Source organism: Engystomops pustulosus, chromosome 6 (assembly GCF_040894005.1).
Source record: "Engystomops pustulosus chromosome 6, aEngPut4.maternal, whole genome shotgun sequence".
In the NCBI taxonomy this organism is placed as follows: Eukaryota; Metazoa; Chordata; class Amphibia; order Anura; family Leptodactylidae; genus Engystomops; species Engystomops pustulosus.
Genome location: NC_092416.1, coordinates 187,230,259 through 187,301,653, shown reverse-complemented (window position 1 = coordinate 187,301,653; position 71,395 = coordinate 187,230,259). Strand labels below are relative to the sequence as shown.

Sequence of the window (71,395 nt, the reverse complement as noted above, 5' to 3'; positions counted from 1 at the left end):
CCCACTATGTAACTCTCAGTCTATACCCCACATGATCAGCCCCTCTCCTGAAATACTCTGTGCTGCTGTGTCCTGCCCCCCCCCCCCCACTATGTAACTCTCAGTCTATACCCCACATGATCAGCCCCTCTCCTGAAATACTCTGTGCTGCTGTGTCCTGCTCCCCCACTATGTAACTCTCAGTCTATACCCCACATGATCAGCCCCTCTCCTGAAATACTCTGTGCTGCTGTGTCCTGCCCCCCACTATATAACTCTCAGTCTACACCCCACATGATCAGCTCCTCTCCTGAAATACTCTGTGCTGCTGTGTCCTGCTCCCCCACTATGTAACTCTCAGTCTATACCCCACATGATCAGCCCCTCTCCTGAAATACTCTGTGCTGCTGGGAGCTGCTCCCCCACTATGTAACTCTCAGTCTATACCCCACATGATCAGCTCCTCTCCTGAAATACTCTGTGCTGCTGTGTCCTGCTCCCCCACTATGTAACTCTCAGTCTATACCCCACATGATCAGCTCCTCTCCTGAAATACTCTGTGCTGCTGTGTCCTGCTCCCCCACTATGTAACTCTCAGTCTATACCCCACATGATCAGCTCCTCTCCTGAAATACTCTGTGCTGCTGTGTCCTGCTCCCCACTATGTAACTCTCAGTCTATACCCCACATGATCAGCTCCTCTCCTGAAATACTCTGTGCTGCTGGGAGCTGCTCCCCCACTATGTAACTCTCAGTCTATACCCCACATGATCAGCTCCTCTCCTGAAATACTCTGTGCTGCTGTGTCCTGCCCCCCACTATGTAACTCTCAGTCTATACCCCACATGATCAGCTCCTCTCCTGAAATACTCTGTGCTGCTGGGAGCTGCTCCCCCACTATGTAACTCTCAGTCTATACCCCACATGATCAGCTCCTCTCCTGAAATACTCTGTGCTGCTGTGTCCTGCTCCCCCACTATGTAACTCTCAGTCTATACCCCCACATGATCAGCTCCTCTCCTGAAATACTCTGTGCTGCTGTGTCCTGCTCCCCACTATGTAACTCTCAGTCTATACCCCACATGATCAGCTCCTCTCCTGAAATACTCTGTGCTGCTGTGTCCTGCTCCCCCACTATGTAACTCTCAGTCTATACCCCACATGATCAGCTCCTCTCCTGAAATACTCTGTGCTGCTGTGTCCTGCTCCCCCACTATGTAACTCTCAGTCTATACCCCACATGATCAGCTCCTCTCCTGAAATACTCTGTGCTGCTGTGTCCTGCTCCTCCACTATGTAACTCTCAGTCTATACCCCACATGATCAGCTCCTCTCCTGAAATACTCTGTGCTGCTGTGTCCTGCTCCCCCACTATGTAACTCTCAGTCTATACCCCACATGATCAGCTCCTCTCCTGAAATACTCTGTGCTGCTGTGTCCTGCTCCTCCACTATGTAACTCTCAGTCTATACCCCACATGACCAGCTCCTCTCCTGAAATACTCTGTGCTGCTGTGTCCTGCTCCCCCACTATGTAACTCTCAGTCTATACCCCACATGATCAGCTCCTCTCCTGAAATACTCTGTGCTGCTGTGTCCTGCTCCCCACTATGTAACTCTCAGTCTATACCCCCCACATGATCAGCTCCTCTCCTGAAATACTCTGTGCTGCTGTGTCCTGCCCCCCCACTATGTAACTCTCAGTCTATACCCCCAACATGATCAGCTCCTCTCCTGAAATACTCTGTGCTGCTGTGTCCTGCTCCCCCACTATGTAACTCTCAGTCTATACCCCACATGATCAGCTCCTCTCCTGAAATACTCTGTGCTGCTGTGTCCTGCCCCCCACTATGTAACTCTCAGTCTATACCCCCAACATGATCAGCTCCTCTCCTGAAATACTCTGTGCTGCTGTGTCCTGCTCCCCCACTATGTAACTCTCAGTCTATACCCCACATGATCAGCTCCTCTCCTGAAATACTCTGTGCTGCTGTGTCCTGCTCCCCCACTATGTAACTCTCAGTCTATACCCCACATGATCAGCTCCTCTCCTGAAATACTCTGTGCTGCTGTGTCCTGCTCCCCCACTATGTAACTCTCAGTCTATACCCCCACATGATCAGCTCCTCTCCTGAAATACTCTGTGCTGCTGTGTCCTGCTCCCCCACTATGTAACTCTCAGTCTATACCCCCCACATGATCAGCTCCTCTCCTGAAATACTCTGTGCTGCTGTGTCCTGCTCCTCCACTATGTAACTCTCAGTCTATACCCCACATGATCAGCTCCTCTCCTGAAATACTCTGTGCTGCTGTGTCCTGCTCCCCCACTATGTAACTCTCAGTCTATACCCCCCACATGATCAGCTCCTCTCCTGAAATACTCTGTGCTGCTGTGTCCTGCTCCCCACTATGTAACTCTCAGTCTATACCCCACATGATCAGCTCCTCTCCTGAAATACTCTGTGCTGCTGTGTCCTGCTCCCCACTATGTAACTCTCAGTCTATACCCCACATGATCAGCTCCTCTCCTGAAATACTCTGTGCTGCTGTGTCCTGCTCCCCACTATGTAACTCTCAGTCTATACCCCACATGACCAGCTCCTCTCCTGAAATACTCTGTGCTGCTGTGTCCTGCTCCCCCACTATGTAACTCTCAGTCTATACCCCACATGATCAGCTCCTCTCCTGAAATACTCTGTGCTGCTGTCTCCTGCTCCTTCACTATGTAACTCTCAGTCTATACCCCCACATGATCAGCTCCTCTCCTGAAATACTCTGTGCTGCTGTGTCCTGCTCCCCACTATGTAACTCTCAGTCTATACCCCCACATGATCAGCTCCTCTCCTGAAATACTCTGTGCTGCTGTGTCCTGCTCCCCACTATGTAACTCTCAGTCTATACCCCACATGATCAGCTCCTCTCCTGAAATACTCTGTGCTGCTGTGTCCTGCTCCCCCACTATGTAACTCTCAGTCTATACCCCACATGATCAGCTCCTCTCCTGAAATATTCTGTGCTGCTGTGTCCTGCTCCTCCACTATGTAACTCTCAGTCTATACCCCACATGATCAGCTCCTCTCCTGAAATACTCTGTGCTGCTGTGTCCTGCCCCCCCACTATGTAACTCTCAGTCTATACCCCCCACATGATCAGCTCCTCTTCTGAAATACTCTGTGCTGCTGTGTCCTGCTCCCCCACTATGTAACTCTCAGTCTATACCCCACATGATCAGCTCCTCTCCTGAAATACTCTGTGCTGCTGTGTCCTGCTCCCCCACTATGTAACTCTCAGTCTATACCCCACATGATCAGCTCCTCTCCTGAAATACTCTGTGTTGCTGTGTCCTGCTCCTCCATCATTACATAATTGGACAGGTCCCCTAGCAGTAGACTCCTTCCAGCAGCACAGAGTATGTCAGGATGGGTGGAGAGCTGGGTGGCAGGGGTGATGGGTTGCGGGTGACATCTGAGCTCTGATATTTGATGTCATGGCTCCGGCACCAGGTCCTGCTTTCTTGGCCTCCTTCCTCCTGGAACTAAAGCCGGATTACTTCTCCTTAGGAGGTGATTGTGGTTCCTCTCCCTGGTGATCGGGTCGGGGGGAGCGTGACCGATCCTGGTCCCCAGAAAACACTTATAGAACAATTTACAATTGGATTCAGAAACAGGAATACAATCATTGAGCCCAGGATCTAAGTATGGAAATAAGAGGGAGACACCGAGTCTGCGAGACGTCCCCACATACAGAGGTCCAGCATTTCAAGGGCATGATCAGAAATCCGGCTTCATTGATACATAAGAGATAAAAACAGGCCGCACATTATAGATCGTAGTGACAAATACCTTAGGGGATTTATTCCTTGTGAAAGAACAACGTTTCGGCTCCAAACACTGATCCTTTCTGCAGCCAAATATCCAGGATTGTGTACAGATATATAAACAACATGGAGGAGGTCATGTGATCATCACTGGCCAATACAGACAAAGGGCAAAGTTCAAACAATCCTAATGCTCATAAAATGTACTAAAATACAGATATCATATATATATATCCATCATTAGAGTATAGTGCAGGTGTCTCAGCATGGTGTATGTGTATATATATATATTTATCATGTATCCATTGATGTGTGTGAACACTGACATAATAAAAGTGAAAAAATCCTAAAGCATCCACAGCTGACAAGCCATAACCACCGTCCCCATCGTCTCCCCACCTTATAGTAACAGCAGCGCTAGTGATAGCTGTATACACCACCGCGCTGACCTGACCGCATGGTGGACGCACACCGGACGTGGCGACTGCAATCACAAGGCCGACAGCAGCTCATGGCATAGACCAAAAATACAAATATATAGAGGAGATCGCTGGAACCATGAGCAGGTAAGTATATATACGTGATGACAATATATATATCGCAGTGCAGTATGGACCGGACCATCCGGTGATAACCTATAGGGGGAACGCACCCGGCAACCTGTGTATCTGCAAGATGTACATAACAGCCACACAGAAAACGCATAATGACCGCAATAATGGCGAATATATGCCTAATAAGGCTGGAGGTGTGATTGACAGGCGTCCTGCCCATAGACTGACAATGTCCCGCCCCGCGCACTTGCAGTCGCTACGTCCGGTGTGCGTCCACCATGCGGTCAGGTCAGCGCGGTGGTGTATACGGCTATCACTAGCGCTGCTGTTACTATAAGGTGGGGAGATGATGGGGACGGTATTTATGGCTTGTTAGCTGTGGATGCTTTAGGATTTTTTCACTTTTATTATGTCAGAGTTCACACACATCAATGGATTCATGATAAATATATATATATACACATACACCATGCTGAGACACCTGCACTATACTCTGATGATGTATATATATACAGGCAGTCCCCGGGTTACGTACAAGATAGGGTCTGGAGGTTTGTTCTTAAGTTGAATTTGTATGTAAGTCGGAACTGTATATTTTATAATTGTAGATCCAGGCAAAAAATTTTTTGGTCCCAGTGACAATTGGAGTTTAAACATTTTTTGGTGTAATGGGACCAAGGATTATCAATAAAGCTTCATTACAGACACCTTACAGCTGATCATTGCAATCTGGGACTATAGTAAAGCATTCAGAAAGCTTCACCAGAGGTCAGAGGGGTCTGTCTGTAACTATGGGTTGTCTGTAAGTCGGGTGTCCTTAAGTAGGGGACCGCCTGTATATGATATCTGTATTTTCGTACATTTTATGAGCATTAGGATTGCTTGAACTTTGCCCTTTGTCTGTATTGGCCAGTGATGATCACATGACCTCCTCCATGTTGTTTATATATCTGTACACAATCCTGGATATTCGGCTGCAGAAAGGATCAGTGTTTGGAGCCGAAACGTTGTTCTTTCACAAGGAATAAATCCACTAAGGTATTTGTCACTACAATCTGGTGAGCGGCCTGTTTTCCATTTGTCTCTATACGTGAAGGACCTGCGCCCGGCCCTCAGAGGCTGCACCCGCTTTTTATTATGTTTACTCGTTGGGGGAGATTTATCATCAAGTTTCTGAGGTAAAACTGTTCTAACCAATCAGAGCTCAGCTTCCATTTTCCCACAGCTGATTATACAATTAAAGCTGTGCTCTGATTGGTTGCCATGGGCAACTAGAACAGTTTTACCCCAGAAACTTGATGATAAGTCTCCCCCATGTGTTTTGGTAGCGCTGCTTGGATCTTTTCTTACTGTAGATAGATGGACAGTGGAAGACTACAGTTTGGTCAACTATCACATCTTAAACCCACCCAGGAAGCAGTTGGGCCCCTGCCCTGGCGTCTCAGGGGCCCCAGATATTTACGAATATAAGTCGTGAAGCTGCGGAGGAAGCAGTCGGGGTCCGGTGTTCCTCACGGGGACAATGTTTCCAAAAATCTGTATCTATAATGAAAGAACATTTACAATAGAAGGTTTGCTATAGAGGCGCCGCTCCTGCTCCGTTTGGCCGAGGATTAACCCTTTGCTGTATCCCTGCTTTTCCTGGGCTTTACCTGATGTCTTCCTGATATCATCTCCCGGCGTCATCACAACAAGCGTCGGGTTATTACTAATGAAAACCAAACACGGAGCTAATGTCGGGAAGATGAAGTAACGGGAGAAAACGGGGGTCACCGTATCGCGGCCATCAGGACGCAGGCGACTCCCGCCACGTTATTAGTTCTAAATCCCTGTTATTGTTAGACCGGAACGATAAAAACTACGGGAGACGAGAGATTAGAGTCCAGGTAGAGGTCACCGCAAGGTTATCCGTCTTTTTTGGATAATTACATCGGTTATGATTCAGTTTCCACAGTTTTATTTTTTTGCTCTTTTTTTATCTTTTCATAAATTTTTAAAAAAATTAATGAATGAAACACTAAACACTAAAACACAGAGGACGTCTGGACATATGATGGCGGATATCCGATGTATCTACTGGATAGCATTTACTTTATTTCTATTTTACAACATTTTTAATCTCTTTTAGCAGTTGGGTCATGTGATCTAATGGTAAAGCCCCTCCCACCATGAAATCACGCCCCCAAATAATTGTTAACGAGGTTATTATTTCAGGCGTTGTAATCATGGACGTGCGGGAGGGGAGCGCACACTCCTATAACCGCTACTGCTGAGGATCGAACGGGCTCCGGTTACACAGGCTCCTCCCAGCAGGCTCCTCCCAGCTGCCCATGTGATGCTGTGCTGAGGAATCATGGGATAGATAATTGACTGAATGTAGGTAGAGAAGATGAAAACCTTTCAAGAGTTGGAAGAACTTCTTTTGTCATAACCACTTAAGACTATAAATACAAAGTTGATCATTTCAGATTTTTGGTTGCCATTTTTTCACTTTTTTTTAATTGAATAAAAAAATAGATAATTTCACCAAATTTTGTTCTGAGGATGTAAATTTTTTATTTTTTTTTACATTTCTTCTTCTTCACTTTTGGTTCAATATGGAAATCAATAATTTTTTGCACATTTTACACTTGGAATGTTTTTATGAAGGTGATAATTTCAGTCACCAGGATATCGGCTGCCGCAACTTTAAAGTTTTTTCCTTTTTTTTTTTTTTGTAAAAAATGTAGACTTTTTTTATTTTTGAAGGAGGCAAAAAAACGAATGCGATGATAATAACAATACAGGCAGCCCCCGGGTTACGTACAAGATAGGGTCCGGAGGTTTGTTCTTAAGTTGAATCTGTATGTAAGTCGAAACTGTATATTTTATAATTGTAGATCCAGACAAAAAAAAAATTTTGGCCCCAGTGACAGTTGGAGTTTAAACATTTTTTTGCTGTAATGGGACCAAGGATTATCAATAAAGCTTCATTACAGACACCTTACAGCTGATCATTGCAGTCTGGGGCTATAGTAAAGCATTCAGAGAGGTCACCAGAGGTCACAGGGGGCAGAGGGGTCTGTCTGTAACTATGGGTTGTCTGTAAGTCGGGTGTCCTTAAGTAGGGGACCCCCTGTAATATAATGATGATGATGATAATCTGCTCTGGGAGCTTTACGCTCGTCCCGGTCGTCTCAATTATTGCACAGAATTTTGTAAGAAAATGGGGGTCATTTACTAAGGGCCCGTTACGCGTTTTCCCGATGTGTTACCCGAATATTTCCGATTTGCGCCGATTTTCCCTCGATTTTGGCGCATCGGTGCCGGGATGCTCGCAACGGAAATGGGGGGGGGGGGGGCGTGGCTGAGCGAAAACCTGACGGATTCGGAAAAACCGCCGCATTTAAAAAAAATAAGTGTTGCGGGAGTCGCGCTTACCTTCACCAGGAATAGGCCGGTGAATTTCAGGGCATTCCGGCGGGCCTTGGGGAACTTCAGCGCAGCAGTGCCACCTGGTGGACGTCGGAGGAACTGCCTTAGTGAATCGCCGGAAGACCCGAATCCACCGCAGAGAACGCGCCGCTGGATCGCGAATGGGCTCGGGTAAGTAAATCTGCCCCAATGGGTTTTTAAAATATTTACATTTTACTTTATCTAAAATTTCTCCCTTTGCCACATTACTGACGGCGCAGACATCCGCGCACCAGGATCAGACAATTGTACGAACAAAAAATTTAGGAAAAATAATTTTTCCGTTTTTTTAACAACCTGCCGTGACTATGATGATTCCGTGATACATTTCATTAGAATTTTTTTATGATTATTTCTTATTCCCACTAATCTGCTTCCCGATGATACGAGTCGGATGTTGGGTGTTGGAGGTGACGGCTGAGGATACGCTGGAGGTGGAGTCGCCCTCTAAGTGTCCGGGTAACGCGGCGTTGCGGTGTCGCTTTCTCTTGGCGCAGGACGTGTTCTTTAGCTCTCGTCTCGCGTCCTGATTATCGCCGCTCCCCGCTTTCTCCTTATTTGGTGGCTCCGCAGCTTGAAGGATTTTACCAATTATTTTCACCTGATTATTCACTGAAATTTCCCAAAATTGAATTAAACGACTCTAAAAAACACTAATTGTGGTTTGGGTGGGTAACGTGGAGGGCACAGCACGTCCCTCGGGATAATGTGTCTCTGTTCTGGGTAATGGGGATTAGAGGAGGGGGCCATCCAGGGAAGGGTTAAAGAGCAGCTCTGGGGTCATGTACTGTGTAATATGGAGGTAGGATGCAGCCGGCTCTGCTATGAGGGGACATGTAACAAGCCGATGATATGGGGCACTGGTTCATGGTATGGGGCAGATATGATGGCACTGTAATGGGGGCACTCTGGCCCTATGTATGGGGCAGTTTTGATTGTACTATAATGGGGGCACTCTGGCTCTCAGAATGGGGCAGTTTTGATGACAATGTTGTGGGGGCACTCTGGCTCACAGTATGGGGTAATGTGGACAGCACTGTAATGGGGCACACTGGCTCATGGTATGGGGCAGTTTTGATGGCAATGTAATGGGGGCACTCTGGCTCTCGGTATGGGGTAGTTTTGATTGCACTGTAATGGGGGCACACTGGCTCTCGGTATGGGGTAGTTTTGATTGTACTGTAATGGGGGCACTCTGGCCCTAGGTATGGGGCAGTTCTGATGGCAATGTAATGGGGGCACTGTGGCTCTCGGTATGCGGTAGTTTTGATTGCACTGTAATGGGGGCACTCTGGCTCTCGGTATGGGGTAGTTTTGATTGCACTGTAATGGGGGCACTCTGGCTCTCGGTATGGGGTAGTTTTGGCTCTCGGTATGGGGTAGTTCAGATGGGACTGTAATGGGGGCACTCTGGCTCTCGGTATGGGGCAGTTCTGATGGGACTGTAATGGGGGCACTCTGGCTCTCGGTATGGGGCAGTTCTGATGGGACTGTAATGGGGGCACTCTGGCTCTCGGTATGGGGTAGTTCAGATGGGACTGTAATGGGGGCACTCTGGCTCTCGGTATGGGGTAGTTCAGATGGGACTGTAATGGGGGTACTCTGGCTCTCGGTATGGGGCAGTTCTGATGGGACTGTAATGGGGGCACTCTGGCTCTCGGTATGGGGCAGTTCTGATGGGACTGTAATGGGGGCACTTTGGTTATTCTTGTGTATGTGATACAAGATCTTCAGTAAGTTCCACAAATTATTGGGGTTCCCTGTATATAGTATATGCAGAATGTGCGGGTGTAAGCACCATCTATGTGTAAGTGACTGCAGGTATAGGGGGGTATTTATCATACTCTGGCTATCACGTGTCCCCTCTGGGCACAGCCGGATACATCAAGAGACCCTGCAACAGCCCACTCCCTGACCAGCCGCACCCCCCCCCCCATCCAGGCCCCCCACAACCCCCTTGCATGGAGGTGGCGGAAAGGGGCAAGTGTCCTGCCATAGGAGCCCTGATGAATCCCCCCATAGTGTGTAATAGAGTGTACACTTTGTATATGTCTGATCTCTCATTTAAAGGGATCTGTCTCTGGACCAGCCTCCTTTAAGTTGCAGTTTCGTCCTCGGCAGGACACAGACCTGGAGTCTCATTAATGAAATATGTAATTATTACTAAGGAGTAGATTTTTTTTTTTGCTCGGCTACTTTAACCAGATTTTGCCGGAATGTTTTGGGAAGTGGCCGGCCTCTTCTGTCGTGTTTTCCTAGGCTTCTCCTTGGAAAGATGACACCGTGTAAAGGACCTGGACAACATCTCCGTCCAGCCAGATTTATTCTCCCTAAAACACTTTTAACGGCGCGTGCTGCTTTGACATTTAGAAGAACATTTGGAGACAGTGACTGGATTCGTTGGGATACGCTCCATACGGAGGTCTCTCCTGCCCCCTAGCGACCAGTTCTCACATTCAACTTCTCAAGCTAATGGTGAAAACTCGTACAAGCTCCAGAAGATGTGACCTTGGAGCGAGCAGATATCAGACCAACGTTTAGTGTACACATTTGTCTCCCATAAACATACAAAGCCCAACAAGACTGAAGACCAAATATGAAAGGTAGACTCTCCATCAATGTTCCTCAAATCCAAAATCACCGCTTTGGGTGAAGAGTATTGACCAAAGTCTTCAACCACGTCAACAGACAATCCACGAGAAGAAGGTCTTCAACTAAAGAGTAGTTGTTTGGTAATCTGATGACCAACGGAAGAGTCTCTAGGATTGAGGTCACGTACCAGAAGGGCAGAGAACCTAATAATCCGATAAAAACGTAACATTCCAGATTAGATATTTTTGCAGCACCATGGGAAAGATGCTTCTCCCCTTTCATGTGTTAAGAGCCCTTTATGTGGGTTCTTAGGCTACAGAGGTGTCTGATTCTAAATGATGAGGTCCAATCACTAGAGTCACGTCTGGATCCACCTTTATCAAACTTCTACGACTTGACCGGTAGTCAAGGCTAAGAATTTGAGGCCATTGCCAAGTGAAGGCCAAGGACTATGGCCCTTTTCAAAGAAAATAGGGTATGTTATATCTCTATGACTTGGCCGGAAGATTGTGTATTGATATCATAGTTCTACGTTGTCAGAAAACTCAGACCTCCCAAGGCTCAGCATCAGACTGGATGACCAAGGAATCATCCAAGAGCTTTCAACCCAACTACTAAACCTCAATTATCTTTGACTAGAGATCATATATTAGAAGACAAAGTTTTCAGAACATAGAGTGTTAGTATACCCGAACCACCAATGACCAGAAGAGGAAGCTTCCAGAACATAGTAGACCACCTAAGACTAAGATTCAGACTGGACAACAAAGGATTCTCCACCTGTAAGTCCTCTGATGATGAATAAGTAACCAAGGGACACCATTCCAGTTTTGCCAACTTCAATCTGAAACTAGTAGCACCAACAATGTCTACAAGAGGTTTTGAGATCAAAGTTCTGAAGTGTCATAAAACTCAGGTTAAGCTTCACACCAGATACCCCAAGGGTCTACAAATCACCTCTTAGACCTTAATGCTGTGTGAGTATTCCTGAAGAATCCCAGTGCAACATTGCCAAGGAACCTTCCATCTCGAACTGGTACTGCCACCAATGGCAACGAGGGATAGTTTTGAGATAGTTCTAATTTTTCCCGAAAAAATGGAAGGTTAATTGAGATTGCCAAGTGCCCTCAAGAAACTTTAGTCCAGTTGCCAAGACCTCTTCAATCTGGAAATTGCTGACCCTAGATTAGAGATTGCTACCGATATGGGAACATTGTGATGGCTTCGACCTTGTGTAGATCCGTGGTCATTTGCTCCAGGTGGATTATTGAGGTGCACAAGTGTTGGGCATTTACGACATTCTTATTGTGTACATTCCTCTCAAGCTCGAGCCTCATCTATCACCCACACCCATAAATGGGGTCACACGAAAATGTCTACAAAACATTGAGATGTAAATCACAGTTTATCCCAGTCTTCTCTTACACGCGACTCCGCACTGACCTCTCCTTAACCCATCGCCTCAGTGAAACTACAAGAAAAAAAACACAAGAACTTAATTTCACAATTTTCTTATCTTCCAAGAAAAATATACCTTGCAGGTTGACGTTGACTGGCCGGGACGCTCTCGCGGTTCAATGTCTTCTCCAATCCTGTAAATCTTGTAGCTCCGATACCATGTGCAACCAATTAGCAGAGTCTCAAGTGCCGAAAGACGGAACATTTATTGGAAAATTACTGAGCAATTAAGCTGAGAGACTTAATAAATGTGACCCCCGTGGACGGGCGCCCAATGGCGGAGATGCTTATTCGCAGTCACTTTCTATGTCTTGACCAGTTAATGGGGCCCTCGTTTATAGGGTGCCGAGACGACCTCCATGCTATAAAGAGTTGGATTTCCAGGAGGTTTAGCACATTGTAGAGTTATGTAGACCCCCTGGTAAGGGACGGGAAAGTCATTTGGATCATCTTCAAGCGGAAGAATTAACTCATGGATAATTAAAAGCAAATACAAGAGACAGGACTATATTTAGAAGTATAGTCAATCCAAAGTCTGTCCTAGCATTTGGTGGCCATATTGACCTGGACTAGGGTGCGGCAAGAGTTGACTGGACCTTTGATGCATTACATATGATTCGGGTCAAGTTCACCTTTGCCATCTCCGTACATCCTGATACTCTCCTGGAGAGACCTTCTTTGCGTGGGTTCTTCTGTTCTGCTGTCTCATTGATGGACCTTCTTATAAGAAGAGCCCCTGATTGTAAGATATAAACAAAGTCCATTCCACCCTCCAGAGGTGGGCCGGGTCGTGAGTGTCAGCAAAGAAAATCAGCGTCTGCATAGCGAAAATTAGGGATTCCACTTAGAGTTTAAGAGTCATTGTGGCACAATTACTAAGGGTCCGTCGGACGCATTTCCGACGGGTTTTGCGCTGAATTGGCTCGGGTTTTTGGTGCACGCGATCGGATAGTGGTGCATCTGTGCCGGCTTGCATGCGACACAAATCGGGGGTGGATGTCTGACGACCTGACTGATTCGGACAAACCGTGGAATTTAACTGCGGATCGCTAGATCAGCACTCACATGCACCAGGGAGAAGAAGGTGAACTCTGGCCGACCTCAGTGGGGGAAGCGACACATGCAGGAAATTGGACGCACGACCCTAGTGAATCGCAGCAGCTCCGAATCCTCGTCAGACATTGCAGATCGGCGGCGTCAACGGGACAGGTAAGTAAATGTGCCCCATTATCTCAGTCTTAGATTCCCCTTTAAGACAGTTTCATATGTTTCCATAAAATTTTTTCTGTAGAGGCTTCTTCTCATATTCACTGGTGACAGGATATTTCCTGCTGCAGAGAGATCCATCGGAAGCGGCCTGACATCTCTGACATCTTGTCCTTGGCGGTTAGAAACACTCATTGAGTCCAGATTCTTATCAGATGGATCTCATATCAGTTGCAATGAGTGTTTCCAACCACTCAGGAGAACACAGATACAAGATATACACCGAGACATCAGGCGGCTTCTGTGATGGATCTCTCTGGGACAGGGAACGATCATCCTCCTGAGAGTGCGAGAAGAAGCCTCACATAAGAAAGCGCATTTTTAAAAGAATTTTAGAACATATTAGATACCCAAATAAGGTGAATGTATCCTTCAATGTCATGGTTAGAACCTAGTCAGATCCTCCCAACCCAACCCAATCTATGGCTCCGACCTTGGTTGTGGACCTCTATATTCGGACACATCCCACCACCACTTATCCATTCGGTTCTACACTTGACTTCCTGCTTGGAACTTATTTACCCCAAACCCTCCGTCCCATTTTGACTCCAGTCTTGAGGATTTTCTTTTATTACGACGTGGCCCCAACTCCCTCCCCCCAGCTGTGACTACAGCTCCAGACATGACCTCCTGCTTAGCGCATATTTAGCCCCGATCCCCTCCGCTGCGTCCCCTCCCCCACTGCGGCCGTCGTTGCCTGCTTAGAACTAATAATTACATTGAGGTTATTACATTGTTAATTTTCCAGCACATTAGTGTAACGAGTCCTGCAGACGTTCCCGGGATTATTATGAATATTTGGGTGTTAGAAGTCAATAACCACATTCCAGACTCTGCAGACACTGCACCAACCCTCCCTCCCCCCCCCCCCCGCCGTCGCTTTATTACTTCTTTTTAAGTTATTTTCATCAAAAAGCATCAATAGGTTATAAAAGCATCGGTACAGGATTGTGTACATCAGGACATTGTGTTTCCTGCTCATCCATGTCACGTCAGGCAACACAGGGCTCAATGCTGAACGCAGGCTCGGAAGGGGAAACCTATGAATCCTGGAATTCTTAAAGAAAATGTCCATCCAGTTTAAATATGTCCAATCCTTTTTTCACTGCATTGTCATGGATTTATAAGACATAACGCCAGCTCCCCCTAGTGGTGGTGTATAATGTGTATGTAGTGATCTCCTCCTAGTGGTGGTGTATAATCTGTATGTAGTGATCTCCCCTAGTGGTGGTGTATAATGTGTATGTAGTGATCTCCCCCTAGTGGTGGTGTATAATATGTATGTAGTGATCTCCCCCTAGTGGTGGTGTATAATCTGTATGTAGTGATCTCCCCTAGTGGTGGTGTATAATGTGTATGTAGTGATCTCCCCCTAGTGGTGGTGTATAATCTGTATGTAGTGATCTCCCCCTAGTGGTGATGTATAATCTGTATGTAGTGATCTCCCCCTAGTGGTGATGTATAATGTGTATGTAGTGAGCTCCCCCTAGTGGTGGTGTATAATCTGTATGTAGTGATCTCCCCCTAGTGGTGGTGTATAATCTGTATGTAGTGATCTCCTCCTAGTGGTGGTGTATAATGTGTATGTAGTGAGCTCCCCCTAGTGGTGGTGTATAATGTGTATGCAGTGATCTCCCCCTAGTGGTGGTGTATAATGTGTATGTAGTGATCTCCCCCCTAGTGGTGGTGTATAATGTGTATGTAGTGATCCCCTCCTAGTGGTGGTGTATAATCTGTATGTAGTGAGCTCCCCCTAGTGGTGGTGTATAATCTGTATGTAGTGATCTCCTCCTAGTGGTGGTGTATAATGTGTATGTAGTGATCTCCCCCTAGTGGTGGTGTATAATGTGTATATAGTGATCTCCCCCTAGTGGTGGTGTATAATATGTATGTAGTGATCTCCCCCTAGTGGTGGTGTATAATGCGTATGTAGTGATCTCCTCCTAGTGGTGGTGTATAATCTGTATGTAGTGATCTCCTCCTAGTGGTGGTGTATAATCTGTATGTAGTGATCTCCTCCTAGTGGTGGTGTATAATGTGTATGTAGTGAGCTCCCCCTAGTGGTGGTGTATAATCTGTATGTAGTGATCTCCTCCTAGTGGTGATGTATAATGTTTATGTAGTGATCTCCTCCTAGTGGTAGTGTATAATCTGTATGTAGTGAGCTCCCCCTAGTGGTGGTGTATAATGTGTATGTAGTGAGCTCCCCCTAGTGGTGGTGTATAATGTGTATGTAGTGATCTCCTCCTAGTGGTGGTGTATAATGTTTATGTAGTGATCTCCTCCTAGTGGTGATGTATAATGTTTATGTAGTGATCTCCTCCTAGTGGTAGTGTATAATCTGTATGTAGTGAGCTCCCCCTAGTGGTGGTGTATAATGTGTATGTAGTGAGCTCCCCCTAGTGGTGGTGTATAATCTGTATGTAGTGATCTCCCCCTAGTGGTGATGTATAATGTTTATGTAGTGATCTCCTCCTAGTGGTGGTGTATAATCTGTATGTAGTGAGCTCCCCCTAGTGGTGGTGTATAATGTGTATGTAGTGATCTCCCCCTAGTGGTGGTGTATAATGTGTATGTAGTGATCTCCCCCTAGTGGTGGTGTATAATCTGTATGTAGTGATCTCCCCCTAGTGGTGGTGTATAATCTGTATGTAGTGATCTCCTCCTAGTGGTGGTGTATAATGTGTATGTAGTGATCTCCTCCTAGTGGTGGTGTATAATGTGTATGTAGTGATCCCCCCCTAGTGGTGGTGTATAATCTGTATGTAGTGATCTCCTCCTAGTGGTGGTGTATAATGTGTATGTAGTGATCTCCTCCTAGTGGTGGTGTATAATCTGTATGTAGTGATCTCCCCCTAGTGGTGGTGTATAATCTGTATGTAGTGAGCTCCCCCTAGTGGTGGTGTATAATGTGTATGTAGTGATCTCTCTCTAGTGGTGGTGTATAATCTGTATGTAGTGATCTCCCCCTAGTGGTGGTGTATAATGTGTATGTAGTGATCTCCTCCTAGTGGTGGTGTATAATGTGTATGTAGTGATCTCCTCCTAGTGGTGGTGTATAATGTGTATGTAGTGATCTCCTCCTAGTGGTGGTGTATAATGTGTATGTAGTGATCTCCTCCTAGTGGTGGTGTATAATGTGTATGTAGTGATCTCCTCCTAGTGGTGGTGTATAATGTGTATGTAGTGATCTCCTCCTAGTGGTGGTGTATAATCTGTATGTAGTGAGCTCCCCCTAGTGGTGGTGTATAATGTGTATGTAGTGAGCTCCCCCTAGTGGTGGTGTATAATCTGTATGTAGTGATCTCCTCCTAGTGGTGTTGTATAATGTGTATGTAGTGATCTCCTCCTAGTGGTGGTGTATAATCTGTATGTAGTGATCTCCTCCTAGTGGTGGTGTATAATCTGTATGTAGTGATCTCCTCCTAGTGGTGGTGTATAATCTGTATGTAGTGATCTCCCCCTAGTGGTGGTGTATAATGTGTATGTAGTGATCTCCCCCTAGTGGTGGTGTATAATGTGTATGTAGTGATCTCCCCCTAGTGGTGGTGTATAATGTGTATGTAGTGATCTCCTCCTAGTGGTGGTGTATAATCTGTATGTAGTGATCTCCTCCTAGTAGTGGTGTATAATGTGTATGTAGAGATCTCCCCCTAGTGGTGGTGTATAATCTGTATATAGTGAGCTCCCCCTAGTGGTGGTGTATAATGTGTATGTAGAGATCTCCCCCTAGTGGTGGTGTATAATCTGTATATAGTGATCTCCTCCTAGTGGTGGTGTATAATGTGTATGTAGTGATCTCCCCCTAGTGGTGGTGTATAATGTGTATGTAGTGATCTCCTCCTAGTGGTGGTGTATAATGTGTATGTAGTGATCTCCCCCTAGTGGTGGTGTATAATGTGTATGTAGTGATCTCCCCCTAGTGGTGGTGTATAATGTGTATGTAGTGATCTCCTCCTAGTGGTGGTGTATAATGTGTATGTAGTGATCTCCTCCTAGTGGTGGTGTATAATCTGTATGTAGTGAGCTCCCCCTAGTGGTGGTGTATAATGTGTATGTAGTGACCTCCCCCTAGTGGTGGTGTATAAAGTGTATGTAGTGATCTCCTCCTAGTGGTGGTGTATAATGTGTATGTAGTGATCTCCCCCTAGTGGTGGTGTATAATGTGTATGTAGTGATCTCCTCCTAGTGGTGGTGTATAATGTGTATGTAGTGATCTCCTCCTAGTGGTGGTGTATAATGTGTATGTAGTGATCTCCTCCTAGTGGTGGTGTATAATGTGTATGTAGTGATCTCCCCCTAGTGGTGGTGTATAATCTGTATGTAGTGATCTCCCCCTAGTGGTGGTGTATAATGTGTATGTAGTGAGCTCCTCCTAGTGGTGGTGTATAATGTGTATGTAGTGATCTCCTCCTAGTGGTGGTGTATAATCTGTATGTAGTGATCTCCTCCTAGTGGTGGTGTATAATGTGTATGTAGTGATCTCCCCCTACTGGTGGTGTATAATGTGTATGTAGTGATCTCCTCCTAGTGGTGGTGTATAATGTGTATGTAGTGATCTCCCCCTAGTGCTGATGTATAATCTGTATGTAGTGATCTCCTCCTAGTGGTGGTGTATAATGTGTATGTAGTGATCTCCCCCTAGTGGTGGTGTATAATGTGTATGTAGTGAGCTCCCCCTAGTGGTGGTGTATAATCTGTATGTAGTGATCTCCTCCTAGTGGTGGTGTATAATCTGTATGTAGTGATCTCCCCCTAGTGGTGGTGTATAATGTGTATGTAGTGATCTCCCCCTAGTGGTGGTGTATAATGTGTATGTAGTGATCTCCCCCTAGTGGTGGTGTATAATCTGTATGTAGTGATCTCCTCCTAGTGGTGGTGTATAATGTGTATGTAGTGATCTCCCCCTAGTGGTGGTGTATAATGTGTATGTAGTGAGCTCCCCCTAGTGGTGGTGTATACTCTGTATGTAGTAATCTCCTCCTAGTGGTGGTGTATAATGTGTATGCAGTGATCTCCTCCTAGTGCTGGTGTATAATGTGTATGTAGTGAGCTCCCCCTAGTGGTGGTGTATACTCTGTATGTAGTAATCTCCTCCTAGTGGTGGTGTATAATGTGTATGTAGTGATCTCCTCCTAGTGGTGGTGTATAATGTGTATGTAGTGAGCTCCCCCTAGTGGTGGTGTATAATCTGTATGTAGTGATCTCCTCCTAGTGGTGGTGTATAATGTGTATGTAGTGATCTCCTCCTAGTAGTGGTGTATAATCTGTATGTAGTGATCTCCCCCTAGTGGTGGTGTATAATCTGTATGTAGTGATCTCCCCCTAGTGGTGGTGTATAATGTGTATGTAGTGAGCTCCCCCTAGTGGTGGTGTATACTCTGTATGTAGTAATCTCCTCCTAGTGGTGGTGTATAATGTGTATGCAGTGATCTCCTCCTAGTGCTGGTGTATAATGTGTATGTAGTGAGCTCCCCCTAGTGGTGGTGTATACTCTGTATGTAGTAATCTCCTCCTAGTGGTGGTGTATAATGTGTATGTAGTGATCTCCTCCTAGTGGTGGTGTATAATGTGTATGTAGTGAGCTCCCCCTAGTGGTGGTGTATAATCTGTATGTAGTGATCTCCTCCTAGTGGTGGTGTATAATGTGTATGTAGTGATCTCCTCCTAGTAGTGGTGTATAATCTGTATGTAGTGATCTCCCCCTAGTGGTGGTGTATAATCTGTATGTAGTGATCTCCCCCTAGTGGTGGTGTATAATGTGTATGTAGTGATCTCCTCCTAGTGGTGGTGTATAATCTGTATGTAGTGATCTCCTCCTAGTGGTGGTGTATAATCTGTATGTAGTGATCTCTCCCTAGTGGTGGTGTATAATGTGTATGTAGTGATCTCCCCCTAGTGGTGGTGTATAATGTGTATGTAGTGATCTCCTCCTAGTGGTGGTGTATAATGTGTATGTAGTGATCTCCCCCTAGTGGTGATGTATAATCTGTATGTAGTGATCTCTCCCTAGTGGTGGTGTATAATGTGTATGTAGTGATCTCCCCCTAGTGGTGGTGTATAATGTGTATGTAGTGATCTCCTCCTAGTGGTGGTGTATAATGTGTATGTAGTGATCTCCCCCTAGTGGTGGTGTATATTATGTATGTAGTGAGCTCCCCCTAGTGGTGATGTATAATCTGTATGTAGTGATCTCCTCCTAGTGGTGGTGTATTATCTGTATGTAGTGATCTCCCCCTAGTGGTGGTGTATAATCTGTATGTAGTGATCTCCTCCTAGTGGTGGTGTATAATCTGTATGTAGTGAGCTCCCTCTAGTGGTGACTGTGGGCAGGCAGTATTATATCATGTAACACTGTGGCTCTGCAGAGAGTTGTGTGATGTGGATTTTCTCCTTTATAATCTTTAAAATCTTGGCAAATATATATAAAAACGTTGTATCTAGATCCGGGGTTGGTGGTTTATTTGTAATAAGATTCCTGGGTGACAATTAATAGCGCAGTATTTATAATCAGATGGTGACATAAACCTGCCCCCGGCCCGCGCAGTAGCTCTCCTGCCTTGTGTCAGGGTGCTGGGGCGCTGCCAGGGCTGGCAGGATGTGTATACACAGGGCACGGGGTGGCAGGGGGGCCGTCTATGTAAATATTTAATCCAGAAGATATTGTCAGTGTATCCGCATAGGGAGGGAGTCACCGCGCGATCCTGCAGCGTCCACACAACGCAGGACGTGTATGACTACATCAGTTATCTCTCTTATATCTATCGTAATCTACTCCATCCATATCCATTAAATCAAATCAAAAGACGAGGGGGCGAATTCTCTGTCTGGAGAAAACAAGGTTTAATCACCAGAGGCGACAGAGCTTTTTACTATGAGAACTGTCAATCTGTGGAATAGCCGAGCTCAGGCGCTGGTCACAGCAGGGACAGCAGAGAGCTCAGGCGCTGGTCACAGCAGAGACAGCAGAGAGCTCAGGCGCTGGTCACAGCAGGGACAGCAGAGAGCTCAGGCGCTGGTCACAGCAGGGACAGCAGAGCTCAGGCGCTGGTCACAGCAGGGACAGCAGAGCTCAGGCGCTGGTCACAGCAGGGAGAGCAGAGAGCTCAGGCGCTGGTCACAGCAGGGACAGCAGAGAGTTTAGGCGCTGGTCACAGCAGGGACAGCAGAGAGCTCAGGAGCGGAGCACAGCAGGGACAGCAGAGCTCAGGCACTGGTCACAGCAGGGACAGCAGAGAGCTCAGGCGCTGGTCACAGCAGGGACAGCAGAGAGCTCAGGCGCTGGTCACAGCAGGGACAGCAGAGAGCTCAGGCGCTGGTCACAGCAGGGACAGCAGAGAGCTCAGGAGCTGAGCACAGCAGGGACAGCAGAGAGCTCAGGTGCTGGTCACAGCAGGGACAGCAGAGAGCTCAGGCTCTGGTCACAGCAGGGACAGCAGAGAGCTCAGGCGCGGGTCACAGCAGGGACAGCAGAGCTCAGGCCCTGGTCACAGCAGGGACAGCAGAGAGCTCAGGCCCTGGTCACAGCAGGGACAGCAGAGAGCTCAGGCCCTGGTCACAGCAGGGACAGCAGAGAGCTCAGGCGCTGGTCGCAGCAGGGACAGCAGAGAGCTCAGGTGCTGGTCACAGCAGGGACAGCAGAGAGCTCAGGCGCTGGTCACAGCAGGGACAGCAGAGAGCTCAGGCGCTGGTCACAGCAGGGACAGCAGAGAGCTCAGGCGCTGAGCACAGCAGGGACAGCAGAGAGCTCAGGAGCTGAGCACAGCAGGGACAGCAGAGAGCTCAGGTGCTGGTCACAGCAGGGACAGCAGAGCTCAGGTGCTGGTCACAGCAGGGACAGCAGAGAGCTCAGGCTCTGGTCACAGCAGGGACAGCAGAGAGCTCAGGCGCTGGTCACAGCAGGGACAGCAGAGAGCTCAGGAGCAGAACACAGCAGGGACAGCAGAGCTCAGGCCCTGGTCACAGCAGGGACAGCAGAGAGCTCAGTCGCTGGTCACAGCAGGGACAGCAGAGAGCTTCAAGAAGGGTCTAAATGCCTTTTTACACTTAAACATTGACGGTTATATGGAATTTTTCCCATAAATCCCTTCCTTATCCAATCCCTTCCCTTCCTTGGTTGAACTTGGTTGAACATTGTCTTTTTTCAACCTTTTAAACTCTGATATCTGATCTGATATATCATTCCATAGAGTGTGAGTGTCAGGACTTATAGATGTGACCCCCCCCCCCCCCCACCCGATGTATAATAACACGGACATTATCATCACTCTCTCTCCTTTGGAATATGATTGGTTGATGACAGTTCTGTACATAAATCGGACACAGATGGGCAGCGTCGGCTTCATGTGTACGCCGGACCGCGGGAGATGGAGTCTACATTTATGTCATCGGAAATGTTTTTGCTGCAAATGTTCTATTCCTGGGATTTTTTCCTAAATAAACCCCAAGTAGGAAAGCTCCTCCCTCCCACCCATAGATCCCGGTGCCGTCCCTGGTGCCAAGAGAGGGGAATGAGGGAGTTGAGTGAGACATTGGCTGTGTGACTCGCTGTAGAGAATTCCTGAGAGAGGGGGGAATGAGGGAATTGAGTGAGACATTGGCTGTGTGTGACTCGCTGTAGAGAATTCCTGAGAGAGGGGGGAATGAGGGGATTGAGGGAGACGCTGGCTGTGTATGACTCTCTGAAGAGAAATCCTGAGAGAGGGGGAAATGAGGGGATTGAGAGAGACACTGGTAGTGTGTGACTCTCTGAAGAGAAATCCTGAGAGAGGTGGGAATAAGGGGGTTGAGGGAGAAGCTGGCTGTGTGTGACTCGCTGTAGAGAATTCCTGAGAGAGGGGGGAATAAAAGTGTAGAGAAAAAAGCTGGCTGTGTATGACTCGCTGAAGAGAATTCCTGAGAGAGAGGAATGAGGGAGTTGAGTGAGACATTGGCTGTGTGTGACTCGCTGTAGAGAATTCCTGAGAGAGGGGGGAATGAGGGGATTGAGGGAGAAGCTGGCTGTGTGTGACTTGCTGTAGAGAATTCCTGAGAGAGGGGGGAATGAGGGGATTGAGGGAGAAGCTGGCTGTGTGTGACTTGCTGTAGAGAATTCCTGAGAGAGGGGGAATGAGGGGATAGAGTGATTGGAGTGTTAGGAGGCGGGGTTACTGTACGCTGGAGCGCCCCCTCCTCCGTGACTGGATATCTAGTAACAGAGGGTATCAATAAAAGTCTTTTTTAGAAGAATGCTGGCTCTAGTCCCACGGATAGAGGCAACAGTGGATCATGTATAATGACATCTAAAAGCTGTGTGTGGCTTGTAGGGGGGGGTGTCGCTGGTGACAGGTTCCCTTTAAAATAACAAATCCATAAATTATATTTCTAATATATTGTCTAATATCCCGCTGTCTCTATATATCAGTATGCTATGGAGTTACAGGAGAATATTATACTGGGTTTCAATGAAAAATCTTCTCGAGGAGCCAGTACCTCAGCTGTGATGGTGATTTTGGTTCTGTTCAAGGTATTTATGGGCCAATGTGGAGAGAAAGGGCCCAACCTACCTAGGGGCCGAGGTTAAGGAGCATGAGGTGCCAGAACCAAGGAATCCATCTTGATTGATCTATCGTTCCAAACCATTCTTAGTTTCTCAGGACAATCCAGCTCGTACCACCTACATAGAAGGCGGCATGGAGGGGCTCTGTGAAGGTGCTGCTGAAGGTGTACAAGTGTCTCCTTGACCCACAAAGCTCATAGAAGGAAATCTTCCCGGCTTCATAGTCCAGGTAGACCCTGAAAAGGTGACTGGACAACCTGTAGGGTAGATATGTATGTATCCGGTCATGTGACACGTAATACCTGTTATAATAGCCCCAGAGGCACCACGACTTGCTGTTACTTCCTATCCACGACTCATCGCCGTCTCTGTCTACACTGTTGTAGGCGACTCCCAACCTCCACTCCCCAGACACATCGGTTTCCGCATCCCAGTAGTGTCTTCCCGAGGAAAAGCCAACTCTGCTCAAGACTTGGTTGTGCCGAAATCTGCCAGGGGTTTCTGGGCGGTTGATGGGCAGTAAAGTTATGGAGGCCGTTCTTGAGCATGGCCCTATGCGTAGGTTATCGGGGGCGGTGTGGACATCCAGTAATATATCTGCACGCTCCTGGGGTTGGTGTCTTCTTTGTGAACCAGTCACGATGTCCGATAACCCTTGGTATAGAGTGTCCAAGTTAAGATCTTCATGTACATCATCAACATAACGGTCTACCAGCTCTTCCTCTTCCTTGGTGGGATCCTGTGGGACCTCCTGTGGGTTAGTCATGTGACACAGCTCCTGAATGTGACAGATCTTCCTGGTCAGCTCCTCCTTCTCTAGTTCCATCTTCTGGATCAGATCATAGACTGAGAGTGACGCCTGCTTCTCCTGCCTAAAGATCTCATCAAAGATCTTCTGCTCCAAGTCTTCCAGATGTCTCCTGATATCTCCGAATATCACAGCCGCTTTCTTTCTTTTAGCCATTGATGTCTCGTGTATTTGTCTTCGGCGTCTCTGAAGACCTTGAAGTTTTTTCTCAGTCTCATCCCTATTGGAGATCAGTTTCTTTAGAGAATTTTCTATCTTCTGTCTTATACCGTTATAACCTGACTCCACCGCTTCTACAGTTGGATGAGTCTCTTTGGAGCAGGAACGTTCTGAGATCTTCCTATAGACTGAGCCTTTAATGTTCTCCTGGAATGTTATTGGGCCAACTAAGACATGTTCTCCAGAATCGCTGTGGGCTGTCAGGTGGCTGTCACACACCGAGGCTTCACACACCAGGCAGGACTTAGCAGCAGGTACAGGTGAGTACATGCAGTATGTGCAGAAAATCCAGTCTACTCCGTCCTGGGCTGATGGAAGAGTCACAGCCATGACGGGAATACGAAGGAACTCGAGTAACGTGAATCTTCTAAGGTTGAATCTCCAAATCTGAAACGGAGGAAAATGTTCAGCAAAAGCGTGAAGATAGATATTCCCAAATTAGTAGAGACTATGACACCATATAAGGGTTAATATCTGGAATTTTTGGGCTAGCAAAAGATTCAGAAGCCCCCCCTCCCCCAACACACACCCCCACCACCTACTACATCCACTCAAACACAGATAAGACAAATTCACCAAATCGGTCCCTGTCCCCACAATCTAATCAACCTACCTGTATGTTTTGGAGTGTGGGAGGAAACCGGAGGAAACCCACACAAACACGGAGAGAACATACAAACTCTTTGCAGATGTTGACCCTGGGACTATTTTGGTACAAGTTCTGTTTAAAGGGGAACTGTCACCAGGAAAGTGATTTATAGCGGGTGACAATTTCCAATAGCCAATGATGTGCTGATTTTAAAAATGCCTTTGTCAGCATTCTGAATCATCTCAGTACTTTACAACAGTTTATTACACATTACCTGGCTACCTGCCAGCAGCGTGTGGTGAGTCCCAGGGGAGGGGCAGCTGCAGCCTGTATCTCCTCATACATTCTTCCTCTACTCCACACCATCCCCCTCCCTCCCCTGGCTGCTCAATGTTCATGAGTAGGGGGAGGGAGCTGGATGAGTTGGATTACCACCTCTAGATCATTTCTCTTTATGGCCCCAGTGTTGTGGCATCATCCAGAAAATCCACATTGAAGTGAGATTTATAAAGTCTCGGAGGCAGAGAGTTTAGCACTGGAGCCGCGCTCTCTCCGCTGCACAAATCCTCCTCTTCTGTGATTGAGATTGTGCACCAGACGTCTGGAAAACTGATTAATAATTTACCTAGAGGCAGGACCTTCAATTACAGCGCAGTGGACAATCTTAGGAGCGGAGAGCTGGACTTAAGGACCTTCAATTACAGCGAAGTGGACAATCTTAGGAGCAGAGAGCTGGACTTTAGAGTGAAACTCTCTGCCTACTTGACTTAATATTTCTATCTCACTTCAAAGCTGATTCCCCAGATGCTGCCATGAACTGGAAGGTGTTAACCCCTTAGACAATAGGCTGGTTGTGGTTTATTCGGTCCATGTCTGCTCACAGGATCCCTCCGGTATGTGGAGCCCCGCACTGTTCATGCGATGGTTATGGCCCAGAGGGAGCTGGACTTATGGCGTCTATTGATATTAACAAGGCTCCAGAGAGGAGATTTCATTCCATGTAACATCACGGATCCTCCAGGATCTGCCCTGGGGCCATGTGCAGGGACATAAACTCACCCCGAATTCTTCGCTCCCCACCAGACGCCGCCACAATGTCTACAAGTAGAAACTCATCTCTAGAGAGCAAAGTGCGAGGTGTGAACCTGGGCCAAGGGCGGAGGAGGATCTCCAGGATGTCACTACTCTAGTCACACCCAAAGCTGCAGATCATTGTGGAGACGTTGTGCTACTATCCTGCTCACAGCTGTAGTTTTGTTACAATGTAAGAGCAATTCAGCTTAAAATCCAATTGTTACATCAATCAGCAAAAGAGCCGTCTACACTGCAACAAAACAGCAGCTGTGGCTCTCAGGCTGAGGCTTTATCATTGTTTCATTCACTGACAGTGAGCAGAGATCCTGCGACTATTGATCTCTGTTAATGTATGTTTTAACTCTTGTTAATAAAGTTGTTCTAAGAGGGGCGTTCTTGTTACGTCACGCACCCGGAAGCGATTTTTACAACTGATTGGTTAGCTAATCTGACAGTCTTGACTACTATTGGCCGCTTGGTGCCAAGCAACGGGAAATTCATTTGGTGATTGGGTAGTTGTCACCAGGCCGCGCACCATGATTGGCTGTTCGGCTCGGTAGCCGGCGCTGATTGGCTGCCGGTGCAGCACATGGTCCGGTGACCTGTACAGGCTGCGGCGTGTGTATGGGGTTGTCTGGGCCTGCTGTGGAGGCGCCTTTCCCGGGTCCTCGTCATGTCACAGCCCGAGGCTCGGGCTACAGCGCCCGGAAGAACAAGATCCCTAAGGAGCCGCTGCGGCACATCAAGAACCGGGCGCGGCAGGAGGCGGGGGAGAGGCACGGGCCGGCCGTGGTCTATGTGCAGGTGGTGGCGGCCGGGAGCAGAGACGCCGGGGCCTCCGTCTATCTGTTCTCAGATCACCACAGGTGAAGAGCCGCAGAGTCTGAGGAGAGGGAGGGGGGAAGAGACTGAGGAGGAGGAGAGGGAGGGGGGAGGAGAGACTGAGGAGGAGAGGGAGGGGGGAAGGAGAGACTGAGGAGGAGAGGAGGGGGGAAGGAGAGACTGAGGAGGAGAGGGAGGGGGGAAGGAGAGACTGAGGAGGAGAGGGAGGGGGAAGGAGAGACTGAGAGGGAGGGGGGAAGGAGAGACTGAGAGGGAGGGGGGAAGGAGAGACTGAGAGGGAGGGGGGAAGGAGAGACTGAGAGGGAGGGGGGAAGGAGAGACTGAGGAGGAGGGGGAGGGGGGAAGGAGAGACTGAGAGGAGGGGGGAAGGAGAGACTGAGAGGGAGGGGGGAAGGAGAGACTGAGAGGGAGGGGGGAAGGAGAGACTGAGAGGGAGGGGGGAAGGAGAGACTGAGAGGGAGGGGGAAGGAGAGACTGAGAGGGAGGGGGGAAGGAGAGACTGAGAGGGAGGGGGGAAGGAGAGACTGAGAGGGAGGGGGGAAGGAGAGACTGAGGGGGAGGGGGGAAGGAGAGACTGTGGGGGAGGGGGGAAGGAGAGACTGTGGGGGAGGGGGGAAGGAGAGACTGTGGAGGAGGGGGGAAGGAGAGACTGTGGAGGAGGGGGGAAGGAGAGACTGTGGAGGAGGGGGGAAGGAGAGACTGTGGAGGAGGGGGAAGGAGAGACTGTTGGAGGAGGGGGGAAGGAGAGACTGTGGAGGAGGGGGGAAGGAGAGACTGTGGAGGAGGGGGGAAGGAGAGACTGTGGAGGAGGGGGGAAGGAGAGACTGTGGAGGAGGGGGGAAGGAGAGACTGTGGAGGAGAGGGAGGGGGGAAGGAGAGACTGTGGAGGAGAGGGAGGGGGGAAGGAGAGACTGAGGAGGAGAGGGAGAAGGGGGGAGGGGGAGGAGAGGAGAGACTGAAGAGGGGGCAGGAGGAGGGAGGAGGAGAGGGAAGATGTGTCTGGGGTTTGTATCCATTGGTGCAGCTGCAGGAGGCGGGATCTGTATTAGGGGGCGTGTCATCTCCATTTAACCCTATGCTTTCTCCTCTTTTAGGTATCTTCTCAATTGTGGTGAGGGGGTGCAGAGACTTATGCACGAGAACAAGTGAGTGTCTATAGGATAACATATAAGGCCTGCACATAGGGACATCCAGAATGTATAGATCTTGGTGCAGCTGGCGGTGCCTGTGCCGGGTGCAGCTGGCGGTGCCTGTGCCGGGTGCAGCTGGCGGTGCCTGTGCCGGGTGCAGCTGGCGGTGCCTGTGCCGGGTGCAGCTGGCGGTGCCTGTGCCGGGTGCAGCTGGCGGTGTATCATGTGACCTTGCAGAGGCCTCTGATTGGAGCGTCTGGCTTCTCTCTTCAGGGTGAAGCTGTCGCGCCTCGACAACGTCTTCATCACCAGAATGAACTGGGCCAATGTCGGAGGGTTGTCAGGTGGGTGCACGGACCCCTTCCAGGGGGCAATGTGGGCGGGGCATAATAACAGACTCATGAATATTCATTCAAATATTTTGTAGATGGGTCTACACTTTTATAAACATGCATTCTCTGGTTCCCCATAGGTGTTCTCCTGACTCTGAGGGACGTGGGGCTTCCAAATTGTGTGGTCTCTGGCCCCCCACAGCTGGTAAGTGGCCCCCTCCCTGGTTGCTGCAGTGTAAAGCATGGGGCAGGAGGAGCTACAGAGAAGAGCATGCATAGGGGGAGGAGCTTCAGAGTGGAACATGGAGGAGGAGGAGCTACAGAGTAGAGCATGCATAGGGGAGGAGGAGCTTTAGAGTAGAACATAGAGGAGGAGGAGCTTCAGTGCAGAGTAGAGCACAGAAGGAGGAGGAGCTGCAGAGTACAGGACGGAGGGAGAGGAGCTGGAGCGCGGAGGGGAGAGGAGCTGCAGCGTGGAGCACGGAGGGGGAGAGGAGCTGCAGCGTGGAGCACGGAGGGGGGAGGAGCTGCAGCGTGGAGCACGGAGGGGGGGAGGAGCTGCAGTGTGGAGCATGGAGGGGGGGAGGAGCTGCAGCGTGGAGCACGGAGGGGGGGAGGAGCTGCAGCGTGGAGCACGGAGGGGGGGAGGAGCTGCAGCGTGGAGCACGGAGGGGGGGGAGGAGCTGCAGCGTGGAGCACGGAGGGGGAGAAGAGCTGCAGCGTGGAGCACGGAGGGGGGAGGAGCTGCAGCGTGGAGCACGGAGGGCAGCGTGGAGCACGGAGGGGGGAGGAGCTGCAGCGTGGAGCACGGAGGGGGGAGGAGCTGCAGCGTGGAGCACGGAGGGGGGAGGAGCTGCAGCGTGGAGCACGGAGGGGGGAGGAGCTGCAGCGTGGAGCACGGAGGGGGGGAGGAGCTGCAGCGTGGAGCACGGAGGGGGGAGGAGCTGCAGCGTGGAGCACGGAGGGGGAGAGGAGCAGCAGCGTGGAGCACGGAGGGGGGAGGAGCTGCAGCGTGGAGCATGGAGGGGGGGGGAGGAGCTGCAGCGTGGAGCATGGAGGGGGGGGGAGGAGCTGCAGCGTGGAGCATGGAGGAGGGGGGAGGAGCTGCAGCGTGGAGCATGGAGGAGGGGGGGAGGAGCTGCAGCGTGGAGCATGGAGGGGGGGGGAGGAGCTGCAGCGTGGAGCATGGAGGGGGGGGGAGGAGCTGCAGCGTGGAGCATGGAGGAGGGGGGGAGGAGCTGCAGCGTGGAGCATGGAGGAGGGGGGAGGAGCTGCAGCGTGGAGCATTTATTGATGACTTGTCTTACATTATTAGGTTGCCACATCTTCCAATTCTTTTATAAATTTTTAATTGTTTTACAGAATAAGTTTCTACAAGCGATAAAGACGTACTGCGGACCTATGGAGGGGCTGGCAGTGGGTAAGACCCCAGGGGTCAGGGTGAGGGGGGGGGATTATTGATGATATGAATAACCCTTTCCCTGTCCTGCAGACGTGCGCCCTTACACCGATCCTCTCTACAATGATGAGACCATGTCCGTCACACAGGTGCCCATCTTCAGTAAGTCCTGTCTGTCTCTGGGAAAGCTGGGTGATGGGTAATCCGGCTGCCAGTAGCGCTGCACACAGCTTTTTATCTGCTGTTGCTGTGACACACGTTCTTTGCAGCAGCTGTAAAGTGAGCTGCTCCTCTCCTGCCTGTAGTGCTGTGCTGACATCTAGTGGACACTGCAGGAAATGCAGAATCTTGTGCTTTTTCTGCAGGCAGCAGTACAGACAGCGGGAGCCCCCCGGGGTCTCCATCTCCGAAACCTGAGGGTGATGAGGGTCTGTGTGAACCAAGACCAGGAAGAACATCACCAGGTATAATGGGAGCCACAATAAAGGGGAGGTGGGGGGGATAATAGCCATATGATTTCCTCTTCTAAAATCTCCCTATGGATTAGATGGTGGTGGACGGACATGAGAATAATTTATTTTGGTTATTGTTTCAGATATCAGAAGGAGGATTGTAAACAGATCCCTCCCTGTGTGATCTCCTATGTCTGCAAGGTGAGTGCTAACCCTCCTAACATACAAGAAGGCTGATAACAGAGAGTAATAGATTGTATCCCCTGTACAGTCTCCTCCCCCGGGATGTAATGGCTGATAACAGAGAGTAATAGATTGTATCCCCCCCCCTGTACAGTCTCCTCTCCCCGGGTGTAATGGCTGATAACAGAGAGTAATAGATTGTATCCCCCTGTACAGTCTCCTCTCCCCGGGATGTAATGGCTGATAACAGAGAGTAATAGATTGTATCCCCCTGTACAGTCTCCTCTCCCCGGGGTGTAATGGCTGATAACAGAGAGTAATAGATTGTATCCCCACTGTACAGTCTCCTCCCCCCGGGATGTAATGGCTGATAACAGAGAGTAATAGGTTGTATCCCCCTGTACAGTCTCCTCTCCCCGGGATGTAATGGCTGATAACAGAGAGTAATAGATTGTACCCCCCTGTACAGTCTCCTCTCCCGGGGTGTAATGGCTGATAACAGAGAGTAATAGATTGTATCCCCCCCTGTACAGTCTCCTCTCCCCGGAATGTAATGGCTGATAACAGAAAGTAATAGATTGTATCCCCCCCCTGTACAGTCTCCTCTCCCGGGGTGTAATGGCTGATAACAGAGAGTAATAGATTGTATCCCCCCCTGTACAGTCTCCTCTCCCCGGGGTGTAATGGCTGATAACAGAGAGTAATAGATTGTATCCCCCCCTGTACAGTCTCCTCTCCCCGGGGTGTAATGGCTGATAACAGAGAGTAATAGATTGTATCCCCCCCTGTACAGTCTCCTCTCCCCGGGGTGTAATGGCTGATAACAGAGAGTAATAGATTGTATCCCCCCCTGTACAGTCTCCTCTCCCCGGGGTGTAATGGCTGATAACAGAGAGTAATAGATTGTATCCCCCCTGTACAGTCTCCTCTCCCCGGGGTGTAATGGCTGATAACAGAGAGTAATAGATTGTATCCCCCTGTACAGTCTCCTCTCCCCGGGATGTAATGGCTGATAACAGAGAGTAATAGATTGTATCCCCCTGTACAGTCTCCTCTCCCCAGGTGTAATGGCCTGATAACAGAGAGTAATAGATTGTATCCCCCCCCCCTGTACAGTCTCCTCTCCCCGGGATGTAATGGCTGATAACAGAGAGTAATAGATTGTATCCCTCCTGTACAGTCTCCTCTCCCCGGGGTGTAATGGCTGATAACAGAGAGTAATAGATTGTATCCCCCCTGTACAGTCTCCTCTCCCCGGGATGTAATGGCTGATAACAGAGAGTAATAGATTGTATCCCCCCTGTACATTCTCCTCTCCCCGGGATGTAATGGCTGATAACAGAGAGTAATAGATTGTATCCCCCTGTACAGTCTCCTCTCCCCGGGATGTAATGCTGATAACAGAGAATAATAGATTGTATCCCCCCCCCCCTGTACAGTCTCCTCTCCCCGGGATGTAATGGCTGATAACAGAGAGTAATAGATTGTATCCCCCTGTACAGTCTCCTCTCCCCGGGATGTAATGGCTGATAACAGAGAATAATAGATTGTATCCCCCCCCCCCCTGTACAGTCTCCTCTCCCCGGGGTGTAATGGCTGATAACAGAGAGTAATAGATTGTATCCCCCTGTACAGTCTCCTCTCCCCGGGGTGTAATGGCTGATAACAGAGAGTAATAGATTGTATCCCCCCCCTGTACAGTCTCCTCTCCCGGGATGTAATGGCTGATAACAGAGAGTAATAGATTGTATCCCCCTGTACAGTCTCCTCTCCCCGGGTGTAATGGCTGATAACAGAGAGTAATAGATTGTATCCCCCCCTGTACAGTCTCCTCTCCCCGGGATGTAATGGCTGATAACAGAGAGTAATAGATTGTATCCCCCCTGTACAGTCTCCTCTCCCCGGGGTGTAATGGCTGATAACAGAGAGTAATAGATTGTATCCCCCCTGTACAGTCTCCTCTCCCCGGGGTGTAATGGCTGATAACAGAGAGTAATAGATTGTATCCCCCCTGTACAGTCTCCTCTCCCCGGGTGTAATGGCTGATAACAGAGAGTAATAGATTGTATCCCCCCCCCCCCCCCCCTGTACAGTCTCCTCTCCCCGGGGTGTAATGGCTGATAACAGAGAGTAATAGATTGTATCCCCCCTGTACAGTCTCCTCTCCCCGGGGTGTAATGGCTGATAACAGAGAGTAATAGATTGTATCCCCCCCTGTACAGTCTCCTCTCCCCGGGGTGTAATGGCTGATAACAGAGAGTAATAGATTGTATATCCCCTGTACAGTCTCCTCTCCCCGGGATGTAATGGCTGATAACAGAGAGTAATAGATTGTATCCCCCCCTGTACAGTCTCCTCTCCCCGGGGTGTAATGGCTGATAACAGAGAGTAATAGATTGTATCCCCCCTGTACAGTCTCCTCTCCCCGGGGTGTAATGGCTGATAACAGAGAGTAATAGATTGTATCCCCCCCTGTACAGTCTCCTCTCCCCGGGGTGTAATGGCTGATAACAGAGAGTAATAGATTGTATCCCCCCCTGTACAGTCTCCTCTCCCCGGGATGTAATGGCTGATAACAGAGAGTAATAGATTGTATCCCCCTGTACAGTCTCCTCTCCCCGGGGTGTAATGGCTGATAACAGAGAGTAATAGATTGTATCCCCCCCTGTACAGTCTCCTCTCCCCGGGATGTAATGGCTGATAACAGAGAGTAATAGATTGTATCCCCCCTGTACAGTCTCCTCTCCCCGGGGTGTAATGGCTGATAACAGAGAGTAATAGATTGTATCCCCCTGTACAGTCTCCTCTCCCCGGGATATAATGGCTGATAACAGAGAGTAATAGATTGTATCCCCCCCTGTACAGTCTCCTCTCCCCGGGATGTAATGGCTGATAACAGAGAGTAATAGATTGTGTTTCCCCTGTACAGTCTCCTCTCCCCGGGATGTAATGGCTGATAACAGAGAGTAATAGATTGTATCCCCCTGTACAGTCTCCTCTCCCCGGGGTGTAATGGCTGATAACAGAGAGTAATAGATTGTATCCCCCCTGTACAGTCTCCTCTCCCCGGGGTGTAATGGCTGATAACAGAGAGTAATAGATTGTATCCCCCCTGTACAGTCTCCTCTCCCCGGGGTGTAATGGCTGATAACAGAGAGTAATAGATTGTATCCCCCCTGTACAGTCTCCTCTCCCCGGGATGTAATGGCTGATAACAGAGAGTAATAGATTGTATCCCCCCCTGTACAGTCTCCTCTCCCCGGGGTGTAATGGCTGATAACAGAGAGTAATAGATTGTATCCCCCCCTGTACAGTCTCCTCTCCCCGGGATGTAATGGCTGATAACAGAGTGTAATAGATTGTATCCCCCTGTACAGTCTCCTCTCCCAGGGTTGTAATGGCTGATAACAGAGAGTAATAGATTGTATCCCCCCCTGTACAGTCTCCTCTCCCCAGGTGTAATGGCTGATAACAGAGAGTAATAGATTGTATCCCCCCTGTACAGTCTCCTCTCCCCGGGATGTAATGGCTGATAACAGAGAGTAATAGATTGTATCCCCCCTGTACAGTCTCCTCTCCCCGGGATGTAATGGCTGATAACAGAGAGTAATAGATTGTATCCCCCCCTGTACAGTCTCCTCTCCCCGGGGTGTAATGGCTGATAACAGAGAGTAATAGATTGTATCCCCCCTGTACAGTCTCCTCTCCCCGGGATGTAATGGCTGATAACAGAGAGTAATAGATTGTATCCCCCCTGTACAGTCTCCTCTCCCCGGGGTGTAATGGCTGATAACAGAGAGTAATAGATTGTATCCCCCCTGTACAGTCTCCTCTCCCCGGGATGTAATGGCTGATAACAGAGAGTAATAGATTGTATCCCCCCCTGTACAGTCTCCTCTCCCCGGGATGGTAATGGCTGATAACAGAGAGTAATAGATTGTATCCCCCCCTGTACAGTCTCCTCTCCCCGGGATGTAATGGCTGATAACAGAGAGTAATAGATTGTATCCCCCCTGTACAGTCTCCTCTCCCCGGGATGTAATGGCTGATAACAGAAAGTAATAGATTGTATCCCCCTGTACAGTCTCCTCTCCCCGGGATGTAATGGCTGATAACAGAGAGTAATAGATTGTATCCCCCCTGTACAGTCTCCTCTCCCCGGGGTGTAATGGCTGATAACAGAGAGTAATAGATTGTATCCCCCCCTGTACAGTCTCCTCTCCCCGGGGTGTAATGGCTGATAACAGAGAGTAATAGATTGTATCCCCCCTGTACAGTCTCCTCTCCCCGGGATGTAATGGCTGATAACAGAGAGTAATAGATTGTATCCCCCCCCTGTACAGTCTCCTCTCCCCGGGGTGTAATGGCTGATAACAGAGAGTAATAGATTGTATCCCCCCTGTACAGTCTCCTCTCCCCGGGGTGTAATGGCTGATAACAGAGAGTAATAGATTGTATCCCCCCCTGTACAGTCTCCTCTCCCCGGGATGTAATGGCTGATAACAGAGAGTAATAGATTGTATCCCCCCTGTACAGTCTCCTCTCCCCGGGATGTAATGGCTGATAACAGAGAGTAATAGATTGTATCCCCCCCCCCCCTGTACAGTCTCCTCTCCCCGGGGTGTAATGGCTGATAACAGAGAGTAATAGATTGTATCCCCCCCTGTACAGTCTCCTCTCCCCGGGATGTAATGGCTGATAACAGAGAGTAATAGATTGTATCCCCCTGTACAGTCTCCTCTCCCCGGGGTGTAATGGCTGATAACAGAGAGTAATAGATTGTATCCCCCCTGTACAGTCTCCTCTCCCCGGGATGTAATGGCTGATAACAGAGAGTAATAGATTGTATCCCCCCTGTACAGTCTCCTCTCCCCGGGATGTAATGGCTGATAACAGAGAGTAATAGATTGTATCCCCCCTGTACAGTCTCCTCTCCCCGGGATGTAATGGCTGATAACAGAGAGTAATAGATTGTATCCCCCTGTACAGTCTCCTCTCCCCGGGATGTAATGGCTGATAACAGAGAGTAATACATTGTATCCCCCTGTACAGTCTCCTCTCCCCGGGATGTAATGGCTGATAACAGAGAGTAATAGATTGTATCCCCCCTGTACAGTCTCCTCTCCCCGGGGTGTAATGGCTGATAACAGAGAGTAATAGATTGTATCCCCCCCTGTACAGTCTCCTCTCCCCGGGGTGTAATGGCTGATAACAGAGAGTAATAGATTGTATCCCCCCTGTACAGTCTCCTCTCCCCGGGGTGTAATGGCTGATAACAGAGAGTAATAGATTGTATCCCTCCTGTACAGTCTCCTCTCCCCGGGGTGTAATGGCTGATAACAGAGAGTAATAGATTGTATCCCCCCCTGTACAGTCTCCTCTCCCCGGGATGTAATGGCTGATAACAGAGAGTAATAGATTGTATCCCCCCCTGTACAGTCTCCTCTCCCCGGGATGTAATGGCTGATAACAGAGAGTAATAGATTGTATCCCCCCCTGTACAGTCTCCTCTCCCCGGGGTGTAATGGCTGATAACAGAGAGTAATAGATTGTATCCCCCCTGTACAGTCTCCTCTCCCCGGGGTGTAATGGCTGATAACAGAGAGTAATAGATTGTATCCCCCCCTGTACAGTCTCCTCTCCCTGGGGTGTAATGGCTGATAACAGAGAGTAATAGATTGTATCCCCCCCCCCTGTACAGTCTCCTCTCCCCGGGATGTAATGGCTGATAACAGAGAGTAATAGATTGTATCCCCCCTGTACAGTCTCCTCTCCCCGGGATGTAATGGCTGATAACAGAGAGTAATAGATTGTATCCCCCCTGTACAGTCTCCTCTCCCCGGGATGTAATGGCTGATAACAGAGAGTAATAGATTGTATCCCCCCTGTACAGTGTCCTCTCCCCGGGGTGTAATGGCTGATAACAGAGAGTAATAGATTGTATCCCCCCCCCCCTGTACAGTCTCCTCTCCCCGGGGTGTAATGGCTGATAACAGAGAGTAATAGATTGTATCCCCCTGTACAGTCTCCTCTCCCCGGGATGTAATGGCTGATAACAGAGAGTAATAGATTGTATCCCCCCTGTACAGTCTCCTCTCCCCGGGGTGTAATGGCTGATAACAGAGAGTAATAGATTGTATCCCCCCTGTACAGTCTCCTCTCCCCGGGATGTAATGGCTGATAACAGAGAGTAATAGATTGTATCCCCCCTGTACAGTCTCCTCTCCCGGGATGTAATGGCTGATAACAGAGAGTAATAGATTGTATCCCCCCTGTACAGTCTCCTCTCCCCGGGGTGTAATGGCTGATAACAGAGAGTAATAGATTGTATCCCCCTGTACAGTCTCCTCTCCCCGGGATGTAATGGCTGATAACAGAGAGTAATAGATTGTATCCCCCTGTACAGTCTCCTCTCCCCGGGGTGTAATGACTGATAACAGAGAGTAATAGATTGTATCCCCCCCCCTGTACAGTGTCCTCTCCCCGGGATGTAATGGCTGATAACAGAGAGTAATAGATTGTATCCCCCCCCCTGTACAGTGTCCTCTCCCCGGGATGTAATGGCTGATAACAGAGAGTAATAGCTTGTATCTCTTGCAGCTCCATGACAGGAGAGGACACTTCCTGGTACTGAAGGCGCGGGACCTGGGCCTCCCGGTGTATGTATCTCCCAGCATCCTCTGCTCCGGGCTCTGTGCAGTCATGTTGGGCCCCTGCTTCTCCTGCCCTGGAGACCCCGCACTGAGATAACGCCATCATCTTCTTATATCCTAGAGGGACGCGAGAGATCGGACCAATCATCACGGAGCTGAAGGCCGGCAAAAGCGTCACCTACGAGGGCAGAGAGGTAGCGCGGGGGCGGGCTCAGAGCTGCTATTGGTCCACTTGTCTTGCTTCATGATTGGTGACTTCTTGGCTCCTCCCCCCAGGTCACCCCTGCGGATGTGCTGAGCCCTGACATCCCTGGACCTACCGTTATCGTGGTGGAATGTCCCAGCGAGGACTTCATCGCCCCCGTCACTGGAAACGGGGCGTGGCAGAGGTGTGGTGGGTGTGGCCATGACACTGGGGCGGAGCTTGATAATTAGATTAACATTTTTAAAAATCCTTTTGTAGTTTTCAGGAGGGTAAAGCAGAAAACGCTGCGGCTCTGGTCATACACATGACCCCCGAGCACGTCCTCAAGCACAGCACCTACCGGCGGTGGATGGAGAGGTAAGTGCTCGCTGTTATACTGTATGTACACCACCAGGGGGAGGCGGAGTCTCACTCACGGCTGTGGCCCCCAGGTTTGGCCCCGGCACCCAGCACCTCCTCATGAATGAGCACACGTCCACCGTCCACAACCTGAGCAGCTACAAGGCCCAGAGTCAGCTGCACCTCATCCACCCCCACATCTTCCCGCAGCTGCCGGGGATCCGCCCACAGGTAGGCGGAGTCTGGAGATCCAGGGGGGTGTGTCCGCATCGCTCCGGGGATGTGACATTGTGGTCTCTGTGCAGGATGAAGCCTCTGATGTGCCCGGGGTAAGAGCCGAGTGTCTCCTCAAATACCAGCTCAGACCCAAAATCGAGTGGCAGAGGTGAGCAGTGAGTGCAGACGGCTCCTCGGGGGCGGGGCTCTGAGAAGCATCAGCCAATCAGCTGCTTCTGGACTGGACACTTCTTCGAGGAGCCGACTCTGTGGCTTAGCTTCTGTTTCCTTCTTGTGTGTGTGGGGGGGTTATAAAACTTCTCTGATTTTACTTTTTTATTTTGTAGGGATCAAGTGGCACAGAACCAAACCTCTGAGTTTGTGAAGGAGGCGCTGCAGCTGCCGGGCTTTGGGGAGGCCCTGGAGGGGTGTCGGCACCTCCTGCAGGCGGATGGCACCACTGCAGAGGGTAAGTACAGTCCTCCCTGTATCATAGACCTGAAGAGATGATCTGTGCTGCACGTGTACCCGGGAGTAAGGGGCTGGCAACCCCAGGTCCGTGCACTGTGGGTGTGTCCTCACACTGCTGTGCTCTTGGCTGATTACACAGCTCTCCAGAGACAATACATTACAATGGCTGCAGAGAGCACAGAGCACAGCAGTGTGAGGTCTGATTACACATCTCTCCAGGGACATTACATAACACTGGCTGCAGAGAGCACAGAGCACAGCAGTGTGAGGTCTGATTACACATCTCCCCAGGGACAATACATAACACTGGCTGCAGAGAGCACAGAACACAGCAGTGTGAGGTCTGATTACACATCTCTCCAGGGACTATACATAACACTGGCTGCAGAGAGCACAGAGCACAGCAGTGTGAGGTCTGATTACACATCTCTCCAGGGACTATACATAACACTGGCTGCAGAGAGCACAGAGCACAGCAGTGTGAGGTCTGATTACACATCTCTCCAGGGACAATACATAACACTGGCTGCAGAGAGCACAGATCACAGCAGTGTGAGGTCTGATTACACATCTCCCCAGGAACAATACATGACACTGGCTGCAGAGAGCACAGAGCACAGCAGTGTGAGGTCTGATTACACATCTCTCCAGGGACAATACATAACACTGGCTGCAAACAGCACAGAGCACAGCAGTGTGAGGTCTGATTACACATCTCTCCAGGGACAATACATAACACTGGCTGCAGAGAGCACAGAGCACAGCAGTGTGAGGTCTGATTACACATCTCTCCAGGGACAATACATAACACTGGCTGCAGAGAGCACAGAGCACAGCAGTGTGAGGTCTGATTACACATCTCTCCAGGGACAATACATAACACTGGCTGCAGAGAGCACAGAGCACAGCAGTGTGAGGTCTGATTACATATCTCTCCAGGGACATTACATAACACTGGCTGCAGAGAGCACAGAGCACAGCAGTGTGAGGTCTGATTACACATCTCTCCAGGGACAGTACATAACACTGGCTGCAGAGAGCACAGAGCACAGCAGTGTGAGGTTTGATTACACAGCTCTCCAGGTACAATACATAACACTGGCTGCAGAGAGCACAGAGCACAGCAGTGTGAGGTCTGATTACACATCTCTCCAGGGACAATACATAACACTGGCTGCAGAGAGCACAGAGCACAGCAGTGTGAGGTCTGATTACACATCTCTCCAGGGACAATACATAACACTGGCTGCAAACAGCACAGAGCACAGCAGTGTGAGGTCTGATTACACATCTCTCCAGGGACAATACATAACACTGGCTGCAGAGAGCACAGAGCACAGCAGTGTGAGGTCTGATTACACATCTCTCCAGGGACAATACATAACACTGGCTGCAAACAGCACAGAGCACAGCAGTGTGAGGTCTGATTACACATCTCTCCAGGGACAATACATAACACTGGCTGCAAACAGCACAGAGCACAGCAGTGTGAGGTCTGATTACACATCTCTCCAGGGACAATACATAACACTGGCTGCAGAGAGCACAGAGCACAGCAGTGTGAGGTCTGATTACACATCTCTCCAGGGACAATACATAACACTGGCTGCAGAGAGCACAGAGCACAGCAGTGTGAGGTCTGATTACACATCACTTCAGGGACAATACATAACACTGGCTGCAGAGAGCACAGAGCATAGCAGTGTGAGGTCTGATTACACATCTCTCCAGGGACAATACATAACACTGGCTGCACAGAGCACAGAGCACAGCAGTGTGAGGTCTGATTATACATCTTTCCAGGGACAATACATTACACTGGCTGCAGAGAGCACAGAGCACAGCAGTGTGAGGTCTGATTACATATCTCTCCAGGGACAATACATAACACTGGCTGCAGAGAGCACAGAGCACAGCAGTGTGAGGTCTGATTACACATCTCTCCAGGGACAATACATAACACTGGCTGCACAGAGCACAGCAGTGTGAGGTCTGATTACACATCTCTCCAGGGACAATACATAACACTGGCTGCAGAGAGCACAGAGCACAGCAGTGTGAGGTCTGATTACACATCTCTCCAGGGACAATACATAACACTGGCTGCAAACAGCACAGAGCACAGCAGTGTGAGGTCTGATTACACATCTCTCCAGGGACAATACATAACACTGGCTGCAGAGAGCACAGAGCACAGCAGTGTGAGGTTTGATTACACAGCTCTCCAGGTACAATACATAACACTGGCTGCAGAGAGCACAGAGCACAGCAGTGTGAGGTCTGATTACACATCTCTCCAGGGACAATACATAACACTGGCTGCAGAGAGCACAGAGCACAGCAGTGTGAGGTCTGATTACACATCTCTCCAGGGACAATACATAACACTGGCTGCAAACAGCACAGAGCACAGCAGTGTGAGGTCTGATTACACATCTCTCCAGGGACAATACATAACACTGGCTGCAGAGAGCACAGAGCACAGCAGTGTGAGGTCTGATTACACATCTCTCCAGGGACAATACATAACACTGGCTGCACAGAGCACAGAGCACAGCAGTGTGAGGTCTGATTACACATCTCTCCAGGGACAATACATTACACTGGCTGCAGAGAGCACAGAGCACAGCAGTGTGAGGTCTAATTACACATCTCTCCAGGGACAATACATAACACTGGCTGCAGAGAGCACAGAGCACAGCAGTGTGAGGTATTATTACACCTCTCTCCAGGGACAATTCATGGCACTCTGCAGTTTTGGGGTCACACCTGATGAGTGTTGCCCCTTCACCATGTATAATGTGTGAGATGTTGATGTTCTGTTGGTGACCCGGTTCCCCCCGTGTTCCCCTGTGCAGGGCAGTATCCGGAGGTCGTGTTCTTAGGTACCGGCTCGGCTGTTCCCATGAAGACCCGTAATGTGAGCGGCACCCTGGTGCATGTCAGGTAAGTGACGGGGTGTATGTGGGGGATGTCAGCAGGTCCCCTGAGACGGGGCAGCAGGTGCCAGGGGGGCGCTCATCCCTCGGCATGTGATGAGGTGACGGCGCCCTCTTATCCCTCGGCATGTGATGGGGTGACAGCGCCCTCTCATCCCTCGGCATGTGATGAGGTGACAGCGCCCTCTTATCCCTCGGCATGTGATGGGGTGACAGCGCCCTCTTATCCCTCGGCATGTGATGGGGTGACAGCGCCCTCTCATCCCTCGGCATGTGATGAGGTGACGGCGCCCTCTTATCCCTCGGCATGTGATGGGGTGACGGCGCCCTCTTATCCCTCGGCATGTGATGGGGTGACAGCGCCCTCTCATCCCTCGGCATGTGATGGGGTGACAGCGCCCTCTTATCCCTCGGCATGTGATGGGGTGACAGCGCCCTCTTATCCCTCGGCATGTGATGGGGTGACAGCGCCCTCTTATCCCTCGGCATGTGATGGGGTGACAGCGCCCTCTTATCCCTCGGCATGTGATGGGGTGACAGCGCCCTCTTATCCCTCGGCATGTGATGGGGTGACAGCGCCCTTTTATCCCTCGGCATGTGATGGGGTGACAGCGCCCTCTTATCCCTCGGCATGTGATGGGGTGACAGCGCCCTCTTATCCCTCGGCATGTGATGGGGTGACAGCGCCCTCTTATCCCTCGGCATGTGATGGGGTGACAGCGCCCTCTTATCCCTCGGCATGTGATGGGGTGACAGCGCCCTCTTATCCCTCGGCATGTGATGGGGTGACAGCGCCCTCTTATCCCTCGGCATGTGATGGGGTGACAGCGCCCTCTTATCCCTCGGCATGTGATGGGGTGACAGCGCCCTCTTATCCCTCGGCATGTGATGGGGTGACAGCGCCCTCTTATCCCTCGGCATGTGATGGGGTGACAGCGCCCTCTCATCCCTCGGCATGTGATGGGGTGACAGCGCCCTCTTATCCCTCGGCATGTGATGGGGTGACAGCGCCCTCTCATCCCTCGGCATGTGATGGGGTGACAGCGCCCTCTTATCCCTCGGCATGTGATGGGGTGACAGCGCCCTCTTATCCCTCGGCATGTGATGGGGTGACAGCGCCCTCTTATCCCTCGGCATGTGATGGGGTGACAGCGCCCTCTTATCCCTCGGCATGTGATGGGGTGACAGCGCCCTCTTATCCCTCGGCATGTGATGGGGTGACAGCGCCCTCTTATCCCTCGGCATGTGATGGGGTGACAGCGCCCTCTTATCCCTCGGCATGTGATGGGGTGACAGCGCCCTCTTATCCCTCGGTATGTGATGGGGTGACAGCGCCCTCTTATCCCTCGGTATGTGATGGGGTGACAGCGCCCTCTTATCCCTCGGCATGTGATGGGGTGACAGCGCCCTCTCATCCCTCGGCATGTGATGGGGTGACAGCGCCCTCTTATCCCTCGGCATGTGATGGGGTGACAGCGCCCTCTTATCCCTCGGCATGTGATGGGGTGACAGCGCCCTCTTATCCCTCGGCATGTGATGGGGTGACAGCGCCCTCTTATCCCTCGGCATGTGATGAGGTGACAGCGCCCTCTTATCCCTCGGCATGTGATGGGGTGACGGCGCCCTCTTATCCCTCGGCATGTGATGAGGTGACAGCGCCCTCTTATCCCTCGGCATGTGATGGGGTGACGGCGCCCTCTTATCCCTCGGCATGTGATGGGGTGACGGCGCCCTCTTATCCCTCGGCATGTGATGAGGTGACAGCGCCCTCTTATCCCTCGGCATGTGATGGGGTGGGGGTGACGGCGCCTCCTCTCGTGTGGGGGTGACGGCGGCCCTCTGGTGTCGGGGTGACGGCGCTCTCTCACCCTCTGCATATTTTGGGGTGACGGCGCCTCCTCTGTCCCCCGCAGTGCTTCCGCTTCGATGCTCCTGGACTGCGGAGAGGGAACCTTCGGGCAGCTGCATCGTCACTATGGAAACGCTGTGGACGAGGTCCTGAGCCGCCTCTCTGCCGTGTTCGTATCTCACATCCACGCCGACCACCACACAGTAAGTGGCGCTGCTCCTGGGGGGGTGCGGGTACTGCCCTGTGCCGGCTACTTACCTCCTCTTATCTCCTTGCAGGGTCTCCTCCGCGTGCTGCTGGAGCGGGAGCGAGCGCTGGTGAGTACTGCGACAGCGCCCCCCTCATCTGCAGGCTGTGTGCGGTATTACCACCCATCAGCCATGGAATATGTGTAATGCAGAGAGCTCAGAGCACAGCAGTGTGAGGATCGTGCTGCTCATAGCTCTGACCTATCCTGTGATTTTGTGTCCTGCTCCAGGCCTCTCTGGGGAAGCCCCTCACCCCGGTGCTGGTTGTAGGACCCACCGTACTGATGACCTGGCTGAACCAGTACCACGACCACTGCCAGGAGATTCTGCACAACATCAGGTGAGGACCAGGACCATGGGGGAGGGCTGACAACAGAGAGCAGCAGCGGCTCCTAGTGTCCCTCAGTCTCGCTGCCTCTCCCTCTGGAGGACTCATAGTCATGAATGGACGAGGTGTAATACCTCATCTCCCCTGTGGTGGCGCTGCAGGGTTACTGCAATCCATTTTCTCTAATAGAGAAGATATAAGGGGATCCCTGCATCATTATGTCCTGTAGACTCCACATCTTCCTCCTCCGCAGCTTCATCCCTTCACGGAATCTGATGGAAACCTCCCAAGTGGACTGCGCCAGGACCCGAGACCTCATCGCTTCCCTGCATCTCACCTTCCAGCTGCAAAAGGTAAGTTACTTGTATCTACAAAGCGCACTGTACTCCAGTCACATCCAAAGCTGCACACACTTCTCCTTAAGATGCTGTGCATTGCATTATGGGAGCACAGGTCAAGGATCCAGGCTCATGGCTTATCAGTGGAATATTTGCTGCAGCTCTGGATGTGATTGGAGTAGCAGTAATTGAATCTTGCTCATATAATTTGAGACCTGCTTGGTCCTTCACTGTAAGAAGACTTTTGACTGCGCCTAATACTGGCTGCACAGAGCACAGCAGTGTGAGGTATGGTTACCTATCTATCCAGAGACAATACTGAACTCTGACTGCACAGAGCACAGCAGTGTGAGGTCTGATTACACATCTCTCCAGGGACAATACATAACACTGGCTGCAGGGAGCACAGAGCACAGCAGTGTGAGGTCTGATTACACATCTCTCCAGGGACACTACATAACACTGGCTGCAGAGAGCACAGAGCACAGCAGTGTGAGGTCTGATTACACATCTCTCCAGGGACAATACATAACACTGGCTGCAGAGAGCACAGAGCACAGCAGTGTGAGGTATTATTACACCTCTCTCCAGGGACAATACATAACACTGGCTGCAGAGAGCACAGAGCACAGCAGTGTGAGGTCTGATTACACATCTCTCCAGGGACAATACATAACACTGGCTGCAGAGAGCACAGAGCACAGCAGTGTGAGGTCTGAATACACATCTCTTCAGGGACAGTACATAACACTGGCTGCAGAGAGCACAGAGCACAGCAGTGTGAGGTCTGATTACACATCTCTCCAGGGACAATACATAACACTGGCTGCAGAGAGCACAGAGCACAGCAGTGTGAGGTCTGATTACACATCTCTCCAGGGACAATACCTAACACTGGCTGCAGAGAGCACAGAGCACAGCAGTGTGAGGTCTGATTACACATCTCTCCAGGGACAATACATAACACTGGCTGCAGAGAGCACAGAGCACAGCAGTGTGAGGTCTGATTACACATCTCTCCAGGGACAATACATAACACTGGCTGCAGAGAGCACAGAGCACAGCAGTGTGAGGTCTGATTACACATCTCTCCAGGGACAATACATAACACTGGCTGCAGAGAGCACAGAGCACAGCAGTGTGAGGTCTGATTACACATCTCTCCAGGGACAATACATAACACTGGCTGCAGAGAGCACAGAGCACAGCAGTGTGAGGTGTAATTACACATCTCTCCAGGGACAATACATAACACTGGCTGCAGAGAGCACAGAGCACAGCAGTGTGAGGTCTGATTACACCTCTCTCCAGGGACAGTACCTAACACTGGCTGCAGAGAGCACAGAGCACAGCAGTGTGAGGTCTGATTACACATCTCTCCAGGGACAATACATAACACTGGCTGCAGAGAGCACAGAGCACAGCAGTGTGAGGTCTGATTACACATCTCTCCAGGGACAATACATAACACTGGCTGCAGAGAGCACAGAGCACAGCAGTGTGAGGTCTGATTACACATCTCTCCAGGGACAATACATAACACTGGCTGCAGAGAGCACAGAGCACAGCAGTGTGAGGTCTGATTACACATCTCTCCAGGGACAATACATAACACTGGCTGCAGAGAGCACAGCAGTGTGAGGTATGGTTACCTATCTATCCAGAGACAATACTGAACACTGGCTGCTTGGGTTTGCAGCAGAGATTTGGATGCAGCTCTGGTTGTGATTGGAGTGTCTTGTTCTTGTAGTTTGAGACCTGCCTGGTCCGTCACTGTAAGAACGCCTTCGGCTGTGCGCTGGTCCATGAGTCGGGCTGGAAGTTGGTGTTTTCTGGGGACACCAGGCCGAGTGACGCCCTCGTGAGGATGGGTAAGGCTGTGCAGGGGCCGGTGCACTGTATCCGTGTAGCCGGAGCCCCTCCTAATACTTGTCTCCTCAGGGAAGGACGCCAGTCTGGTGATCCACGAGGCCACGCTGGAGGACGGGCTGGAGCAGGACGCCATGGAGAAGGCGCACAGGTACTGCGCTGGTGTAGAGGAGCCGGGGGGGGGGGGGGAAGCACACACAGCTCTGCTACATCACATCCCCGTCTGTGTTACAGCACAACCTCCCAGGCCATCGCTGTAGGGATGGAGATGAACGCTGAGTTTATGATGCTCAATCACTTCAGTCAGCGCTACGCCAAGCTCCCCCTCATGAGCGACGGCTTCAGCGGACGGGTCGGCGTATCCTTCGATCACATGCGGGTGAGTTACAGGGGATGTGTCTTGCATCCAGAGCTGCAATCATGATTCTGCCCCAGGGTTCAGCATTGCTCTGATTGGCTGGACCACTGTAAATGCAGCTCTGGGGGTGACTAGAGCATAAGACCATAGCTTTAGTATTCTCTTTGTACATCTTCTATGGTCTCGTACCTTGTCTTAAGCTCTAGTCACTCCCAAAGCTGCATTTACAGTCTCAATAAAAGAGAGCACCCTTAATTGTTTGCAATATCTTATATTGAGACTGTAAATGCAGCTCTGGGAGTGACTAGAGCATACTGTTGTGGTTGCTTAAACTCCAGTCACTGCCAAAGCTGCATTCAGATTTGTATATCCTCCTTGTCATTGATGGCTTCCTCACAGATCCGGCTGAGCGACCTGCAGACCCTCCCCAAGCTGATGGCCCCCCTGAAGGCTCTGTTTGCCGAAGACTTGGAAGAATTGGAGGAACGGAAGCAGAAGAGGGAACTCCGACAGCAAGACCTGGAGAACGAAGCGGAACCGACCACCGGGGTCAAGCGGGACCTGGACAACGCCAACGTGGCCGCAGACGTGAAGAGGTTAAAGGCCAACTGAGGGTCATGTGGATAAGGGGCGGTCTGATAACAGAGAGGAGGCGTGTCTCCGGTCATGTGATCCCAGAAGGTGGGCGGGGTCCACCTCTATCTCACCTGTACGGACATCCCAGGTTGGTCCGGCAGGTAGGTGTCTGTCGGAGGTCCGCAATACGTATGTGACCTGCCCGAGACACCCGATTGGTGCCGAGGCCCTAAAGGGGCGGCGCAGAGAAATATTTATTTTAGTTGGAAATTAATTATTTTGAGATCTTATTTTCATAAAGTGTTACCAAAAATAATAGTCAGTATTTATCGATTACCGATTCCAAGCCCCTCCCACTGCCACTTCATTGGCTGCAATAAGCCGTGTTAAAGGGGCGGTCTCGGTGATGAAACCAGAGTCGTTTATAAGGGGGGACTCTACCGCCATCCAGCACGTGATAGACCCCGGATCCTCAGTATTCTGCAATCGGCCGCGTCCTGAGGGTTTCTCTGCAAATTTGTAAAAAAAAAAAAGCTAATAATTTTGTGTGTATACAGCTCCTATGCAGAACTATGCATCGCCGTGGTTACAGACTACACTCCTCTGTAGTCGGCCTGGTCGCGCTGCCATCTCTGATGTTACAAGAGCATTTTTGGCTAATTTTTACTTTTTATTATTATTTCAGAATTGCAGAAGTTTTTTTTTTTTTCTTGTCCCATGAAATAAAAGGCGCGTGAAACCGGTGATCGGCGCGGGGTCCGTGTCTCTGTATTACCTAAAGCGATCTGACCAGTTATGATGTCATCACACTCCGATAACAAGTGGTTAAAGGGACCCCGAGAGCCTGTAATGGGGGGTCCCGGTGATGTCTGCCAGGGATAGAGACTGCAGGTCCCTATAGTGATCCGTCATTGGGACCCCCTGATATTGCAGGGACCCCCCATGACTATCTGCAGTAACAGAACAAGGTCAAGGGGGCTGGCTGCATTATTGGGGGGCTGGCTGCATTATAGAGGGAGGGGCTGGCTGCATTATAGAGGGAGGGGCTGGCTGCATTATTGGGGGGCTGGCTGCATTATAGAGGGAGGGGCTGGCTGCATTATTGGGGGGCTGGCTGCATTATTGGGGGGCTAGCTGCATTATAGAGGGAGGGGCACTGCATTATTGGGGGGCTGGCTGCATTATAGAGGGAGGGGCACTGCATTATTGGGGGGCTGGCTGCATTATAGAGGGAGGGGCACTGCATTATTGGGGGGCTGACTGCATTATAGAGGGAGGGGCACTGCATTATTGGGGGGCTGGCTGCATTATAGGGGGAGGGGCGCTGCATTACCGGGGGCTGGCTGCTGGATCACTATAGGGAGCAGCAGTCCTAATCCTGGTTCCACAGCAATGGGGGAGGGGGTAATAGAGACTATGGGGGTCCTTTAATGATAGGGATCATTCCCTGGAACTGCTGTACTATGTGCTATGACCAAATTGGGATACACGCTCCATTAATACCCTATATATTAATAAGGGGGGACCCTGCCTGTACCCCCACAATAACCCCTGGCTTACTGTCCCCAACCAGGAATTAAAGGGGTCCCTCGTATTAATGGGAGACTTATCTGCAGTATGATGGATTACTGAGAGCTTTACTGCAGCCTCCTGACGCAGAGTATTCCTGGCTCTATGTGTATGAGGGACCCCAGTGATCGGGGGGTTTCAGGATATTTTCACCCGACCATAAGAAACAATCTCCATACACGACGCAGAAGGAGAAAATGGGTTTTAATTACAATATAACAAAGTAAATGTGATTATGATCCCGTCTGGTTTATATAGAAGACGACGGGTGCAGTCATTTGGCTTGTTCTCCAATCACAGCCGAAGCTTCTCCGGCAGATTTCCTGCGCTCCTGTACTTACACTGAACAGCAGGGGGCAGCGTGGCTACAGATTGTAAAGGGAACCTGTGAGCAGCTTTTACCCCATTAAACTACCCCCCCCCCCTTTATTCTAGAATTTCCATGTTTTAGGTGAAATCTCTATAAAAAAAAAATCTCTTTCACGGGCATGTGACAAAGACCACAGAAGGGTCACATTTTACCTGATATGAGTCAAGGCTGCAGGGGAAGTGTCACTTCAGATGCCCCTATCTTTGGTACCATAGTACCTCGGACCAGGACTGCTGGTGCCATATTAAAGATAGGAATCTCATCTTTCAGATGGCACCAGGCTTGTGGTTCTACAGAACTGGAGATACAGGTAGGTAAATATAGAGTTGGAAATGTGATCTGCAGGTAAAGATTCAGTCCTCGCCTATGTCTTCATCTCACACAACCACAAGCTGAAAGATGGGATTCCTATCTTTATTATGATACCAGAACCATGTTTCTGGGTTCTATAGAAGTGAAGATAGAGGAGTCTGTAGAGACGCTTTTCCTGCAACCTCTAAACTTGACTCATCTTCGGGCAAATCTGACTCTTCTCTGCTCATTGTCACATGAATGTGGAGAAGATTTCTTTATAGGTAAACGGATCAGATTTCACATAAGGGGGAATTCTAGAAAGAACATTTCATGCCCTACCTGGAGGTGCTGGGAGATTAAAGGGGTAAATTCTGGTGACAGGTTCCCTTTAAGGATGTATCTGTGATTAGAATGTCTTTATAATGTACATGAGGTGTATTGTATATTTCTGTCTCCCACCACAAATTTTAAAATGTTACACTTTGGTTTTGGATTTGCAAGTATCTTTTCCAGCAAACATCTGAGGCTCCTCCTCGCATGTGCAGCTTCCATCACTGTGGGTCTAATGGATCGTCCCTGCGGAGGTCCAGCTCACTGAGATCTAGTTAGGAGGACCCGGCCTGTTCACATTCCTCAATCTTCACCCAGCTGTCAGTATTTGTGGTGTCCCACCCCAACCAGAAGGCAGCGTGGAGGGGCTCGGAGAAGAGGGCAGAGAAGGTGTGGAGGTGTCTGATGGGGTCACTGCGCTGGTAGAAGGACACCTGCCCGGCCTCGTAGTCCAGACATATCCTCAGCCGATGTTGTGACACGTCTTGGTCTACGCTGATCTCTTCACCGTTGTGCGCGGCCGAGTATTCCCCAATGAAATATTCCAGAGCCCAGGACTTGTCGTTACTTCCGATGAGTTGGGTGGTGCCGGTCCTGGCTACGCTCGGGTAACAGACCCCCACCCTCCACATCCCCGACGCGCTCCCTTCCACGTCCCAGTAATGTGTCCCCGATGCCAAACTCTGCCTGCTCAGGATCTGGTTACACTCAAACCTCTGAGGGGTTTTGGGGAGAGTGCTCTTGATTTTGGAATAGGACGCCTCTTTGAGGTTGTCGCTTACGATTATGTTATCGCCACACGTGGCCACGTCCAGTGTGAGATCCGTGGGTTCGGGGGTATAAATCCCCTTCACCACGCTTTCTATGAAGTCGGATAGGGTGTGTAACGTGGTGGAGATGGGCTCCATAGACAGATCATCTTGGCTGCTCCTATCGTCCATCATCGGAGCCTCGTTAGGGTCACCAGGTTGACTTGGATTTGACAGCTGTTCCTGTAGGATAGTCACGTGGTCGGTCGTGTGACACAGGGCCTCGATGCGCCTCCTCTTCTTGGATATCTCGTCTTTCGTTCTCTCCAGTTGGCGGATGAGATCTGAGATGGTCCGCAGTGCCCGCTCTTCTTGTTGGGAGACCTCCTCCAGGACTCTCCTCTCTAGGTCTTCCAGCTGTCTCCTGACCTCTACAATCGTGTCACTCACTTCCTTCTTGACCCAGGCCGCTCTATCACAGACCCTTCGCTTGCGTTCCTCCAGACCCTGGAAGCTTTTCTCCATCTGTGAGTTGTTTGATGTCAGTTGTTGTAGTAGTTGGAACAGTTGTCTCCTCTTCTTCTCGGTGGCTTGGTCCAGTGACTCCACCCGGTGTTCTCGGTGTTGTCCTTCCAGTCTGCAGGACACACAGATGCAGGTAGAGTCGTCGGAGCAGTAATATTCCAGGATCTTTTTGTGGACGGTGCATTTCCTGGTCGTTAGGTCAGTGCTGGGGTCACATAGGACGTGTTCGGGGGATGTGCTGTGGACTTTGAGGTGGTCGGGGCAGAGAGAAGCTTCACAGAGCAGACAGGACCTTACTGCCGAGACTGGAGCATGAATACAGTAGGTGCACAGGACTCCACTCTTCTTCTCTTCTTGCCGAGTCGTGTGGTATCTCTCCGCTATGTGATTCAGAGTAACATTCCCCTGCAGGACGGGGCGAGCCATGAACCTTGTTCTGCAGTCAGGACAGGAGTAGCCCCCAGCCCCCTCCTGGGTGTCCATCACACGCTCCACACACCCCCGGCAGTAGTTGTGACCACACCTCAGGGTGACGGGGTCGGTGTAGACCTCCAGGCAGATGGAGCAGCAAAGCTCGTCCCTCAGATCAGCCGACGCCATTGTAGACAGCAGGATCTGAAAGGGGATTTCCTGGTAACTTGATGACGGAGGCTCGGTCACAATTTAAAGGGACACTACACCTTAAATTGTTATTGTGTAAAAAAAGGGCAGCAGACATGACAATCGTCTACAACACTCGCTCAACTTGACCGATTTCTCAGGTGGTGGTGATTTTTAGGGTGTTTGAGGCTGGAGTAGCCTTGCGTCGAGTGATGATACTAGATGACTGGATGAGGAGAGGCCCCAGTAGGTCAGACCACCAACAAACCACCAGACGTTAAAAACTTTGTATGTTTCTAGGATTGTTTTCCTAGCGTTCTCTTTGCATGACGGTCTGGATAACCTGGGACAGCATGCAACAAAGTACGAAACGCATGCTCTATCATGGCGTAGACTTTTATGGCCTGACCGTGGGGACCAATGGTTGGAAGGTCCTCTCCAAATTCTCCTTTGGTTCCTCAGAGGTTTCTATGATCTTCCAGGACATGAATACAAATCATAGCTCGTAGACAAGAGATATACACAGGCCTTCGCGTGTTCCTACCCTATACAGCTGCACAGCCTGATGGTCTATAAAGTAGGTGGTTACAATTAACCTCCGTGCACTGGGATATCTGTAAGAACGTAACCATGGATTCTGGAAGCCACTCTTCACATACTTCAGGAGATGAGCTGTAGTACCTGACTCGGCCTAGGGACAGTGGGGGCGCTAGTCCTGTGAAGAAATAAACCTCCGCTCCGGTTTTCCAGCCCCTGTTTGCACATAACCTTTCATGCTTCCCATACACCAAAACACACACTTCCAAAGTTTTCGATTAACCCTTTATTTATTGAAAATAAAGTACAGGTAAACGGTATTTGATATTAAAGTATATATATATATTAATCATTCTAAGGTTTACTGATAGGTGGCAGTAGATATGATCATAAGCAGTGTATGGGTGTGGTCCTACATGTCCAGCAAGTATAAAAACTATGCAAATGAGCTGTCTTCTCCTAAAGAATTGCTGATCTCCAACATGTGGCGCTAAAGGAAAACTTCATATTTATTTTATTTCCGGGACGGTGTCCTGTTTAGAGAAGTAATTGTCACTTTTACATGTAAGTTTAGTGGCACCGCCATGGGGACCTGTTTACCCCAATATACACCTCAATGATTTAGCAAATCATTGCATTGCTGCTCAGAGATTAATGATGCAGATTAGCTGTAATTTAAAGAGAACCCGTCAGGCAAATTAACCCCCTAAACTATATATATTATCATAAACTGCCATTAGAGAGCATTGCCTCTGTCCCTTCATTGTCCCTCTACATGCCTGTAAACCTAAGCAATGAGGTCCTAAAGCTGTATGCAAATAACCTGTGAAATGTCCAATGAGTCATTAGCATATTCAAGCTGTCCAACTTATTCATGAGTGGGAGGCACAGCCACACCCCCAGTGCTTGACTGACAGCCTGAATAATGGTGTGAGGTATAATGGTGTAATTGCTCCTCCATGTGATTCCTGGTGCTGGCGCCCCCTGCAGCCTGTGTGTGTATAGGAGAGATACAGCAGCTCCAGGCAGCCATGTTATAGCAGAACATGTCAGGTACTTGTGTAGCTGATGTCTGTGTCTCTCACCTGCATATTAGGAGGATGCAGCATGTCAGCAGATGCAGCACACACACTAGCCATGCTTTACTATACATTACACACAGACATGAGCAGGGGGAGGAGAGGGGAGGGGTAACAGCGGTGACATCACTGCCTCTGACCATGTGACCAGCCTCATTTACATGATAAAAAATAGATGATTTTACAATGAATAATGTATGAAATAACTAGATAAAGGCTGGGATGGGATCCTTGTGAGCTGCTCCAACAGGTAGAGGTGACAGGACTAGTGACACAGACCTGATGACAGGTGTCCTTTAAAGAAAACTGTGCCTCTAGCGCCACCTGAAAGTCAATGTCCAAAATTTTAAAGAGACTTTGGAGACACAAATAGGAGACTCGCTCTTTTATCCCTTTGACAATAGAAAGATCATTTTCATACCTCCCAGATTATGTCACGTTCAGAAAGCTAAAAGTTACCTTAAGATTTCAGTTTAGGGGGAACCGCAATGGGGGTTTGATTCACCCAAAACACATTCAAAGTAAATGAAACAAATTCACAAAGACAATTTACCATAGGAAGGCGGCATTGTATATCATATGGCATATTGGCATCTCACACATCACATACATCTGTTGGGTTCGGCAGGGTCGGCTTTCTCTTGGTGTATGATGTGTCCAGTGATATGGTGGGATGTCCAGTTCTAGTGGCAGTGACTTGTTTCTCCTTCGTGAGAAAACATGCACCAAAAAGTGTGTGCGGTTGGGTTCTGCATATACAGTTGTCGTCTCCATGAGCTGACGGCTATTGAAGGTGTAGGTCCAGGACAGTGACAACATTTTTGGGAGCTGCCGTTGTCTTGATGATTGGTTGTCACTTCCTTTCACCAACTCTTGTTGTGACTCCTACTTCAGTAGTTTTACCCAGTCATCCCATACACAGAACGCAGCATGTAAGGGCTCGGTGAAGGTGGCAGTGAAGGTATGAAGATGTACAATTGTGTCGGTCAACTCGAAAAAGGCCACCTGCCCAGCCTGGTAGTCCAGGCATATTCGTAGTCGCTGACTGGAGACCTTATGACTTAATTGGGTCTCCTTACCGGCGTGGAGCACTGAATACCGGTTACTATTGTATCTACGCAAGCACCAGGACTTGGTATTTTCACCCAAGTATGAGCCATCTCCGCTTCTGTCCACACTGGCGTAGCTGACTCCGATCCTCCAGGTCCCAGATTGGCTGGTCTCCACTTCCCATGAGTGTCGTCCTGCGGAGAAGCTCTGGCTACTCAGAACCTGTGGATAGTACTGAAATTTCTCGGGGTGATACTGTTTGACTTCTGACCTGGATATAGTTGATAAGTCGCCTGATATATCAATGTCCTCGCAAGCCGTGTTCACATCTAGCGATAGAGACAAATCTTCTCCCTTACGGGTTTGTGTCTTCACACTCGCAACGAAGTCGGATAAACTTGAGTTCAATGTCTTGGAGATGAGACCTACATCCAGATCACCTAGAACATAGATCCCACCCCTATTTGTGTCCGTTGTATCTCTGGTGGGTTCCGGCTCTTGGAGGACTTTAAATGGATCATCCATGTTGCATAGTCTTGTGATGAGTTCCATCTTGCAGGACATCTCTTTCTTCTCGATATCAAGCTGCCGGAGAAGTTGTGTGACTGGGAGTAACGCCTGATCCCTCTGCTTGTGGATTTCTGCATGGACCTTCTTCTCCTCCTCTTCCAGTCGCCTTCTGATGTCTTTGAATATGGCGGCTGCTTTGTTGACTTCACCATCGGCCCTTTCTTCGACCTTCCTTTTGTGGTCTTGTATTCTCTGGATCCTCTTCTCGGTTTCTTTCCTTTTTGAGGTTAAGTTGCTGAAGACCTGCCTTGATCTCTCTTTCTTCTCGTCTGAGACCTCTTTCATTGTTTTGATCTTGTGTCCCTTGTGGTCACCGTCTAACCTGCAGGAGACACAGATTAAGGCGGCTTCCTTGGTGCAGTAATATTCCAGTATCTTCTTGTGGATGGGGCATTTTCGGCCCCCCATGTTGCTGGTGGGCTCGGATAAGATGTGTTCCGGAGACTTGCTGTGGACTTTGAGATGACTATGGCACAGGGAAGCTTCACACAAGAGACAGGACTTAACGGCGGCCACCGAGGACTGGATACAGTAGGTGCAGCATATTGCGGCTCGGTCTTTTTTACTTTGGGTAGACAAGAAGCATTGAGCAATGTTACTCAGCGTTGTGTTTTTCCTCAGAGCCGGCCGCTCCTTAAAACCTTCTCGGCATTGGGGACAGGAGTATTCTCGAGACCGCGCCTGGCTGTCCAGCACTAGACCTATACAGCCTCGGCAGAAGTTGTGGCCACATCTCAGTGTGACCGGATCCCTGTAGGTGCCCAGGCAGATGGAGCAGTTGAGTTCTTCCAACACATCCTTGGATTCCATGGCTGAGGGGGAAAAATTATAAAGTGTCAATTTTTCCAAAACATTTTGAAAAGTATTGAAGGCACTTTGTGAAGAATGTGAATTTATTTAAAACTGAGGTTTCTAGGAAATAACCCGGACGAGAAGTCCCATAGGGGTCGTTGCTCCATTCTGTGTGCTTCTTTATGTAGAAATTTATTAAAACTAAGCCCCCTCGGATCTGGGCCACAGTCCTTATAGTGGACTCCTAACCTTATTAGTGCAGAACTCTCATACCTCCGAGTATGCTGTAAAGCCGCTCCATGCGCTAACCTGGACCGCACAGTTGTGTATTGGGACCATGCGGTATAGTCATAAGAAGGAATTGTAGCACCAGGTGGTTGGAACCTCCCCCCCCCCCCCCAAGGATGGAGTATGACAGATATAGGCACAGCACCACGAAATAGGGAGAGGTCAACCCTGAAGATGTCAGATAATGCAACTAGAGAGCACATTTTAGAACTTGTGCCTAAGACAAGTGTGGCCCTGAACCATTGCATATCGGTGGATCCCAAATCTGACTTCTCAATTAGCCCATGTCTGACTACACAATGTATATTCAGGAAGGGAGGGCATGTCCCGTGTGATGGGTGTGGTCCTAAGACTACAGCGGCTGTGAGAAGCAATGTCTGACTACACAATTACAATGTAGTCAGAAAGAGGGAGGGAGAGCACGTCCTGCGTGATGGGTGTGGTCCTAAGACTACAGCGGCTGTGAGAAGCAATGTCTGACTACACAATTACAATGTAGTCAGAAAAAGTGGTGGGGGGGAGCATGTCCTGTGTGATGGGTGTGGTCCCAAGACTACAGCAGCTGTGAGAAGCAATGTCTGACTACACAATTACAATGTAGTCAGAAAAAGTGGTGGGGGGGAGCATGTCCTGTGTGATGGGTGTGGTCCCAAGACTACAGCAGCTGTGAGAAGCAATGTCTGACTACACAATTACAATGTAGTCAGAGGTGACGCCGCTCAAGACCAATAAGAGGAGGAGCATGTTGTATGTAACAAGTCTCACCTTGAGATTACAGGGACTATGACTGGTTATGGTCATACACATGTATGGGACTGCCCGGCCCATCCCAAGTATCACCTATGATTAATGTAAAGATCCATTGAGTGGTCCGCCGAGACCCCGATGTGTACCATACACACGTCTGTGTAACAAGTTGTTGTTAGGATGTATAACTGTCAAGCAATGTGCCTTCATAGGTGTTTTCTGCACTTCAAGTTACACCCCAAATAGGGTCACCAATGGGATAGGTTGCCCTCTGCATCCCTCCTACGTGGGCACACAGGGCTGTATAACTCTTCTCTAGGGCTATAATGTGTCTCATGCTGAGGAAGATGACACATGGGGCGCAGGTGCGTAGCTCGATAGCGCCCCCCTGTTATGTCTGTCAGCAGAAGGTACTGCACCTATTACATAAACTATTTCCTGTGCATAGGGACAAGTGTTCACCTCCGCCCTCCCCCGCATGTCACCGCAGCTGGTATGAGGAACTCCTAAAATAACACATCGGCCGCAGTGAGGGCTGACACATGCACAGGAGCGCAGTACAACTACCACGGGAGGAATCCTGCCTGTATATCCCAGGGTCATCCATACCTGTGTCACCGCAAGGCCCGGGGTTACTATGTCAAGGTCTTCTCTCCAGACTCTGCACCTCCTATAAGAGAAGTGAGGAAGGAGAAATCGAAAGAAAAGTGTCACATAACTTGTTCCATCAACCACTAAGGAACACGACGGGTTCAGTGCTGGGAGGAGTTATACACATAAGCCCCGCCCACATCTGCTCAATGTAATGTGCTGATACCAGGATATATACACTATATGTACAGGAGAGTGGACTCTGCCCCCACTGCACCCACCACCCAGAGAAAGAATCCCTAATATACAGGAACCGACCGACTACAAGGCACAACATCAATACAGCAGCATGTTCACAGGGGGCAGTATTATAGTAGTTATATTCCTATACATAGGGGGCAGTATTATTGTAGTTATATTCCTATACATAGGGGGCAGTATTATAGTAGTTATATTCTTGTACATAGGGGGCAGTATTATAGTAGTTATAGTCCTGTACATAGGGGGCAGTATTATAGTAGTTATATTCCTGTACATAGGGGGCAGTATTATAGTAGTTATATTCCTGTACATAGGGGGCAGTATTATAGTAGTTATATTCTTGTACATAGGGGGCAGTATTATAGTAGTTATATTCCTGTACATAGGGGGCAGTATTATAGTAGTTATATCCCTGTACAGAGGGGGCAGTATTATAGTAGTTATATTCTTGTACATAGGGGGCAGTATTATAGTAGTTATATTCTTGTACATAGGGGGCAGTATTATAGTAGTTATATCCCTGTACATAGGGGCAGTATTATAGTAGTTATATTCTTGTACATAGTGGCAGTATTATAGTGGTTATATTCTTGTACATAGGGGGCAGTATTATAGTAGTTATATTCTTGTACATAGGGGGCAGTATTATAGTAGTTATATTCCTGTACATAGGGGGCAGTATTATAGTAGTTATATTCTTGTACATAGGGGCAGTATTATAGTAGTTATATTCTTGTACATAGGGGGCAGTATTATAGTAGTTATATTCCTATACATAGGGGGCAGTATTATAGTAGTTATATTCTTGTACATAGGGGCAGTATTATAGTAGTTATATTCTTGTACATAGGGGGCAGTATTATAGTAGTTATATCCCTGTACATAGGGGGCAGTATTATAGTAGTTATATTCCTGTACATAGGGGGCAGTATTATAGTAGTTATATTCCTGTACACAGGAGGTAGTATTATAGTAGTTATATTCCTGTACATAGGGGGCAGTATTATAGTAGTTATATTCCTGTACATGGGGGCAGTATTATAGTAGTTATATTCCTGTACACAGGAGGTAGTATTATAGTAGTTATATTCCTGTACATAGGGGGCAGTATTATAGTAGTTATATTCTTGTACATAGGGGGCAGTATTATAGTAGTTATATTCCTGTACATGGGGGCAGTATTATAGTAGTTATATTCTTGTACATAGGGGGCAGTATTATAGTAGTTATATCCCTGTACATAGGGGGCAGTATTATAGTAGTTATATTCCTGTACATAGGGGGCAGTATTATAGTAGTTATATTCCTGTACATGGGGGCAGTATTATAGTAGTTATATTCCTATACATAGGGGGCAGTATTATAGTAGTTATATTCCTGTACATAGGGGGCAGTATTATAGTAGTTATATTCTTGTACATAGGGGGCAGTATTATAGTAGTTATATTCCTGTACATAGGGGGCAGTATTATAGTAGTTATATTCCTGTACATAGGGAGCAGTATTATAGTAGTTATATTCCTGTACATAGGGGGCAGTATTATAGTAGTTATATTCCTGTACATAGGGGGCAGTATTATAGTAGTTATATTCCTGTACATAGGGGGCAGTATTATAGTAGTTATATTCCTGTACATAGGGGGCAGTATTATAGTAGTTATATTCTTGTACATAGGGGGCAGTATTATAGTAGTTATATTCCTGTACATAGGGGGCAGTATTATAGTACTTATATTCCTGTACATAGGGAGCAGTATTATAGTAGTTATATTCCTGTACATAGGGGGCAGTATTATAGTAGTTATATTCTTGTACATAGGGGGCAGTATTATAGTAGTTATATTCCTGTACATAGGGGACAGTATTATAGTAGTTATATTCCTGTACATAGGGGCAGTATTATAGTAGTTATATTCCTGTACATAGGGGGCAGTATTATAGTAGTTATATTCTTGTATATAGGGGGCAGTATTATAGCAGTTATATCCCTGTACATAGGGGGCAGTATTATAGTAGTTATATTCTTGTACATAGGGGGCAGTATTATAGTAGTTATATTCCTGTACATAGGGGGCAGTATTATAGTAGTTATATTCCTGTACATAGGGGGCAGTATTATAGTAGTTATATTCCTGTACATAGGGGGCAGTATTATAGTAGTTATATTCCTGTACATAGGGGGCAGTATTATAGTAGTTATATTCCTGTACATAGGGGCAGTATTATAGTAGTTATATTCCTATACATAGGGGGCAGTATTATTGTAGTTATATTCCTATACATAGGGGGCAGTATTATAGTAGTTATATTCTTGTACATAGGGGGCAGTATTATAGTAGTTATATTCCTGTACATAGGGAGCAGTATTATAGTAGTTATATTCCTGTACATAGGGGGCAGTATTATAGTAGTTATATTCCTGTACATAGGGGGCAGTATTATAGTAGTTATATTCCTGTACATAGGGGGCAGTATTATAGTAGTTATATTCCTGCACATAGGGGGCAGTATTATAGTAGTTATATTCCTGTACATAGGGGGCAGTATTATAGTAGTTATATTCTTGTACATAGGGGGCAGTATTATAGTAGTTATATTCTTGTATATAGGGGGCAGTATTATAGTAGTTATATTCCTGTACATAGGGGGCAGTATTATAGTAGTTATATTCTTGTACATAGGGGCAGTATTATAGTAGTTATATTCCTGTACATAGAGGGCAGTATTATAGTAGTTATATTCTTGTACATAGGGGGGCAGTATTAATTATAGTAGTTATATTCCTGTACATAGGGAGCAGTATTATAGTAGTTATATTCTTGTACATAGGGGGCGGTATTATAGTAGTTATATTCCTGTACATAGGGGGCAGTATTATAGTAGTTATATTCCTGTACATAGGGGGCAGTATTATAGTAGTTATATTCCTGTACATAGGGGGCAGTATTATAGTAGTTATATCCCTGTACATAGGGGGCAGTATTATAGTAGTTATATTCCTGTACATAGGGGGCAGTATTATAGTAGTTATATTCCTGTACATAGCGGGCAGTATTATAGTAGTTATATTCTTGTACATAGGGGGCAGTATTATAGCAGTTATATTCTTGTACATAGGGGGCAGTATTATAGTAGTTATATTCTTGTACATAGGGGCAGTATTATAGTAGTTATGTTCTTGTACACAGGGGGCAGTATTATAGTAGTTATATTCTTGTACATAGGGGGCAGTATTATAGTAGTTATATTCCTGTACATAGGGGGTAGTATTATAGTAGTTATATTCCTGTACATAGGGGGCAGTATTATAGTAGTTATATTCCTGTACATAGGGGGCAGTATTATAGTAGTTATATTCCTGTACATAGGGGGCAGTATTATAGTAGTTATATTCTTGTACATAGGGGGCAGTATTATAGTAGTTATATTCCTGTACATAGGGGGCAGTATTATAGTAGTTATATTCCTGTACATAGGGGGCAGTATTATAGTAGTTATATTCTTGTACATAGGGGGTAGTATTATAGTAGTTATATTCTTGTACATAGGGGGCAGTATTATAGTAGTTATATTCTTGTACATAGGGGGCAGTATTATAGTAGTTATATTCCTGTACATAGGGGGCAGTATTATAGTAGTTATATTCCTGTACATAGGGGGCAGTATTATAGTAGTTATATTCTTGTACATAGGGGACAGTATTATAGTAGTTATATTCCTGTACATAGGGGGCAGTATTATAGTAGTTATATTCTTGTACATAGGGGGCAGTATTATAGTAGTTATATTCCTGTACATAGGGGGCAGTATTATAGTAGTTATATTCTTGTACATAGGGGGCAGTATTATAGTAGTTATATTCTTGTACATAGGGGGCAGTATTATAGTAGTTATATTCTTGTACATAGGGGGCAGTATTATAGTAGTTATATTCCTGTACATAGGGGGCAGTATTATAGTAGTTATATTCCTGTACATAGGGGGCAGTATTATAGTAGTTATATTCCTGTACAGAGCCGGCGTCAGCACCCGGCTGAGCCGGGCAAGTGCCGGGGCCCCACAGCTCCACAGGGGCCCACCATGGCCATGGATCAAACCGCTCAGCGTATCTTTCAATTACATCAGCGACAAGGATGCCGTCCCTAATGTAATTGAAACATACGCTGCCCCAATAATAATACTATAATAATACCCCCATATAAGATTAATCAGCCATATATACAGTGTGTGAGGTAATAATACCCCCATATAAGATTTATCAGCCATATGTACAGTGTGTGAGGTAATAATACCCCCATATAAGATTTATCAGCCATATATACCGTGTGTGAGGTAATAATATCCCCATATAAGATTTATCAGCCATATATACAGTGTGTGAGGAAATAATACCCCCTATATAAGATTTATCAGCCATATATACAGTGTGTGAGGAAATAATACCCCCATATAAGATTTATCAGCCATATATACAGTGTGTGAGGTAATAATATCCCCATATAAGATTTATCAGCCATATATACAGTGTGTGAGGTAATAATATCCCCATATAAGATTTATCAGCCATATATACAGTGTGTGAGGTAATAATACCCCCATATAAGATTTATCAGCCATATATACAGTGTGTGAGGTAATAATACCCCCATATAAGATTTATCAGCCATATATACAGTGTGTGAGGTAATAATACCCCCATATAAGATTTATCAGCCATATATACAGTGTATGAGGTAATAATACCCCCTATATAAGATTTATCAGCCATATCTACAGTGTGTGAGGTAATAATACCCCCATATAAGATTAATCAGCCATATATACAGTGTGTGAGGTAATAATACCCCCATATAAGATTTATCAGCCATATATACAGTGTGTGAGGTAATAATACCCCCATATAAGATTTATCAGCCATATATACAGTGTATAAGGAAATAATATCCCCATATAAGATTTATCAGCCATATATACAGTGTGTGAGGTAATAATACCCCCATATAAGATTTATCAGCCATATATACAGTGTGTGATGTAATAATACCCCCATATAAGATTTATCAGCCATATATACAGTGTGTGATGTAATAATACCTCCATATAATATTTATCAGCCATATGTACAGTGTGTGAGGTAATAATACCCCCATATAAGATTTATCAGCCATATATACAGTGTGTGAGGTAATAATACCCCCATATAAGATTTATCAGCCATATATACAGTGTGTGAGGTAATAATATCCCCATATAAGATTTATCAGCCATATATACAGTGTGTGAGGTAATAATATCCCCATATAAGATTTATCAGCCATATATACAGTGTGTGAGGTAATAATATCCCTATATAAGATTTATCAGCCATATATACAGTGTGTGAGGTAATAATACCCCCATATATGATTTATCATCCATATCTACATTGTGTGAGGTAATAATACCCCCATATAATATTTATCAGCCATATATACAGTGTGTGAGGTAATAATACCCCCATATAAGATTAATCAGCCATATATACAGTGTGTAAGGAAATAATATCCCCATATAAGATTTATCAGCCATATATACGTTGTGTGAGGTAATAATACCCCCATATAAGATTTATCAGCCATATATACAGTGTGTGAGGTAATAATATCCCCATATAAGATTTATCAGCCATATATACAGTGTGTGATGTAATAATACCCCCATATAAGATTAATCAGCCATATATACAGTGTATAAGGAAATAATATCCCCATATAAGATTTATCAGCCATATATACAGTGTGTGAGGTAATAATACCCCCATATAAGATTTATCAGCCATATATACAGTGTGTGATGTAATAATATCCCCATATAAGATTTATCAGCCATATATACAGTGTGTGAGGTAATAATATCCCCATATAAGATTTATCAGCCATATATACAGTGTGTGAGGTAATAATACCCCCATCTAAGATTTATCATCCATATATACAGTGTGTGAGGTAATAATACCTCCATATAAGATTTATCAGCCATATATACAGTGTGTGAGGTAATAATACCCCCATCTAAGATTTATCATCCATATATACAGTGTGTGAGGTAATAATACCTCCATATATGATTTATTAGCTATATATACAGTGTGTGATGTAATAATATCCCCATATAAGATTTATCAGCCATATATACAGTGTGTGAGGTAATAATATCCCCATATAAGATTTATCAGCCATATATACAGTGTGTGATGTAATAATACCTCCATATAAGATTTATCAGCCATATCTACAGTGTGTGAGGTAATAATACCCCAATTTTTTAACCCTCACATGTAATAATCTCTCGCTATAAACAATAATGTCTGCACAGTAAAGCTCGGATACCTGGTTATACTATCCTGTCCTTCTTTACTTCTCGGCAGTCTCATTGGTTGAACTTTCAGGAAATAACCTTCCTCCTTCCTCTCGCTGAGCAAAGGTCACCGATCTCGCTGGCTTGAAGTCGACACTGATCTTATTGCCATTTTCTAAAGGGAACAATAGAGATATATCCACCCTGTGAAGATGGCAACTGTAATCCTGAGGGACGAGCTGAGCTGCTCCATCTGCCTGAACATCTACTCAGATCCCGTCACCCTGAGGTGTGGACACAACTTCTGCCGGGGGTGTATTAATCGTGTGCTGGACACCCAGGACGGGGCTGGGGTCTACTCCTGTCCTGACTGCAGAGAAGACTTCCTAGAACGTCCTACTCCACCCAGGAATATAACTCTTAGTAATATTATCGAGAGATGTATCTCCTCGTCGCCAACAGAGAAGGTGGAGGGGATCTACTGCACCTATTGTGTCTCCTCTCCCGTAGCAGCTGTGAGATCCTGCCTTCATTGTGAAGCGTCTCTATGTGATCAACACCTCAAAGCCCACAGCAAGTCTCCCGAACACGTCTTATCGCAGCCAAGCAATTCCTTACAGAGCAGAAAATGCTCCATCCACAAGAAGATCCTGGAGTACTACTGCACTCAGGATGCCCTTTGTATCTGTGTCACCTGCTGCCTGGCTGGAGATCACAAAGGACATAAGGTGGAACAGCTCATCGAGGCCTCTAACAAGAAAAAAGAGACTCTAAAAACTATTTTGGCAAAGCTGTTGGCAAAGAGAGCGGAAGTGGAGGACCGAGTCCAAAGTCTGGACCAACGAAGAAGAGAAGAGCACGAAAGAGCATCCAGAACGACGGAGACAGTCAGCGCTCTCTTCGGAGACATCAGGAGACAGTTAGAAGACTTAGAGAGGAGGATCCTGGCTGAGATCTCCGAGCAAGAGGAGAAGGTTTCTGACTCGGTCTCCGCTCTGATCCAGAAGCTGGCGATAAAGAAGGACGAGTTGTCCGGGAAGATGTCTCACATCGAGAGGCTCTGTGACATGACTGATCCATTAACTGTCTTAAAAGAAGAGGAATCGGGCCGAGACGACTTTTGTGACACAGAGGAGGCAGATAATGTGGAGAGACAAGCCTACAATGACAAGGTCCAAAACATGGGGGGAGTGGATGAGGGGCTGATGAAGGTGACATTACACGCCGGCTTAGCCGACATTATATCTAGTGTAAAGGTCGGAGCAGATGAGGAGAAGCCTTCAGACATAGCGCTGGATGCAAACACTGTTTATCATCAGGTTTCAATAAACAGCTACAAGAGTATTACATGGAATAGTAGTAGCTACGGATGGCCAGCAACACCCGAGAGATTCCAGACGTATCCCCAGGTCCTGAGCACCAGGACATATTCTTCAGGGAAGCATTTCTTGGATTGGGAATTATACAGCCCTTCATCAGGGGACTGGGGAGTAGGGATGTGTTACCCCACCATAGACCGGAGTGGAGACTCTTCATATCTTGGGTTTAATACCAAGTCCTGGTGCTTACATGTGTATAATGGGCAATGCTCAGTGATACATGACAGCAGTAGAGTCTATCTACCTCACGTCCCCAAATCGCAAAGATTCAGGATGTGTCTGGATTATGAGGCCGGGCGCCTGTCCTTCTATGAGCTGTGTGACCCCATCAGACACCTGCACACCTTCACCAGCACCTTCACCGAGCCCCTTCACGTGGCTTGTTATCTGTGGGGACATTATATCTCAGTGACATTCAAATAATTCTACTTCAAATTTTGAATATATCTGATTCCGAGTTATAGTTTGTACTTTTGAGATAACCCGGGGTCAAGCCTATGCCCTTCATATAATGTGAATAAAATCTATGGGGTGAGAGAGAAACCTCCTCATATCTCCAGCTGCCTCGGTCTGTTTCTCTTGTCTTTCACACACGAGCGTCAGCGGGCTCATATAGGGCATTATAGAGAAATACTGACCCGACCTGATGGGAATAAAACAAGAGGGGTGAGGTATGAAAAATCCTTTCATCTGCAATATCCCCTTTCTGTGCCTGAGTCTTCTCACTCACTCAACACCATGTTAGCACCTGCGCCGCCGGCCAAACACAGTCCTAAACTATCCGTCTATTTATGAGCTGCGATACAAATGGGCGGACGCTGTAATTCTGCATGTTTACACATCACAGGGTAAAGGTCCTCCCTAGAGATTGCAGTTCTGAAAAGGGGAAATTCAACATGAGGACAAAGGCTAAGAAAATCTTTCATGGTCTGTCTCGACATATCTGCGTACCAATACGGATATCTGATGGATGTCACTACAGTCAATGCGGCTCGTTTGGGGACTGTTGTCTATCATTTATGGGTCCATCTATGTCATTCGTTTTCTGTTCCCTCAAAGGATCAGAAGAACAGTCGATAGAGCTCTGGTCTAAGACTTTCTCTCACTAGACGGCGGGCAACTGAGTTTGCTGTTTTATTAACATATTGGTGTCTTAGGTTTAGAATTAACTCCGCCCAATTGTACCTGATATGTACGGTAGATATATACACTCAGCGGCCACTTTATTAGGTGCACCATGCTAGTAACGGGTTGGACCCCCTTTTGCCTTCAGAACTGCCTCAATTCTTCGTGGCATAGATACAACAAGGTGCTGGAAGCTCCTCAGAGATTTTGCTCCATAGTGACATGATGGCATCACACAGTTGCCGCAGATTTGTCGGCTGCACATCCATGATGCGCATCTCCCGTTCCACCACATCCCAAAGATGCTCTATTGGATTGAGATCTGGTGACTGTGGAGCCATTTGTGTCCAGTGACCTCATTGTCATGTTCAAGAAACCAGTCTGAGATGATTCCAGCTTTATGACATGGCGCATTATCCTGCTGAAAGTAGCCATCAGATGTTACAGGGTACATTGTGCTCATAAAGGGATGGACATGGGCAGCAACAACACCATGACACCACCACCACCAGCCTGACCCGCTGATACAAGGCAGGATGGATCCGTGCTTTCATGTTGTTGACGCCAAATTCTGACCCTACCATCCGAATGTCGCAGCAGAAATCGAGACTCATCAGACCAGGCAACGTTTTTCCAATTTTCTACTGTCCAATTTCGATGAGCTTGTGCAAATTGTAGCCTCAGTTTCCTGTTCTTAGCTGAAAGGAGTGGCACCCGGTGTGGTCTTCTGCTGCTGTAGCCCATCTGCCTCAGAGTTGGACGTACTGTGCGTTCAGAGATGCTCTTCTGCCTACCTTGGTTGTAACGGGTGGCGATTTGAGTCACTGTTGCCTTTCTATCAGCTCGAACCAGTCTGCCCATTCTCCTCTGGCATCAACAAGGCATTTCCGCCCACAGAACTGCCGCTCACTGGATGTTTTTTCTTTTTCGGACCATTCTCTGTAAACCCTAGAGATGGTTGTGCGTGAAAATCCCAGTAGATCAGCAGTTTCTGAAATACTCAGACCAGCCCTTCTGGCACCAACAACCATGCCACGTTCAAAGGCCTCAAATCACCTTTCTTCCCCATACTGATGCTCGGGAGAACTGCAGGAGATTGTCTTGACCATGTCTACATGCCTAAATGCACTGCCGCCATGTGATTGGCTGATTAGAAATTAAGTGTTAATGAGCAGTTGGACAGGTGTACCTAATAAAGTGGCCGGTGAGTGTAGATCCTCGCTCACTATGGTCGTGCCTTTATCTTTGGTTTATAAATTACTTATGATCCATTTTATGTTTGAGACAACCCTCAGGTCCTGCTACCAGCCAGTGTCTTGGTATCTGCTTCTAGCCAATGCCCTGCTACCTTCTGCCAGTCTATGACCAGCTACCAGTCTGTGTCCTGCTACCTTCTGCCAGTCTGTCACCATCTACCAGTCTGTGTCCTTCTACCTTCTGCCAGTCTGTCACCAGCTACCAGTCTGTGTCCTGCTACCCTCTGCCAGTCTGTCACCATCTACCAGTCTCTGTCCTGCTACCTTCTGCCAGTCTGTCACCATCTACCAGTCTGTGTCCTGCTACCTTCTGCCAGTCTATGACCAGCTACCAGTCTGTGTCCTTCTACCTTCTGCCAGTCTATGACCAGCTACCAGTCTGTGTCCTGCTACCTTCTGCCAGTCTGTGACCAGCTACCAGTCTCTGTTCTGCTACCTTCTGCCAGTCTATGACCAGCTACCAGTCTGTGTCCTGCTACCTTCTGCCAGTCTGTGACCAGCTACCAGTCTGTGTCCTTCTACCTTCTGCCAGTCTGTGACCAGCTACCAGTCTCTGTTCTGCTACCTTCTGCCAGTCTATGACCATCTACCAGTCTGTGTCCTGCTACCTTCTGCCAGTCTATGACCATCTACTAGTCTGTGTCCTGCTACCTTCTGCCAGTCTATGACCAGCTACCAGTCTGTGTCCTTCTATCTTCTGCCAGTCTGTGACCAGCTACCAGTCTGTGTCCTTCTATCTTCTGCCAGTCTGTCACCATCTACCAGTCTGTGTCCTTCTATCTTCTGCCAGTCTGTCACCAGCTACCAGTCTCTGTCCTGCTACCTTCTGCCAGTCTATGACCATCTACCAGTCTCTGTGCTGCTTCCTTCTGCCAGTCTGTCACCATCTACCAGTCTCTGTCCTGCTACCTTCTGCCAGTCTGTCACCAGCTACCAGTCTCTGTCCTGCTACCTTCTGCCAGTCTGTCACCATCTACCAGTCCGTGTCCTTCTACCTTCTGCCAGTCTATGACCAGCTACCAGTCTGTGTCCTGCTACCTTCTGCCAGTCTATGACCAGCTACCAGTCTGTGTCCTTCTACCTTCTGCCAGTCTATGACCAGCTACCAGTCTGTGTCCTGCTACCTTCTGCCAGTCTGTGACCAGCTACCAGTCTCTGTCCTGCTACCTTCTGCCAGTCTATGACCATCTACCAGTCTGTGTCCTGCTACCTTCTGCCAGTCTGTCACCATCTACCAGTCTGTGTCCTGCTACCTTCTGCCAGTCTATGACCAGCTACCAGTCTGTGTCCTGCTACCTTCTGCCAGTCTGTGACCAGCTACCAGTCTCTGTCCTGCTACCTTCTGCCAGTCTATGACCATCTACCAGTCTGTGTCCTGCTACCTTCTGCCAGTCTATGACCAGCTACCAGTCTGTGTCCTGCTACCTTCTGCCAGTCTGTGACCAGCTACCAGTCTCTGTCCTGCTACCTTCTGCCAGTCTATGACCATCTACCAGTCTGTGTCCTGCTACCTTCTGCCAGTCTATGACCATCTACCAGTCTGTGTCCTACTACCTTCTGCCAGTCTATGACCAGCTACCAGTCTGTGTCCTGCTACCTTCTGCCAGTCTGTGACCAGCTACCAGTCTCTGTCCTGCTACCTTCTGCCAGTCTATGACCATCTACCAGTCTGTGTCCTGCTACCTTCTGCCAGTCTGTCACCTGCTACCAGTCTCTGTCCTTCTACCTTCTGCCAGTCTATGACCAGCTACCAGTCCGTGTCCTTCTACCTTCTGCCAGTATATGACCAGCTACCAGTCTGTGTCCTTCTACCTTCTGCCAGTCTATGACCAGCTACCAGTCAGTGTCCTGCTACCTTCTGCCAGTCTACGACCATCTACCAGTCTGTGTCCTGCTACCTTCTGCCAGTCTGTGACCAGCTACCAGTCTATGTCCTGCTACCTTCTGCCAGTCTACGACCATCTACCAGTCTATGTCCTGCTACCTTCTGCCAGTCTATGACCAGCTATCAGTCTGTGTCCTGCTACCTTCTGCCAGTCTATGACCATCTACCAGTCTGTGTCCTGCTACCTTCTGCCAGTCTGTCACTATGGTCGTGCCTTTATCTTTGGTTTATAAATTACTTATGATCCATATTATGTTTGAGACAACCCTCAGGTCCTGCTACCAGCCAGTGTCTTGGTATCTGCTTCTAGCCAATGCCCTGCTACCTTCTGCCAGTCTGTGACCATCTACCAGTTTGTGTCCTGCTACCTTCTGCCAGTCTATGACCAGCTACCAGTCTGTGTCCTGCTACCTTCTGCCAGTCTATGACCAGCTACCAGTCTGTGTCCTGCTACCTTCTGCCAGTCTATGACCATCTACCAGTCTGTGTCCTGCTACCTTCTGCCAGTCTGTCACCAGCTACCAGTCTGTGTCCTGCTACCTTCTGCCAGTCTATGACCATCTACCAGTCTGTGTCCTGCTACCTTCTGCCAGTCTGTCACCAGCTACCAGTCTGTGTCCTGCTACCTTCTGCCAGTCTATGACCATCTACCAGTCTGTGTCCTGCTACCTTCTGCCAGTCTGTCACCAGCTACCAGTCCGTGTCCTGCTACCTTCTGCCAGTCTATGACCATCTACCAGTCTGTGTCCTGCTACCTTCTGCCAGTCTGTCACCAGCTACCAGTCTGTGTCCTGCTACCTTCTGCCAGTCTATGACCAGCTACCAGTCTGTGTCCTGCTACCTTCTGCCAGTCTATGACCAGCTATCAGTCTGTGTCCTGCTACCTTCTGCCAGTCTGTCACCATCTACCAGTCTGTGTCCTGCTACCTTCTGCCAGTCTGTGACCAGCTACCAGTCTGTGTCCTTCTGCCTTCTGCCAGTCTATGACCAGCTACCAGTCTGTGTCCTGCTACCTTCTGCCAGTCTATGACCAGCTACCAGTCTGTGTCCTGCTACCTTCTGCCAGTCTGTGACCAGCTACCAGTCTGTGTCCTGCTACCTTCTGCCAGTCTATGACCAGCTACCAGTCTGTGTCCTGCTACCTTCTGCCAGTCTATGACCAGCTACCAGTCTGTGTCCTGCTACCTTCTGCCAGTCTATGACCAGCTACCAGTCTGTGTCCTGCTACCTTCTGCCAGTCTATGACCAGCTACCATTCTGTGTCCTGCTACCTTCTGCCAGTCTATGACCATCTACCAGTCTGTGTCCTTCTACCTTCTGCCAGTCTATGACCAGCTATCAGTCTGTGTCCTTCTACCTTCTGCCAGTCTATGACCAGCTATCAGTCTGTGTCCTGCTACCTTCTGCCAGTCTGTCACCATCTACCAGTCTGTGTCCTGCTACCTTCTGCCAGTCTTTGACCATCTACCAGTCTGTGTCCTTCTACCTTCTGCCAGTCTATGACCATCTACCAGTCTGTGTCCTGCTACCTTCTGCCAGTCTGTGACCAGCTACCAGTCTGTGTCCTGCTACCTTCTGCCAGTCTATGACCATCTACCAGTCTGTGTCCTGCTACCTTCTGCCAGTCTGTCACCATCTACCAGTCTGTGTCCTGCTACCTTCTGCCAGTCTATGACCATCTACCAGTCTGTGTCCTGCTACCTTCTGCCAGTCTATGACCAGCTACCAGTCTGTGTCCTGCTACCTTCTGCCAGTCTATGACCATCTACCAGTCCGTGTCCTGCTACCTTCTGCCAGTCTATGACCAGCTACCAGTCTGTGTCCTGCTACCTTCTGCCAGTCTATGACCAGCTACCAGTCTGTGTCCTGCTACCTTCTGCCAGTCTATGACCAGCTAGCAGTCTGTGTCCTTCTGCCTTCTGCCAGTCTATGAGCAGCTACCAGTCTGTGTCCTGCTACCTTCTGCCAGTCTATGACCAGCTACCAGTCTGTGTCCTGCTACCTTCTGCCAGTCTTTGACCATCTACCAGTCTGTGTCCTTCTACCTTCTACCAGTCTATGACCATCTACCAGTCTGTGTCCTGCTACCTTCTGCCAGTCTGTGACCAGCTACCAGTCTGTGTCCTGCTACCTTCTGCCAGTCTATGACCATCTACCAGTCTGTGTCCTGCTACCTTCTGCCAGTCTGTGACCAGCTACCAGTCTGTGTCCTGCTACCTTCTGCCAGTCTGTGACCAGCTACCAGTCTGTGTCCTGCTACCTTCTGCCAGTCTATGACCAGCTACCAGTCTGTGTCCTGCTACCTTCTGCCAGTCTATGACCAGCTACCAGTCTGTGTCCTGCTACCTTCTGCCAGTCTGTGACCAGCTACCAGTCTCTGTCCTGCTACCTTCTGCCAGTCTATGACCATCTACCAGTCTGTGTCCTGCTACCTTCTGCCAGTCTGTCACCTGCTACCAGTCTCTGTCCTTCTACCTTCTGCCAGTCTATGACCAGCTACCAGTCCGTGTCCTGCTACCTTCTGCCAGTCTATGACCAGCTACCAGTCTGTGTCCTGCTATTTTCTGCCAGTCTGTGACCAGCTACCAGTCAGTGTCCTGCTACCTTCTGCCAGTCTACGACCATCTACCAGTCTGTGTCCTGCTACCTTCTGCCAGTCTGTGACCAGCTACCAGTCTATGTCCTGCTACCTTCTGCCAGTCTACGACCATCTACCAGTCTATGTCCTGCTACCTTCTGCCAGTCTATGACCAGCTATCAGTCTGTGTCCTGCTACCTTCTGCCAGTCTATGACCATCTACCAGTCTGTGTCCTGCTACCTTCTGCCAGTCTGTCACTATGGTCGTGCCTTTATCTTTGGTTTATAAATTACTTATGATCCATATTATGTTTGAGACAACCCTCAGGTCCTGCTACCAGCCAGTGTCTTGGTATCTGCTTCTAGCCAATGCCCTGCTACCTTCTGCCAGTCTGTGACCATCTACCAGT

At 48.4% G+C, this 71,395-nt stretch overlaps 5 protein-coding genes across 5 annotated transcripts; 2 read left to right on the top strand and 3 right to left on the bottom strand.

The window, feature by feature from the left end:
• Positions 1-21,376: 21,376 nt before the first annotated feature.
• On the bottom strand, positions 21,377-25,510 carry LOC140065168 (uncharacterized). The gene is made up of 2 exons (XM_072112727.1): positions 25,332-25,510; positions 21,377-24,070 (listed from the first exon to the last, which is right to left on the bottom strand). Exon 2 carries the CDS (start codon positions 24,011-24,013, stop codon positions 22,742-22,744), a length of 1,272 nt encoding a protein of 423 aa, XP_071968828.1. The 5' UTR covers positions 24,014-24,070; positions 25,332-25,510; the 3' UTR covers positions 21,377-22,741.
• Positions 25,511-27,287: 1,777 nt separating this feature from the next.
• ELAC2 (elaC ribonuclease Z 2) lies at positions 27,288-46,390 on the top strand. Its single transcript, XM_072112726.1, is given in 24 exon segments — positions 27,288-27,334; positions 27,593-27,663; positions 27,792-27,856; positions 29,014-29,071; positions 29,144-29,212; positions 29,416-29,514; positions 29,646-29,669; positions 29,672-29,703; positions 36,286-36,344; positions 36,460-36,532; positions 36,615-36,727; positions 36,802-36,900; positions 36,975-37,113; positions 37,188-37,267; positions 37,446-37,567; positions 40,428-40,515; positions 42,422-42,560; positions 42,636-42,674; positions 42,836-42,945; positions 43,187-43,286; positions 45,022-45,142; positions 45,213-45,291; positions 45,375-45,519; positions 45,898-46,390. Coding segments are annotated over 24 exon segments (2,151 nt in total). The 5' UTR covers positions 27,288-27,320; the 3' UTR covers positions 46,111-46,390.
• A 1,470-nt stretch (positions 46,391-47,860) lies between these two features.
• On the bottom strand, positions 47,861-50,541 carry LOC140065165 (E3 ubiquitin/ISG15 ligase TRIM25-like). Its single transcript, XM_072112725.1, has one exon. The coding sequence runs from the start codon at positions 50,509-50,511 to the stop codon at positions 48,913-48,915; it is 1,599 nt and encodes a 532-aa protein (XP_071968826.1). The 5' UTR covers positions 50,512-50,541; the 3' UTR covers positions 47,861-48,912.
• A 797-nt stretch (positions 50,542-51,338) lies between these two features.
• On the bottom strand, positions 51,339-56,323 carry LOC140065164 (E3 ubiquitin/ISG15 ligase TRIM25-like). Its single transcript, XM_072112724.1, has 2 exons — positions 56,184-56,323; positions 51,339-54,559 (listed from the first exon to the last, which is right to left on the bottom strand). The coding sequence occupies exon 2, from the start codon at positions 54,555-54,557 to the stop codon at positions 53,013-53,015; it is 1,545 nt and encodes a 514-aa protein (XP_071968825.1). The 5' UTR covers positions 54,558-54,559; positions 56,184-56,323; the 3' UTR covers positions 51,339-53,012.
• Positions 56,324-62,885: 6,562 nt separating this feature from the next.
• LOC140066204 (E3 ubiquitin/ISG15 ligase TRIM25-like) lies at positions 62,886-64,640 on the top strand. The gene has a single exon (XM_072113736.1). It carries the CDS (start codon positions 62,975-62,977, stop codon positions 64,562-64,564), a length of 1,590 nt encoding a protein of 529 aa, XP_071969837.1. The 5' UTR covers positions 62,886-62,974; the 3' UTR covers positions 64,565-64,640.
• Positions 64,641-71,395: the final 6,755 nt, after the last annotated feature.

Excerpts from the sequence above, each read along its gene's own strand:
- LOC140065168 (XM_072112727.1), bottom strand. The coding sequence starts at position 24,013 with ATGGCTGTGACTCTTCCATCAGCCCAGGACGGAGTAGACTGGATTTTC.
- LOC140065165 (XM_072112725.1), bottom strand. The coding sequence starts at position 50,511 with ATGGCGTCGGCTGATCTGAGGGACGAGCTTTGCTGCTCCATCTGCCTG.
- LOC140066204 (XM_072113736.1), top strand. The coding sequence starts at position 62,975 with ATGGCAACTGTAATCCTGAGGGACGAGCTGAGCTGCTCCATCTGCCTG.
- LOC140065164 (XM_072112724.1), bottom strand. The coding sequence starts at position 54,557 with ATGGAATCCAAGGATGTGTTGGAAGAACTCAACTGCTCCATCTGCCTG.